The 62,500-nt window shown below is 41.3% G+C and overlaps 1 protein-coding gene across 1 annotated transcript; it reads right to left on the minus strand.

Annotated features, from left to right (window-relative positions):
• Window positions 1–26,424: 26,424 nt before the first annotated feature.
• Window positions 26,425–56,888, minus strand: LOC308308628 (arachidonate 12-lipoxygenase, 12R-type-like; the record flags this gene model as incomplete). Its single annotated transcript, XM_080754061.1, has 13 exons — window positions 26,425–26,604; window positions 27,348–27,521; window positions 28,121–28,221; window positions 29,749–29,870; window positions 31,101–31,270; window positions 32,679–32,765; window positions 34,290–34,493; window positions 36,717–36,860; window positions 37,993–38,159; window positions 39,700–39,794; window positions 43,922–44,003; window positions 53,678–53,888; window positions 56,736–56,888. The coding sequence occupies 13 exons, from the start codon at window positions 56,886–56,888 to the stop codon at window positions 26,425–26,427; spliced, it is 1,890 nt and encodes a 629-aa protein (XP_080610187.1).
• Between the last annotated feature and the right edge of the window lie 5,612 nt (window positions 56,889–62,500).

The raw sequence follows: 62,500 nt of genomic DNA on the forward strand, positions 1-62,500 counted from the left end.
GTTGGATGTAATTTTATTGCAGGAAACACACAGTGATCAAGACAATGAAGCAGACTGGGGTTTATGGTGGGAGGGGTCTCACTGCCTGAGTCATGGAACCAATTTTAGTGGGGGGGTAGCAATACTCTTTGCTCCTGGGTTGGATGTAAACATCCTCTCCTCTAAGGAGTTAGTGAAAGGGAGGGCGCTACTTGTTAAAGCCCAAATAGAGGGTTTTGAGCTTGCTTTTATTAATGTTTATGCTCCTAATCAGGGCTCTGACAGGCTAGCATTTTTCAGGTTGTTGAAAGAGCAAGTGGGGCAACTTAATTTAGACCTGACCTGTATGGGGGGGGACTGGAACTGTACGCTGCAGTTCACACAGGACCGTATGAACGAGGAACCACACCCACCGTCTTCCAGTGCACTAGAGAGGCTAGTTACTCAGCTGGACCTCGTGGATGCCTGGAGAATCAAACATCCAGATGTTAAACAGTACAACCTGGGTCAGAGTGAACGATAACAGAATCAGCGCAGCAAGGTTAGATAGGATCTATCTCTCTCAGAGCCTGAGATCTAGACTGACTAGCAGTTCCATCTGTCCAGTAGGGTTCACAGACCACCATCTCACCATGGCGAATGTCTCTCTTTCTCCTGGTACGAGATATAAATCTTACTGGCATTTTAACACCAAGCTACTCCAAGACAATGCTTTTTGTCAGAGCTTTGAGCTCTTCTGGACAGAGTGGAGGGGCAGGAAGAATGATTTTGAGTCCCTGAGTCAGTGGTGGAGGTGGGAAAAGTGCAGGTCAAAATCTTCTGCCAGCAATATACAGCGTTCTCCACAGCAAGGGTGAAAGCAGCAGTTCAACAGCTGGAAAATGACATTAAAGACATTGAGCGGGGCTTAGGAGCTGATGACAGCTCCAGAGACACCACACTGGCAGGAAAAGACAAGAGCTGGGCACCTTTCTGCAGGAGAGAGTAAAGGGGGCGCTGGTGCGTTCCCGGTTCCTCAGCATAAGGGACATGGACGCCCCCACCTCTTTCTTCTTCAACTTAGAGAAGAAGGAGGCATCAAGAAAAACTATGACCTGCCTCAAGCTTCCTGGAGGCAGTGTCACCACAGACCCAGGGGAAATGAGGAAGCATGCTGTGGAGTATTACAGTGCGCTGTTTGGGGCGGAGGACTGTGATGAACACTGTACTACAGAGCTCCTTGAGGGGCTTCCTCAGCTTAGTCCTGGGGAGAGGGACGCACTGGACAGAGACCTCAGCTTGGAGGAGCTAACCACAGCAGTGGGCCAGATGGCCTCCGGTCGTTCACCAGGGCTGGACGGCCTGCCAATTGACTTCTTTAAAACGTTCTGGAGTATCATTGGTTCTGATCTGCACGAGGTCTTCCTGGACTGCTTAAAACAAGGACTACTGCCGGCCTCGTGTCGGAGGGCAGTGCTTTCCTTACTGCCGAAGAAAGGAGACCTGGCATTATTGAAAAATTGGAGACCTGTGGCTTTACTGTGCACAGATTACAAGGTGCTTTCTAGAGCACTTTCTAATAGGCTGAAGGACTATTTGGCAATGGTGGTGCACATGGACCAAACCTATTGTGTACCAGGCAGGACCATCATGGACAATATTTTCCTCATGAGAGATGTTTTAAATGTATGTGATACTTATGATTTGGACGTAGGCGTCCTGTCGCTGGATCAAGAGAAAGCCTATGATAAGCTGGACCACTCTTATTTATTTTCTGTACTCAAGGCTTTTGGTTTTGGGGAGGGCTTCAGTTCATGGCTGGGTCTACTATACAGAGGAGCGGCTAGTATGGTTAAAGTGGGAGGGGGGCTTAGTCGACCCATCTCAGTACAGAGAGGGATAAGGGCAGGGCTGCCCGCTTTCAGGACAGCTCTACAGTCTAGCCATAGAACCACTAATTAGCAGGCTGAGGGGCAGGATCAAGGGACTCTCACTACCAGGGATGCAGTCAGGTCCTCCCTTAACCGTGACAGCTTACGCTGACAACGTGAACATCTTCATTAAAGACCAGGGAGATGTTCAGGTCCTAGTAGACAGTTTAGCGATGTATGAAAAGGCCTCATCGGCCAAAGTAAACTGGGCTAAGAGCGAGGCTTTGCAGGTAGGGAGGTGGCGAGAAGAACGATGCCCTGTCTACCTGGGGGCCTACAGTGGGGGAGGAATGGTATGAGAGTACTAGGGGTTTACTTAGGCACTGAGGAATATCAGAAGCAGAACTGGGAGGGTGTAGTGGAGAAAGTGTGTGCAAAGTTGTCTAAATGGAATTGGTTGCTTACCCCAGTTGTCATATAGGGGACGGGTTCTGGTTGCCAATAATTTGATTGCCTCGACACTGTGGCACAGACTGGTGGCGCTGCCTCCCCCGAGGGGACTGATGGAGGAAGTTCAGAAGTTACTGGTGAACTTTTTCTGGTCTGGACAGCACTGGATACGAGCGGGCTGCCCTGTACCTTCCAGTTGAGGAAGGGGGACAGGGACTAATTGACATACACTCCAGGATACTGGCCTTCAGACTTGCGGCAGCTCAAAGGCTGCTATACCACTGTGGAGCAAGATGGCTGGACACTGCGGAGCTTGCTGCTACGGAGAGTTGGCCGGTTGGGGTACGGCAGGCAGCTCTTCCTGGTTAGACTCCATGAAGTGGATCTCAATGGACTGACTCCTTTCTACAGCTCAGTGCTACAAGCATGGCAGGTCCTAGAGGCCACCAGAGACCCCGAAGAAACACCAGGAATGTGGCTGTTTGAGGAGCCATTATTCTACAACAGCTTTATCGAGGCACCGACTTTGTCCTCGGCCAGCCTACGGTCAGCGCTAAGGGAGGCAGGCTGTGTTAAATTGGGACATTTGCTGAAGACCACAGAAACGTCTGTAGAGGTCCTGGACAAATGGCCAGGATCAGGTCTTCTAGACTGCTGAACAGACTGGTGGAGGAGGTTGTTTCATCTCTTCCAGAACCCATGCAAAGGTTCCTGGAGAACTGCAATCCTTCACAGGTTTGGGACGAAGAAGGGGAGTACAGTCCCATCGCTGACTGTTGGCCCTGCTGCAGGAGAGTGGGAGGAGGGGGAGGAGAAGTTCCTCTCTTTCGCAGTTCCACAGCTTGGGGAGTTCGAGGAGATGGGGAAAAAGGCAACATACCAGATCTGTGTCAAAGTATTGCCATTTACGATCCCTGGAACAGATGACAGTGTCGAGGTGGTCGGGGTATTTTGGCCCAGATAAGTCCCCGAAAGGCTGCTGGCGGGCTCTGTACAAGCTGCCTGTTGAAAAACGGGCAGCTGACCTCCAGTGGAGGATAGTACATGGAGCGATAGCTACACAAACAGACACATAGCACACCTTGATCCTAGTCAGGGGGTGGGCTGTGGTTTTTGTCCTCATGAGGAAACTCTAGCGCATTTGTTTTTACAGTGTACCCAGGTTAGAGGGTCTTTTTAGATTATTGAAATTTTGGTTTCTGGGGTTGGGGGAGCGGTTTTTCTTCTGATTTATTTGTTTTTGGTCCAAAGTACTCAGCTAAGAAAAAAAGTGTTCATGTTCTTTTGAATTTCATGTCTGCGGTTGCCAAGCTAGCCATTTGGATAACCAGAAAACACAAAACTCAAGGAGGTGGGGTCGGTGGACCCCGTGCAAGTAGTACAAGGACTGGTGGCGGCCCGCCTAAGGGTTGAACATGCGTACTACAGGACAGTGGACAATATGGAGGGTTTCAAAGCACGGTGGACTGTGGGAGGGGGCGGGCTCTGTGTACAGTGGGGGAGCAGGGGGAGTTGGTGCTCTCTTTTTAAGGAAGGAAAATGTTTGGTCTTTGCAATTGTCTGGCTTTTGAGGATGTAAATTGTGCAATATAGTTTAATAAAGGTATTTTAAAAATCAAAAAAAATCTCTCTCTCTCTCTCTCTCTCTCTCTCTCTCTCTCTCTCTCTCTCTTTCTCTCTCTCTCTCTCTCTCTCTCTATCTCTCTCTCTCTCTCTCTCTCTCTCTCTCTCTCTCTAATGCATTTTCTTATTCTAGCTAAGGAGTGCAGTTGCCAGGCGTGTGAAGTGCTTCGCACCCTGCTGGAGATGAATGTTCAGGCCTCAGAAGGAAAGGATTATTCAGGTCTTGCCCAAAAACTTAACAACCTGCTTAAAGGTAAACTTTGAATGTGGCAATCACCTTTGGAACTCAGTGTGTGCTTTTGTAAACTACCAATATGTGGTGATTTGCATTCAGTCACAATGATGCTTTGTTGTTTTAAAACAGGTGCCCCAAAACCTGTACAGTTAATTTGGTCTTCTTGCCTTACCAGACAATATATACCTTACCAGACAGAATATCTCTAGATCCAAGGTAGTTGCTAGAACAGTGGTGAGAACCATAGCCCTATGGGTGTAGTTACCTTGCCATGATGTAATAAAGTGGAATGAATAATTTATCCATTGATTAGAAATTGATAACATGTGGCTTGAGGAGCTCTTTTAGCCCATACATTAATGCAAACAAAGTTGATTCTGACAATAGACCTGCTACTATGTTTTTAGTTTATTTTTTTATAAAAAGGTCAACTTCCAGTTGATTTACTCTTTGAAGATCGATCCGTTTCCAGATCCGTGGATTTAGAACTCAGTTCACTCTCATGGTGATCTTGGGAACCATAAGGAAAGTTATGTCCTCTCATCAATAGTAAAAATGGCAAATAAGCTTTCACATGAGGGGGGAATACAGTAGGTTTCAGCGATTGACCAAAGATATCTTATAAGCCCTTCCTTACAACGAACATGTTATTAGTGTGGTTGCCTAACAGGGCAACACATTATAGTCCTAGGGAAACTTTATAGACTTCTAGGGTAACTTTTCCACTGCCAAATGGCAGGGATAGGGAATCAATGGGAGTGGGAATCAGTAGGGAATCAATTGGTGGAGCTTCACATGACAGTTAGCTTACTGTAGAATATAGTCAGCAACCGTCAGCAACCACACTTGCAATTTCAAATTGCATCTTTCTAGTTAATGTTATTATTATTACCCTTATTATTATTTATTTATTGTTTTTGCTAAAAAAAAAAATATATATATATACCTGTTTCCCTCCCTGTAGACAAACTGGATGGGGCCGGCATGAAGGTCTATCTAGACATCTACCAAGTGAAACCAGGACCGGAAGCTGCAAAGAACGAGCTCTCGAGGTACACATTGGTGGTATGTGAATCCTTCTCTGACTGGTACAAGGACACCATATGTACCTCTATTACCGGTGAGTTGTGCTGTTCTCTCTCTCTCTCTCTCTCTCTCTCTCTCTCTCTCTCTCTCTCTCTCTCTCTCTCTCTCACACACACACACACACACACACACACACACACACACACACACACACACACACACACACACACACACACACACAGTTACTATCAGAACCTCCCCCGGCTGTCTGTCAGTCTGTCCGTCACGTCACGTCACACTTTTGCCCTACTCATACCCACCACCGTTTGCGCCAAACTTTGCATGCACACTCCTTGGCTGCCAAACCACAACCTCCACCCCTCATTTCTCATTATGGCCATCATGAGGCTGATTCTTGCAAAACACATTTTTGGACACTGCTCCTACAGATTTTGCCCTAAAATCACGCAAAGGTACACAGTATCTCTAAAGTCATGTCATCAATTTGGATCTGTCCCATTTCGCATATTCCCTCCTGATTGGCTACTATTGCCTTCTAAAGTTTGTGTATGCGACCTGGCGGTCGCTTATCTCCCGATTAGGGAGTCTTACTGGTTTTAGGACAGTGATTTTATTATTAAATGTTTAATTCATTTTGCCATTTTTAACCCTCTTAAAGGACAACTTTGTTTTTTACAACAAGGATTCATATTTTAGTAGTCATTAGAGAAAAGAAACGATGCGTGTCAAGATGTTTTCATTTACTGCGTTCTATTGTTTTAGCCATTTTACTATTTTAATTTCAGTGGTGGGGTCATGCATACAAGTGGCTAAATATGTATTCTTTAGACACAATAAGCCGATTTTTTTTTTACTATTTACACCAGCCCCCATAAGTCACATCTGCCCATGAAAGATTGTGGTGCATCTTGGGAATGGCCTTATTGTGTCTGATACATATTTAGCCACTTGCATGCATGCCCTCTCTCTCTCTCTCTCTCTCTCTCTCTCTCTCTCTCTCTCTCTCTCTCTCTCTCTCATTAATTAATTAATTAATCTACCTATCATGGTTATTAGCAGTAAGTACCACAATTCAAAAGTTGGACTCATTAGCAATAATACAGAGGGGAGCAGTCACACAGCAGAATCAAGAGTGAAGCAATTGAGATTAAGATCACATCTACACATCATTATTATAATGTTTTTTATGACAGTATATCAGTAGCCTGTAAACCAAAATATGCCAGGCTAGTACGGCAGTAGGCTACGGCCAACAAAGCAATTCTAAAAGGATAACACAAAAAACCCCAGGGAACTTGTGTCCATTGTGGTCTGTTGTACTCAATTCATCAACAAGACACAATACATACAGTAGAATTCATTATAGTGTCCGCAACAACGCCAATTCACCGTTTGTCAGCCCTCTGATTGGTCCCTGAGACTCCCTGACTGGCCAACCAGAAAAAAACATTCACTTTTCGCTACCTACCGGGGGTGGAATTAAGGCCTCTCCATACCTCGACAGAACCGACTTTTCGGTTGAAAAATAAACTTTTAGATTTTTTTATCTTTTCCGAAAAAAAAACCTCGGATGTTAATACTGCTCCTGTTCGGAAGGTTCGGGGAAAAGCGTACACCACGCTGCGTGTAGTGTAGGAGGCGGCGAGGCGCATTGTGAGGAGAAAGAGAACAGGAGAGAAGAGAAGAGAGAGAGAGAGACAACAACAGCAGCGATGGCGGAGATGGAAAAGTTGGAAGCGGTGGCACGTATTGTGGAGGTTATGGAGGAGGAGGAAGACGAGGAGGAGGAGGAGGATTTTGCCCTGCTTTGTGCAGCTGAGGAGGAGGCGAGCACATCTAGCCAGCGGGGGTATGTCCGAGCCACTGCAGCTGGATGAACAGCTTTGGGACAGTGTTGTGGCCACCAGCATCACCCGTCTTCTTGTGAACACACACGTGATCCAACCGACCAATCACGTTTGCCGTTTCACCGAACTAGATTTCGGCGAGTCACAACATCTCGTGCAAATTTCAGAACTATTGTTCGGAGAAAAAGCATTCCAGAACTTTCGAGGAATTTAATTTTATAGTTGAAAAGGACCTTTTGACCGAAAACGGTGGTTTCGGTCAAAGTATGGACAGGCCTTTATGCTGTGGGAGAAAGTCCCTTCAGTCTTTCACCGCGGTGCCGTGATGCGGAGCACGGCCGGGTCGCAGTACGGCGCTGCACGGTCATAGCAATTTCGATAATTATAATGAATAAGCTTCAAAGAACTAGTTCACATGAATGACAATGATGTAACTAAGATATTCGATTGGGTAATATATTTTAAATGGGCAGAATTACAATTAAAATACATGTTATGTTGACAGCCAGCCTATAATTCCACAACTTCCTACCCAAGATGCACTGCGCTTTCTCTCTATCTCTCTGTCCTCTGCCTGTTTCAGAGGATTAAACTAGTTGCTCAGAGAATGCTTTCCAAAGAGTTATACGAATGCCTCTTTATGTCAATCACATGTCTCCTTTCTATTTTTTCTCTTTTCTTTTCTTCCTTCCTTTTACAGCAGAAAAGGCAGTGTAAGCATGACTTCCCTCTGTAGAATAGGGTTAAACCTTATTTCTTGTACCAATGCACGGTATGGTTCTCATTTCAGACTGGTGGACCTGGACTAAAATATATGCGAAGACCATGATTTGCGCTTCTACCTGGAAGTGGGGAACCACATACAACTTCCTGTACAACATGGAAGGTGAGATCAGAGAGAAATCCAAAAATCATAAAAATTTGGTAACGGCACTGAATCAGCTTCGAAATGTTTTGATTTTATTTTGAATGTCATAATGTTACATCGACTGATGTTTGGAATGAGATCTCTGGCCTCAAAAACAGTCCTGTTTGTTTTATATCTGCAATTGTAATGTGTATTGTAATGTTTTGTGTACAGCTGATGGAGTGGACGTTGTTGTCCGGGAGTCACCGACGAGGAACTATGAGGATGCTGGGCTGCTGCTGAACTCTCCGTATTTCTGCATCATCAGACCAGAGAGAGACATCGACCTCATCATTTCCCTCGACTTCAGCGATGGCGACCCTATGCTGGTAACCAGGGCAGGAAATTCACGGCGGCCACGACGGCCATGGCAGTCGTTGCCCCTCTCTTTGGCCGTGTGCCCCTCGAAAAATTACATGCCCAAACGGCCACAGTGGCCGTGGTGCCCCGGCGCCCACAGCAGTCCGTTAACTTCATTTCACTGTTTTCCATCTGCGCGATTTTCCAGTCATTACGGTGACAGCAGTGCCTGATTGGTTGAGCTGCTCATATGAACAGTAGTAGATTCGATGTATGCTCGTAGCAGCCGCCGGAGTCGCGTGACAAAGTGTTTATACAACACAAAAGCATCACCGGGCTAAACGTGAGATAAATCTAACGCAGCCTGTTGAATAAATCCGGATGTGCGAACGAATGCCTTCAAACGGAGCTCTGCTGCTAGTCTGTCTGTATTTCACGACAATGTGCATTAATGTCACACTGATTGGCTGCACCTGTGTGCTGTGCTAGTTAGTTTTGATAATGTTTGTGCAAGAAAGAAAAGATTGTAAATCCGTTGATCCAAATGAAGACTGAGACTGTACAGCAGCAGCTCTGCAATTAAGCGCAAAGTAGGCTACGCTGTAAAACAATAGGGTGAAGTCAGATAATTTGGGACACTTTTTGGAAGCGCAAAGTATAGGGTGAAGTCAGGTAATTTGGTCCGCTTTTTGGTAATTGGCCTAGGAAACTAAGAAAAAGCAATGTGTGATACTGAATTTGTTTTTATGATTAATAAGGACTGTTGTCAACATGTTTAAGTTCAATTTAAATAATAAAATAAACTAGAAAAGAAAATTTCTAAGAAATTTTAAGTGTGCCTGCAGCTCGCTAAGTCTGTGCAACCTTGTGTAGCGGTTGGTGTTAGCATTAGCGTTATTAACATTAGCATTTTTTGCATAAACTTTAACATTATTGTTCTTCATATGACACCACCCACATGTCTGTACGACAAACGGTTCACGAGAAAACGGGTCACTTCCTGTTTGGTGAGGGGCACTTCCTGTTTGGCGAAATAGGCCCCAATTAAGTTTAAGGACTCTTAATCTTGTCATTTGACGCAACCCGCGTGTCTGTATGACAAACGGTTCACAAGATCAAGGGTCACTTCCTGTTTGGTGAGGGGCACTTCCTGTTTGAAAGCTGCAAGCAGCGATGACCGGGCCCTCGCAGCTCTACCCACGTCACAAGGCCAGCAGCCAATCAGAAACCAAACAGGAAGTCAGCCATTTCGACTAATTAGTGGCGTTTTGGCGCATTTTTGGCCGTTATCACGGGTCGCACTTTAACAACAGTTTTTTGAGAAAAAATTGTTTTGTGAGAAAAAAAAAATTTGAGAAAAAAAAAATTGAGAAAAACATTTTTTTGAGAAAAAAAAAATTTTGAGAAAAAAAAAATTGAGAAAAAAAATTGAGAAAAAAAAATTTTTGAGAAAAAAATTTTTTGAGAAAAAAAATGTTTGGGAAAAAAGAATTTTGAGAAAAAAAAAATTGAGAAAAAAAAAATTTGAGAAAAAAAATTTTTGAGAAAAAAAAAATTTTGAGGAAAAAAAAATGTATGACACCAGCCGCGAGTCTGTACGACAAACGGTTCATGAGTTATAGAGGCACTTCCTGTTTGGTGAAGGGCACTTCCTGTTATAGAGGGGGCGGGGCTTAATCAATTACAGCTCATCCCTATTGGTCGGAAAAAGACCAAAGTTGTGTGAGCATTTTACATTTTAAATGACGTTGCTAGGCAAAAGTATGGCAGAGTTATGTGGCGCCAAAGTTTCTGTTTTTTTTTCGGAGTCCCCCATTCTAAGTCAATGGAGTTTTTGGGCGTCGTTTTTTGCGAATTACGTCGCAACGGTAACGCGGATCGGAAAGAAAAGTAATAGCACACCATTCCCGGCCGAGCCGCACGTTTTGATGTATATATTGCGGCAGTGGCGTAAATTGTGCGGCAGTTATTACGGCTCCAAATTTGTGGGATCAATAAGTATGGCGGATTACAATAAGTGTTTTGCCATTGCTTTGCATGGCAGGCACACTTAATTAAGTGTGCCTGCTATGCAATAGCAAAACACTTATTGTAACCCGCCATACTTAAGTCAGTAAGTCATGTTCTGGCAAATTTCGGCGCGTAATAACTGCCGCACGATTTACACCACCCCCGCAATATATACATCAAAACGTGCGGCTCGGCCGGGAATGGGGTGCTATTACTTTTCTTTCCGATCCGCGTTACCATGGCGACGTAATTCGCAAAAAACGACGCCCAAAAACCCCATTGACTTAGAATGGGGGAAATTTCGGCACGTAATAACTGACGCAAGATTTACGCCACCCCCGCAATATATACATCAAAATGTGCGGCTCGGCCGGGAATGGTGTGCTATTACTTTTCTTTCCGATCCGCGATACGATTGCGATGTAATTCGCAAAAAACGACGCCCAAAAACCCCATTGACTTAGAATGGGGGACTCCGAAAAAAACCCAGAAACTTTGGCGCCACATAACTCTGCCATACTTTTGCCTAGCAACGTGATTTAAACTTTAAAATGCACACACAACTTTGGTCTTTTTCCGGCCAATAGGGATGAGCTGTAATTGATTAAGCCCCGCCCCCTCTGTATTCCTATTGGCTGGCTTTTAAACAGCCACTACTCCAGTTCACAGCATGGTACCGTCTTGAAACTTGGTGTCTGGACTTAAACGGCCAATAGGGACTTATTACTTAAGCCCCGCCCCTCTTAAGCCACGCCCCTATCTTCCTATTGGCTTAGCTTTAAACAGCTTTATCTCCAGTTTGCAGCATGGTACCGTCTCGAAACTTGCTGTGTGTACTTAGATGGCCAATAGGGATGAGCTGTAATTGATTAAGCCCCGCCCCCTCTGTAACAGGAAGTGCCCTTCGCCAAACAGGAAGTGCCTCTACATCTCATGTTTTGTTTTTTTCTCAATTTTTTTTTTCTCAAATATTTTTTCTCAAATTTTTTTTTTTCTCAAAAGATTTTTTTCTCAAATTTTTTTTTCTCAAAAATTTTTTTTCTCAACATTTTTTTTTCTCAATTTTTTTTTCTCAAAAAATTTTTTTTCTCAATTTTTTTTTCTCAATTTTTTTTTCTCAATTTTTTTTTCTCAATTTTTTTCTCAAAATTTTTTTTTCTCAAAAAATGTTTTTTCTCAATTTTTTTCTCAAATTTTTTTTCTCAAAAAAATTTTTTCTCAATTTTTTTTTTCTCAAAATTATTTTTTTCTCAAAATTGTTTTCTCAAAATTATTTTTTTCTCAACATTTTTTTTTCTCACATTTTTTTTTCTCAAGATTTTTTTTTCTCACAATTTTTTTTTCAAAATTTCTTTTTCTCAAAAAAGTTTTTTTCTCAATTTTTTTTTCTCACAAAACAATTTTTTCTCAAAAAACTGTCGTTAAAGTGCGACCCGTGATAACGGCCAAAAATGCTCCAAAACGCCACTAATTAGTCGAAATGGCTGACTTCCTGTTTGGTTTCTGATTGGCTGCTGGCCTTGTGACGTGGGTAGAGCTGCGAGGGCCTGGTCATCGCTGCTTGCAGCTTTAATTCATTAATCGTCCATGACCTTAATTGGGGCCTATTTCGCCAAACAGGAAGTGCCCCTCACCAAACAGGAAGTGACCCTTGATCTCGTGAACCGTTTGTCATACAGACACGCGGGTTGCGTCAAATGAAATAACGCTAATGCTAACACCAACCGCTACACAAGGTTGCACAGACTTAGCGAGCTGCAAGCACACTTAAAATTTCTTAGAAATTTTCCCTTCTAGTTAGTTTTGATCCTACAGCTTTTGAAAAAACAGCCTAAATAGGGCTAAAGTGGTTCATGTATATAATAATATTATAATTAAGTGTGCCTGCCATGCAACGCAATGACAAAACACTTATTGTAATCCGCCATACTTAAGTAAGTCAGTAAGTAAGTAATGTTCTTGCAAATTTCGGCACGTAATAACTGCCGCACGATTTACACCACCGCCGCAATATATACATCAAAACGTGCGGCTCGGCCGGGAATGGGGTGCTATTACTTTTCTTTCCGATCCGCGTTACCATTGCGACGTAATTCGCAAAAAACGACGCCAAAAAACCCCATTCACTTAGAATGGGGGAAATTTCGGCATGTAATAACTGCCGCACGATTTACGCCACCCCCGCAATATATACATCAAAATGTGCGGCTCGGCCGGGAATGGTGTGCTATTACTTTTCTTTCCGATCCGCGATACGATTGCGATGTAATTCGCAAAAAACGACGCCCAAAAACCCCATTGACTTAGAATGGGGGACTCCGAAAAAAAAACCCAGAAACTTTGGCGCCACATAACTCTTGCCATACTTTTGCCTAGCAACGTGATTTAAACTTTAAAATGCACACACAACTTTGGTCTTTTTCCAGCCAATAGGGATGAGCTGTAATTGATTAAGCCCCGCCCCCTCTATAACAGGAAGTGCCCTTTGCAAAACAGGAAGTGCCTCTACATCTCATGAACCGTTTATCGTACAGAGTTGTGGCTGGTGTCATACATTTTTTTTTTCTCAAAAATGTTTTTTTTCTCAAAAATGTTTTTTTCTCAATTTTTTTTTTTCTCAAAAAATTTTTTTTTCTCAAAAAATTTTTTTTTTCTCTCAAAATGTTTTTTTTTCTCAAAAAACTTTTTTTTCTCAAATTTTTTTTTTCTCAAAAATTTTTTTTTTCTCAAAAATTTTTTTTTTTCTCTCAAAATGTTTTTCTTTCTCAAAAAACTTTTTTTCTCATAAATTTTTTTTTTCTCCAAAAATTTTTTCTCATTTTTTTTTTCTCAAAAAATTTTTTTTTCTCAAAAATTTTTTTTTTTCTCTCAAAATGTTTTTTTTTTCTCAAAAAACTTTTTTTCTCTCAAATTTTTTTTTCTCCAAAATTTTTTTTTTTCTCAAACATTTTTTTTTTCTCAAAAATTTTTTTTTCTCAAAAACTTTTTTTTTCTCAAAAATTTCTTTTTCTCTAAATGTTTTTTTTTCTCAATTTTTTTTTTCTCAAATTTTTTTTTCTCAAGTTTTTTTCTCAAAATTTTTATTTCTAAAAAAAAAAAATCTCAATTTTTTTTTCTCAATTTTTTTTTCTCAAAAAACTTTTTTTCTCAACATTTTCTTTTTTCTCAATTTTTTTTTTTTTTCTCTCAAAAATCTCTATTTCGCCAAACAGGAAGTGCCCCTCACCAAACAGGAAGTGACCCTTTACCTCGTGAACCGTTTGTCGTACAGACGCGTAGATGGCATCAAATGACTTGATTAAGAGTCCTTAACCTTAATTGGGGCCTATTTCGCCAAACAGGAAGTGTCCCTCACCAAACAGGAATAGACCCTTTATCTCGTGATCTGTTTGTCGTACAGACATGTGGGTGGTGTCATATGAAGAACCATAATGTTAAAGCTTATGCAAAAAATGCTAATGTTAAAAAATGTAACGCTAATGCTAACACCAACCGCTACACAAGGTTGCACAGACTTAGCGAGCTGCAGGCACACTTAAAATTTCTTAGAAATTTTCTTTTCTAGTTTATATATACAAAGTAACTAGTAACTAAAGGTTTCAAATAATGTTAGCATTAGCATTAGCGGTTACGTTTTGCGCGTTTGTGGTGCCCCCTATGGGTCGAAGTGGAAATGCTTTTGGGTATATGTTCAGTATAGCGCCCCCCACTTGTGGTTAAAATTTGGTGTGGACTGGATGTTTCGTTTGTGATTTATGGCTACTTCTTACAAAACGGGCTCCTCCCGCTAACTTTGGAACCCTGTTACGGAAGAACGGTATGGACTATCAAAATATCGTTTAAATATGTTTATCGCATGAGTCCATAGATCGTGTGTATCGATTTTTGTGACATTTGGAGAAAATATGTAGGAAAAGGAGAAAAAAGTGTGTTTTGAAGAAAATTCAAAAATGGCGGAAAATCTATCCTGACGCAAATGGGCGTGGCCTATATGAGGAGATGCGTCATGGCCCAAGGAATCCAGGGAAAAAGGAATTTTAATTTTCCGACCCACGGTTCAAGAGTTACAGGCCGAAAGGTAAAGTGGATTGTTATAGCGCCACCATGAGGCCAACTGACGAAATTATTTTTTATTTAATCCTTGATATCTTTATAAATCTCCTCTCCAAGTTTTGAAACTGTAGCCCCTATGGTTTGCGAGAAAAAAAATATTGAATGTGAGTTTTTGCGATTCCCATTATAAGTCAATGGGTAAAATTAATTCACTAATAAATTAATATCAATTAAACGATACAACTTTTCTCTTAGAAAAGTAATAGCACACCATTCCCGGCCGAGCCGCACGTTTTGATGTATATATTGCGGCGGTGGCGTAAATTGTGCGGCAGTTATTAGCGCACCAAATTTGCAAGGAACTTAATGACTTAAGTATGGCGGATTACAATAAGTGTTTTGCCATTGCATGGCAGGCACACTTAATTACAATAACAAATTAAGTACAATACTTAATTAAATGTACTTAGTTACTTTACACCGCTGCACATGGAAAAACATAAATAAACAGCTTTTTGATATTTATTTAATTGAAAGGTATTACATTAGCCTAATTAAAAATGTAATCTTCCTTAACGTTTAAGCTAAATTAATTATGACTGGCGTGGACTTAAAATCAGTGTTTTAATTGATGGCCTTCCTGCCCTGGCACTTGGCCTTTGTGCCCTCAAAAATTTTACAACACTAAAGGCCAACTGGCCTTGCCCCTAAAATGTTGAAAGCAAGGCCAAATAAGCAACTACACTTCAGAAACAAGCCCAAACAAAAGCAACCCACAACTAGCCACATTATACCGGTTGGAAAACAGTATCAAAGTCTGCCATACAGTAACTACAGTCGGCGTCGGCTGAAAAAAGAAAAGTGCTTTGTTTTTTTGCAGTTCTTTGCAGTCTGTGTACATTCAAAAGGGGTCTCCTGTAGGCTGTTTGGTGTGGAGACACCTTTAAAATCAAACAGTGACTCATGAATCATAAACAATTCCAGCAACGAAAAGCACACAACAGCAGCATCAATGAAAATAGATGCACCATTCTTCTGTTAGGGGGTTAAAAAAGGCCAATACATTGCAATGTGACACTCTGTGTGCTTGTAGATCTGCTATTTACAAATAGACAATATAAATTGGTTTCCAACTGGATACACTGATTTTGATGCTAAACTAACTTAGCTGTGGACCAACCCCCTCAAGGACCCCTGGGGGTCCCCAGACCCCCGTTTGACAACCACTATTCTAGAGCATTTTGTAAACAACTGGGAGCCACGGGCAGTCCTTTCATGATGTTGAGGAGGGACTAGGAGGTAGTCTTGTAGGCAGTGGTGCTAAGGTGAAAACCATGTTTCCACATAATTAAACATAATTTTAACACTTTCCTGTATAATTTTTAACATAAATAATACAAATATTCCTCCTAGTATAATCATAATACCTGATGATCATGTTTTTTTTTTTTTTTTAGGGGTTCTTTAATATAACGGCAAAGTAAATGACTCATCATACAACAGTCTAAAGTTGACCTTACACTACAAGATAAACTGTTTTGGCAAACATGTACTGTACCAGTGCTGCCCATTGGCAATAAACCAACAAATAAATAAATAAGCAAGCCTGCAGTATGCATCACATAGTGACGTTAATTGCCTTTATTGTCCAAGCCAGGGGCGTAAAAACCAGTGACGCAGCCTACGCATGTGCATTAGGGCCCATGACGTCCAGGGGCACACGCAGGTCGGAGGAGAAAAGATAAAATAATCTACAAAATGTATACAGACGGAGCCCCTGTTCTGTCCTGATCTGTGGTTCTATTTCCTGTAGTAGGCTGCTACCATTTCAAAATAAAACATGTGTTGAATGATCACATTACAAATATCCAATACATTGACTCTTGTTTTGAAATGCCCACTGGTATGACAGGAAGCTAAGACAGGGCCCCTTAGTGCTGCTGACGGAACACAGGCTGAAGAGACGTTAATGAGTAAAAACAACACTCGGGCATTATGGAATATATGGAATATAAAGTTTCAACGCAAGAAGACTTTGGGGCAACAGTTAATATTTGCCATGCTCTCTAAAACCAAGACAATGTGGAATATGGAACAAAACGTGCCCAACTGCTTTTGTTGTTGTCATCCTCCTTACTTTAGCAGGTGAGTTAAGTAATTAATATAAATAATGCTGGTTTGCAGTGATGCATCGCTGTCAATTAAACTGTGTGCTGTCATTAATGTAGGCCTAGTTGCCTTAATGGGTGATATTTATAACGCTGTTTTGAAAAACAGCTGCGTGGTGATGTTTGTAGTGTGAAGACTAATGTCAGAGTTGTTGTGTTGGAGTGCCTCAAAGCTAGGGAGGAGTTCATTAGCACCAGAGAGAGATGGAGACAGTGAGACACATTTTAGTTCAAAATGTTTACTCTGAATTTGGGTCTTGCCTTAAGCTGGATGCAGAACAACGCCTCGCGACATGTTGTGAGCTTGTAGATCTGCTCTTTCTGTCCCAACGACCGAAGGGTTCACTTTCTGTCACTTTACTGTCAACCATGTCACTTTTTAGACTTTATTTTACTTTTATATTAAAGTAAATACTATTTCTTTGTATCTAAATAGACTAGTCACACTTAATGGGTGATATTTATAATGCTGTTTTGAAAAAGAATGGCGTGGTGATGTTTGTAGTGTGAAGACTAATGTCAGAGTTGTTGTATTGGAGTGCCTCAAAGCTAGGGAAGAGTTCTTTAGCACCACTGAGAGATGGAGACAGTGAGACACTACTTGGTTGGGCTACATATTGTCATGAATTAGATGGCTAGTGAGTGACTGTGTAGATGTCTTCTGTTGGAGCCTAGTGTCCCGCATTCGCGCTGTCTGCATTTGCACTGTGGAATTTAGTCGGCGCGCGGGGGGGGGGGGGGGGGGGGGGGGGGGGGGGGCACTTGGTGAAAATCTTGCATCGGGGCACACCAGGGGCTAGTTTCGCCACTGGTCCAAGCCATACTAACTCTAACCCTTGCCCTGCATAAAGACACATTATCGGAAATGAAAATTATACCTCCCCTTTTTATCATTTTGTGCTTTAATTTCGTTGTAATATGTCTATTTTTAATACACCATGAGTTCATTAGATTTAATTAATTATTTCAAATGTCATTTTAAGAATCAAGTTAGTGTGGATTATATTTTATTGCTTACTGTATTTCTACAGACAATTGAAGATGCTCATAAACTGGCCAGGAAAATGGGTCTAGCTTTCCCACAAGTTCATGTAACAGAAAACGACAGTAAAAACCCAAAGGACCTCTACGTGTTTCCAGGAGACGGCAGTACCCCAACAGTGATCCACATGCCCCTGTTCAACATCGTTAACTGTGGAGGTAACTGTACACACACACACACACACACACACACACACACACACACACACACACATATATATATATGTTACAGTACGTTTGGGTAACTCAGTAAGACTGTGGTAAGAGCACTCGTTTTGCCGTTCACCACACACCAATCACCACCAGATGGCGACGAAAGCCATTCACTAGTGTAGGCGCTGACGTCACTCGTTTGCGACTCTTTCGTTGTTTATTTACTAGCCTAGCTCGGCTGTGTTTAGCCATTAGCTTACTATGCCTAACTCTAACCCTAACCCTAACCTTAACCTCAGTAAAACTATGCCTAACCCTAACCCTAACCCTAACCCTAACCCTAACCCTAACCTCCGTGGGGTGATGCGCTATCATTCCTGCCGACGCTACGTTGTTGTGGCTCAAAGCGACCGTTTGTTCCGCCCTGCGCCGCACGCCGAGCGCTCCGTTTCTCTATCTTACTGTTTCTCTATCTAACCGTGACATATGGGTCAGTGACGTGACGCCCCAAAAAATGTGTTTTTAAAAAAACTTTAAATTGCAGGCATAAAAGTTATTTACTTTTGTTCTACTCACTCTCAACCTTATGGAAATACATTTTGTTTTTAGATATTTTATTGGAATCAGACTTTATTCAGCAGTTTGTTGTACTTGTGCCTAAAATCGTCATATGGTGTGACATGAAAATAATTGTTCATAAAATGAAAATGGAGTACATCTTTCTTAAGTTACTCACTTTATCAAAGTCCTTTATCATAACTAACCAGTGATCCACTATAGTTTTTTGAAAATTAATTATATCTGTATATTTTTTTCATAATCGACACTCTGTGTGAGGCCCATGTTCATGATCTTACAACATATTTTAAATGTATTCTGTCAAAACTTTCTCTAAAATTACACAAATATTTGTGACTCTTCCTGATAATATTCTCTATGTAATCCATAAACATTTTTTTGGTTTAATCATTAATAAAGGTATGATTTCTCACTATTTGGAATGTCACACCAAATGATTTAGTGTCACACCGTATGATCATATCTTCATGTGTCAAAGCAAACTGTGTTTTAACCTACCTATTAGTGAGTACTGAACTTTACTGATTGATTAAACAATTACCCAGGATAACATGGCCTTAATATTTCTGAACAGGATATTATTGTAGGGCTTTAACATGGGATAAGAAAGAATTGTAGTAGTAGATGGATGATGAGGATGTGCACAGGAATGCTACGCACACCTAAGTCTTCTGCCGGCCCACGGCAGAAGGATCCTAAAGGGACAATAAGGCGCATAGCCACACTTGGAGCCAAGGCATTGAAGGCAACATTTTATTAACACCAATTAGTGGAAACAGAACTCAGCATTCAGGTAAATTGCTTTTTTCCGAAGTCTCCTGAACTTGAACACAGCATTTTGTGTTGAACAAATGTAATTAGGAATCATGACATTACACCACATCTCCACTAGCTAAAGAGTGCTGGGTTGCGCAACTCTGAAAATAGCTGATCTACAAGCTCTCGCAGCACAACGTGTTGAGAGCTTGTAGATCAGCTATTTTCGCTAGTTTTGTCTCGGGTCCTACCTTAACACTGTCCACTGTCCAGTCCAGTGAGTCAAAGTACAAAAGTATTAGATCAGATTAGATTATACATTTAGACTGTATTGTACATCAGCCAGTCGTATTTGGTGAGGGTAGCAAACCGGCTGCCTTGTTGCGGTTCTGCTATGCCACAGACAACCTCCTGCTCTTCGTAGAAAATGCAGTCTCGCCCCTTTGGCTCCTCTCTCCTTGCTGGGTCATTGTTTAGTTTCTCCTGTACTTTCTCGTTCTCTCAGCACTTGTCATTTTCCAGCTGACAAAAGAAAATGGAATGTATAGTTTAAGACAAAGAGAAAATATTGTTTAGATTGAAACAATATGTTAAGGTTTCTGTGAAGGGGTTTCTGCTCTGTCTGATGAATTTGAAGTATCACTGAATGAAGCTAAATTACATTTTATGTAAAAATGTTTAAAACAAATGTTTAAATGTACAAAAGAAACATGGAACTTTGTTATTTGTTGTTATATCTGTAGTTAAATACAGTATAAATCATATGGTGTGACAGTCAAGTCATATGGTGTGACAAGCAGACATGTCACACCATATGATTAAGTGTCACACCATATTACTGTTTTCTCCATTTAGGTTTACCTTGAGGCTACTATGTACACATTAGCATGCTAACAGCATGCTAGCTATAACAAAGCAGCCTAGATCTACATGGAAATATGACCAAAACTTCAAATAACTTAAGCTTTTTTTAAAGAAAAGGTGTCACACCAAAAGACATCCAGAATGGTGAGTTTGTCAACGTTTCAACAAGATGGCATTTCATGAAAATGTTAAAATCATAACTCACCTCAGACACCTGTCTTGCAGTTGTGCTGGGAGTGCTGAATAGCCTTACAGAAGAAGGACCTCTCTAGCCAATAGGTGTCCAAATAATTGCCTGTTTAATTTTTCCAAACTAGTGTCACACCAAATGATTTTGGGTTGGGGGACAAAATGTTTTTGATCAGAAATGACTGAAAACATTATGCTTTGACTTTGAAAAGATATAGGCTCAAAATAGACATTTTTTTTAGCCTAAATTCATTTTCAAATGATTTTTAGCAATTCTTTTTCTTAGTTTTATTCAAGTTCCCACTTTGAGAAACAAGGTCAGGACAGTCACACCATATGAGTTTTGCCATGTTTGGTTGAAGATTCTGAAGAAATGAGGAATGAAATGTTTTAATCTTGAGTAAGTTCACATAAAGCTTAATGTCCTGCACAATATTCAGAAGGTTTTTGACAAATATATTTTTTATTTATACATGTTTGACACCGAGGACAGCGAAAACGTTACGTCACGTCACCCACCCATATATATATATATATATATATGTTACAGTCAGTTTGGGTAACTCAGTCAGATTGTGGTAAGAGCGCTTGTTTTGTAGTTCACCACACACCAATCACCACCAGATGGCAACAACAGCCATTCACTAGTGTAGGCGCTGACGTCATTCGTTTGCGACTCTCTTTCCTTCTTTATTTACTAGCCTAGCTCAGCTGTGTTTAGCCATTAGCTTACTATGCCTAACTCTAACCCTAACCCTAACCTTAACCTCAGTAAAACTATGCCTAACCCTAACCCTAACCCTAACCCTAACCTCCGTGGGCCGACGCTACGTTGTTGTTGCCTTTGTTGTGGATCAAAGCGACCACTTGTTCCGCCCCGCGCCGCACGACGAGCGCTCCGTTTCTCGAACTAACAGTTTCTCTATCTAACCGTGACATATATATATATATATAGATGTGTGTAATGGAGGTGATGCAAACATATATATATGTGTGTGTGTGTGTGTGTGTGTAATGGAGGTGATGCGAACCTCCCCACCCGGGCTTTGAACCCAGGCCTCCCGCGTGAAAGACCAATATCTTAACCATCACTCCAAAGGGATAAATATCACCCCCCCCCACTCGGCTCTCCTCCCCCAATTGTGTTTGTGTAGACGCCAGACAAAGTCGGATGCACCACGCTTGATTTATTTTCAATCCACAAACAATACACAACATTGCGGTGGTGGGCAGGTATTTAGCATTGTGGCACCCAAAGCACCACACAGGGTGATCTTTCATATTGTTGCTGACAGAGCAGGATTTTTGCTCATTTAATGTGTTACTAGATTGTATTCATGTTAACCAGTGGTGTAAAGTAACTAAATATTTTTACTTAAGTACTGTACTTAAGTACAGTTTTGAGGTATTTGTACTTTACTTGAGTATTTCCAATTTCCAATACTTTTACTTCTACTCCACTACATCTCAGAGGCAAATGTGTATGCGATAAGGTCTTGCTGCACGGTCATTATGTCGTATATGGACACGGCGGGCTGGACGTATCAGGACGTTGTGTAAACACAATCCAATACAAAAATACTAACTTTGAAGCTAAAGAAATAACTGCACTAGCCTAAGGACTATCTACTCTGTTAGTTATGAGAAGGCCCGTGAAATCTAGCAACAGGGGCAGCCGAAATCTAGCAACAGGGGCAGCTATGACAAAAACGATTAAAGCAGGTATGAAGAGGTATGATAAAAGGCAGATTTAACCCTATTTGTGTTTTGGTCTGAACGACTCGGAATATTTCACCCTAATAGTTTCTTCCTCTATTTTGTCGTGTGACAAATCAGACCATAAGTGACTTTGTGTCTTGTTTGTATGTAAGTGTGTTTATATACAAGCACTGACGGAACATGTTAATCTTTTTCTCTTTCTCCTCATCTCTGCATTTCAGATCAGCTTGATGAGATCAGAGCCAAATACCCGACCTTCCGATGGTGGCATGGTTTTTATCAAGCGTACAGTCCTGATGACATCTCTGAGGTGATGGAAAAAGCTGCCGCAAATGTGAGAAACAACAAGGCCAGGCTGCTGGAGGAGATCAAGAAGGCTGTTAAAAAGGAGGTGGTGCCATAGTTTTGTACTTTTTCTGGTTTTCATGTGTCTAGGAGGTTGACAGTACTTCATTAAACCCCCTGGTGTGGTTGTTATGAGCAATTATGTATTTGTATTTGGGGTTTCTTCCTGGAGGCTGACACCTTGTGGGTCAAAAGTGCCGATCCAAAAACACAGATAAACTGACATCATATAATCATCCCCTCCCCTTTTACCATTCACCCAACACTGTGGGTGTGGCTAACTTGAGCTGGGTCACCACCCACCAGGCATACTTAATGAACTGGTGGGTGTGGCCACATAAAAATAAAAATAAACTCTTTCTGTACACTTTTTTTTGGGAAAAAAATCTTCCTTCTAGTATAATCATAATACCTGATAATCATGTTTTAATGTTTATGTTCCAATAAAATGTTACACAAATGCTGAATAGCTCTGAAATCTATGCTGCTTAGCTAACACACATTTAACACAAATATTATGCTGTTCCCTTACCTTGTTACTTTACTAAAACCACCATCTTTGCGATAATGGTGATGCTTGTTACTTAAACAAACAAAAAATCTTCTTCAAGTGAGATTGTCCTTTGGACAATGATATAGTCTTCTTTGTCCTGTCAGGATTGTATACTCTGTATGGTCTTTATTGTCCTGTGTTTGGTGAAAAGTAAAATAGTGTTTAGATTGTGTTTAGATTGTGTAAAGCGAACAATGTTTCAACCATATGGGCGAACGTGATGAAGCCCCATATTCACTTTTGGTTAAAACAAAAATCCTCCTTTGAATTAGCAGAGTTCTGAATCTGTCTTGAGAGATTAGTGATCATATAATCCTGTTGCTTATTTGTCCGAAATATCTACTTTTGAAACGGTCAACTGACACAGGCATTTTCATTGCCAAGCAGTTTTTTTTCTTTTCTTTGTCTTTAATGAAACCCCATACAGGGACGTGCAGAGAATGTTAGAGAGGCAGGGGCTGATATCTCTAAAAGGGCCTTTTGGTGAAAATATTGAAAATAGCAGACCTCCAAGCTCACACCGTGTCGCGCTGCAACGCGTTGTGAGCTTGGAGGTTGACTATTTTCAGTACTTGATACCACACGGAACTAAGCATAGGCCTACAAAAGGCATGCAATACTGGAGATATGGAATACGGCATTGATTTCTACACAGTGAGGGCAATTCTTTCAACAATGATGCATTCAAGTTCAGGAGAGTTTGGACGAGGCAATTCTCTTGAATGCTGCCTTCAGGTATGGAATGGAAAGAGGGCATTTGCATTTCTTTCACCATAGTAAAAACTGCATTCATGGTCTGGAGAGGGCACTTTTTACTGACTGTTAAACGGGCAGGGGCTCAAGCCCCCTTTCATGTTTATGTGTGCACGTGCCTGACCCCATACGTATGAAAACAAATATGTTTCTTCTCAAAACTGGTGTACAACAGAACACATATTCATGAAATGTTTCCTACTAAGAACTCTGTTCTCTATGCGTCTTTGTATGCAGCCACTGTACGAGTAACATCAACTCGATTCAAAGACGGATTGATAGATTGCCATTAAATGCACAATAATATGAACATAATTGAATAGTAATATAATAATAATCTTCATTTAGGTCCTTGGGTGTGTGTGTGTGTGTGTGTGTGTGTGTGTGTGTGTGTGTGTGTGTGTGTGTGTGTGTGTGTGTGTGTGTGTGTGTGTGTGTGTGTGTGTGTCCTGCATCATGTTTTGGGAGGGGAGGTAAGGGGGGGTACCTGATAAATACAGCTGAAACAACCAGGGTTCCAAATTGACCTTACAGGTCTTTAATTCCAAAAGAGCACACATGGAACCAAATGTGAGGAGGGGTCCCATCAAATGGGAAAACTTCAAGCACACAGAAGCAAGGACTTATAGTTAAAAAGCCTTTAATCATATACAGGGCAACAAAACAATAAAATGCCAAGGTGCATAATTATGGAACCAAATGGACCCTTATGGCTCCATTTGGTTCCATTTGTACACTCTCAAAGTTATATTATGTATGGTGACCTAAATATAATCATTATTCATCAAATGGGGGTCTGTGGCCTAATGCACAAAGCACCATTCCCAGTGGCATGATAACTTCCCCCCTTTTTTTAACCCTTTCCAAGCCACGGGGAGCCCCTTAATATTAAAACCGGAATATACCGGACATCTGAGCAAGGAGTCTCAGCCGCGTCGTCTTTTCCTGTACTGGGTCATTAAAACCGAAATAAATGATTTTTATCCGAAAATCAGCGATCGTCTAACCTTTCCCTAGTCACCGCTCGTCCATCGATAGCTCATGGCTGCTCTGACATGAAGCAGAGGTGACGTCATGGCCTTTCCTTCTTCATGCTTCCTTGACACCGTCCGTTTACTGTCTGGAGGATAACATTAGCATAGCTGGAGTGCTAAGGGCTAAGCTAGCCAAAATGGTCACATCGACTGTTCAGTCATTCTTGGATTATATGCATGGATTATTATGCGCACGGATCGCGCACGCGAAACGCACAGGGAGATCGATGCTCGGCCAAAACTAACACTCTATCCCAACGGAGATCCAGATAATCACGGTGAGCTAATGACCTGGGGGGAAAAAAAAGAAAAAACAACGGTGTGGTCCAAGAAGGAGTGGTGGCAGGCTCATGTTTATAAACATAATATTATGTCTCTGATCACAATACAATAATAGAAATTTCACGGCTAATCTACCAACAACCATTCTATTTCGGCTGGCAAACTGTTAATAGTCTGTGTGAACACTTAACTTTAAATACATTTTTTAAGGGAAGCTTCCCTTAGCAAAGCATGTGAATTCCATAGTGAATGAATTGAACAGAAAGAACCTTATACCCCCCACCTCCCCCCAGGTTTTTGAGAAGGGATAAAACCTACATGTGTGTCTGGAGCCTTGGACTGCTGCCTGGAACAGTGTAAAAGGGGAGAGGTGAAGGCAGGTCGACTCCTCTTATATCATTTCCGCTGACCTAGTGTGATACTTGAAGCTCCCTGAAACGTCCAACTTCCAATGAGGCTATACTTCAGGATTCACAAACCGTCCTGGGAACCTTCTCATAAACAGCAGGGAAAACATACATCTCTATTTTTTTCTTCTAATTAAAATATCAGTTTATTATATATAAATAATTATTTATCACATTTTTTGGTAATTTATACCACTTTTCAAATAGGCTTGATTTGAACCTAAGCTAATTTAAGTATTGCACGATATTACTTCCTTAGTAATACAGAGCTCTCTGATGAATAGTTTTAATTTGAATAGTTAATATACAATTTATGTGACAAAGCTCAGTCAGTCCCTTCGCTTCTCCTAACAGTTATGAGAGGGCTTACAGTAATTTCCCCCAGGCAAGTCTATAAATAGGCGACAGGCCTGCTATTTGAATTCCTGTTTTCTTATGAAGTGTGAAACAAAAAAACAAAAACAAAAAAAAGAAAATCGGGTAATGTGTACCGTACTGGAGGGGTCAGTGGAATTCAGGAGGGTAAAATGAATAAATGAAAAAGACAGTCTTTCAAGTTTTACAAAGTTTACACTCATTTTATTCAGAATCAATTGATTACATACAAAAGGTTTATTAAAAGATACAAGTAGATAAAAGAAGGTTTTACATGTCTTTTAGTTTCATAAAGTTGCCCTATTACAGGCTTGTTATAATGTTCAGCGTTTTATAATTATATATGGAGGAAGAATTTTGTCATACAGTAAGTGTTAAAATTATGTTTCTATGTAGACCCATTAACTATACCCCCCCCCCCCCCCCCCCCCACGCATTTTAATCGCACTTAGTTTTTGCACCACAGAACCTTCAGTTTCGGGCACACTGATCATAGCGATGCACCAACGAAGACAACAAACGCAAAGGGAGAAGTAGCCGATCAGAGTGCTTTACTTGGCCCAGTGGATGCGAAATTTAGATTTAAAAAACTCACTCGTTGATTCACTCGTACAACAAAATGAGTTTTACTTGAAAAAAAATGCTTCTCAGGTCAAATATCGATGAGCGATTAAAATGCGATTAATTGCGATTAATTAATCACAGAGCCTGTAATTAATTAGATTACACATTTTAATCGCATCCCAGCCCCAATATATTATATATATATATATATATATATATATATATATATATATATATATACGTATGCCTATAAAATTTCAAAAATAAGATAATGCAAAGGGTTGCGGATCTTTGAGTTATTAGTGAACGACTTCCTGAGAATCTGGTAAATCAAACCCATGTCAAATGGCAACACTATTCGCCACCACCTTTGGATCCAAGTATGTGTATGGGAGCTCCAGACTCAGGTTTCTGCGCTGGATATCTGCACTGAAGCGGTCAAGCTCTTTTTTGAAATGTTTCATGAGCCTGAGTGGAATCTGCTCAGTGAAATGCTCTTCTGGGTAATGACCAAGACCAACCTGAGGAAAGAGAAACGTATATTCCAATAATGCAGCTGCTACACAACACATTTTTTGTCTGCGTATTCACAATAGTTTGACCTCAGAATTCAGAATTAGAACTTAAAAGCTGCATTGGCAGGCTTATTTTGTCTGTGATGTCATTGCGACCGAAGGGAGCAGTTACTATAAAAAAAACCTGCAGCAGTTGCCTGTCTTAACTCAGTGTGTTTGACGAGTTACAGTGTCTATGGGTCATCAATTATTTCCCGATTCCCCTGGTCGTCACTTGACATGTCGATGGCGTAACTGGAACCGGAAACGCTTTTCCTTTTCCTTTTTTTTTTTTTTTTTTTTTGAAAAAACAAACAATCAAATAATCTGTGTGTATGTGGCAAGGGGCTGGACACAAGGTTGGCACAGAAGCGTCTATCTTTCAAAGACGGTCGCATAGACAAGGATCATTTTCCGATCATAGCACACCCGTGGGCCTCTTTTGAATGCTCCCGTGGGCGGATCGGCGAGACTCAGAATACTCCGCGATTTTCAAAGGTTGCGAAAATGCTGGTTATTGTCTGGGTGTGCCGTAATGCTCGTTCTTATCAAAGTGTTTTCAGCCAATCAGATTGCTTTGTCGGAACTACCTGTTGTATAAGTAGGCGTCGTTTATACTTGGTTATATGACACCAAGAATATACAAGTTCACAATGTGTCGCAGTGTGCCGCGTAGCTATGAATTAGACTTTTTATAAAAGGACACTTACAAAGTCTGAGGACTGCTTGGTGAGCGTCCACATGGTGACCATACCCTGGACCGTAGCGCCGATATCTGGAAGGGTTTGTAGCATGGTGCTCTTAGTTGAGCTCCCCTTGGTGGTGGAGGGATGGGGACGTCGCAACGTGATGGGAGCGTTGGGCATCCAACCACCGTAGTCAAACTATAATAATAGAAAAAACATTAAGATGTTACACGTAATGTATGTATTGTTATGGTTGGGACACCTCTGATAGCAATATATTTATTTTTTGTCAATTGTCTCATAATGTAATCCTGGGCGCTACTCTCCCTCTGCCAACCTGGGAGAGCAACGGACTGACCTCATGCTTCCTTCTATGCATGAGGAGTCCAAAACGCTTCTTTTCACACGACAAGGGGGAGCTTCCCCGGCTGGACGTAGCGCGTGGAAGGAACACGTTATTCCAACCAGTTCCTTTCCCCACCACCAGGTATTATTATTGTTTTTAGGGTACCTATACCCTAGGGGACACGGGGAGAACATGCAAACTACACACAGAACTGTGCATATTGCATAACAAATAATATTGTTTAAAGTTGTGAATCCTTGTCTGAGACAATGGTGTTTAGTGGCAGAGTGCAGGTATAGATTAAATAGAATATATATAAATATATATTTGTGCGTGCGTGCGTGCGTGCAGTATATAATTTTCACTGAACCCTTTTATTTGTGCGTGCGTGCGTGCGTGACAGTCTGTCAGGCCAGTGTCAGTGGTTTTAACTTCATCTAAAAGGACACACCTGTCCAGAGTTGACGGCAGAATGCTGGGCGGAGCAAGTGAATATCACCATGGTGGCAAACTTCACCAACTCACTGACTGAGCTGAAACGTTGAGGCACTCCTGATGGTGGACAGAAAACATGGAAGAAAACAGTTTGTTGGTCAAAGGAACTAAGGAATTACATCATAAATATGGCAGAAGTATAAGTGGTCAAAGAAAAACATAACCCACATCCTCCGTTGTTTGGTGCTGAGCTCAAACTGCCAGAGCAGTGTTACTAAGAAACAAAAAATGTCTCGCAACTCACGTTCAGTAGCTCCAATATTTATTTACCCTACACATACGTACTGTGGTAACCATGGTGACAGACTTCACCAACTCTTTCACTGAGCTGAAACGTTGAGTGTGGACAGGACACTTGGAAGAAAACGGGAGCGAGTCGATATTGCGACGTAACATTTGTTCGGCGGCCCATTAGTTCGACGCTGGTGAATGTTAACCACTATGTCTAAACCTAAACCTAACCCCAAACCCTAACCCTAACTAACCTCAGTAAAAATATGCCTAAACCTAACCCTAAAACCCAACCCTAACCTTAACCCTTAGTCCAACTAATGAAACGTAGAAAAAACTAGATTTCCCCAGAAAACTGACAAAGGAATCAAAGAATGACATCATAACTATGGTAGGGGTAGCATAATGAAAATGAAAACAATACCTATGCATAGACTGTTGACCTGTAGTTCATCGCTACATACCAAACCACACACCGAATAATAAAGACGTGCTGCACTTCGTCTTTAGCCTTGCAATGTATGGCAGACAGGTGCTGGTAGCTCAGAAAATGCTCTGTGTTCGCGGCCCCTAAAGCCTCCTTTTCACTGCAGCTTTAGCATCACACTACACCACATTCCACCGCACCGCACCACATACAAATATCTACATTTTCTATTACACAAAAGTACCCCTATCAAGAAACAACATGTATCAATTTGTATTACACCTATCCTAATTATAATACAATATTATTGATTATAACTGTGATTATGATACCCTATAATTTATTATAATGTATTACTATGATAATTATAACACACTATAATTGATTATAACAGTGATTATAACACAATAGAATCTATTATCATGTATTACAACTATATCCTGGTGGTCTAAATGAAAAGTCAGTGAGTGTTTGGCCCTGATTGGCCTAGCTCAGACTTACTCTGGATTGGATAACTTTTAGTACCACATTTAGTACCAGCTCTGGTCCATAGCGTTAGTGGAGTTCTCCCTAACGCTATGTTCCTCTACCTCCCAAATCCTTGGCAAATCCAGTAGAATATTTTTCATTTGGCCCTAGAAATGTATTTTAATCGTGTGGTGGGGGGCTCAGACCGCGTCCACTAAGTAGAGTAAGTGTTGTCATTTTCGGACCAGACGACGGGTCTTTCCGGATTTGCCAAGGATTTGGGAGGTAGAGGAACATAGCGTTAGGGAGAACTCCACTAACGCTATGGACCAGAGCTAGTTTAGTACCACTTTCACACCACTCTACCCAGGTCCTTGTAGTGGAAAACCTGGCACAAGTGGGCGGTGTGGAGTGGTGTGGTGTTGGGCCATGTCAGTGGAAAAGGGGCTTAAGTGTACCTGTGCTTGCTTGGGAAAGGAACCCGTGCTCAAAGATGTCCTGGATCCACTTCTGCAGCTCAATGTCCTTTTGGACGTAAGCGTCAGTCTTGTAGTAGTAGCTGAGGATCCCCTCAACAAACCTGCACGACACGACACGACACGACACAACACAACACAACACAACACAACACAACACAACAACCTCAGTGTCGTTTAACACTCGGGTGACAGAAGAAAATCACTTCCACTCTGACTGCATTTATCAGTCAAATTGACAGGTAAATTCTCTCCCTTTGGCCCAGGAGAGCAACACCTCCTCCCCTGCTGCCAGCGGGGGTTCTATTGTCTTCCAAATGTGAATTAGCATTTCAATTGACCTCTCAAATGGGGAGCGCAAAAGGTGTGAAATTCTCTCCTTGCTTCTGGGAGGGGGAGGAATGGGTCTATGGGTGAGACCTGTCTTTATAACCGATAACTAACAGTCAGAGTGGTATAATGGTATATTATTTCATACTTAGGAAACGTTTCAGAAGGGGAAACAAAACGAGAACATATGTCTTTAGTATTTAGGAAAAGTCATGGAAGGGGAAATTTCTGAGACCTTCACGGGGAGAGTTATTGCACTTTGTGATCTCAAAATCTGTCAAAATGACCTGTTAGTCACCCGTGTGTTAATAATATCACAAAAAAAAAACATTTTTTTTTTTGGACCTCCAGAAATGTATTAGGCATGATCGCGATCGCGAAATTGCATGTTTAACCCCCATACCAACCCATTCTTTCAAACATGGCAGCCATGTTTGTTTACATCTGAAGAAAACATAATGGCCCATAAATCATGAATGCCTGAACGGATTTCCAAGCGGATTTTTTTGTTTGAAAGCTGTGAACAGTGTACACACACGTGGTGCATCAGCTAGGCATGGGCGTGCACTTTTTACACAATTGCGCAATTACATGGAAGTCTATGGTAACCATGGCAACGTGGGACATTGAAGAGAAAAAATCATAGCAACATAAGTGTTATAATATGATTCTTATTTATTATGGTGTCATGGCCTGAAAAGGTTTAGAAACATTGCTTTAAAGGACAGTTTCATCACTTTTCAACCTATCTTCATATAATTGGTACAGATGTGCCATTTCAAAACCTCACAAGTCCTACCATTGGCAAGACAGTAGATTTTCAGGGGATTTGCAGAACATTGAGCTTGTAGATCAGCTATTTTTACTATGTTCATGACCTTCTCTGACTGATGTTTAAAACTACATGGTGCACATCGATGTGACAATTGCTCACTCAGGGAGCTCTCCAGAGTGGCGTGATATTCATGGGACATTAGTGAAGCAAAATCATCAGATGTTCCTACTTGTGAATGATGTCCCACAGTTTGAGTCCATCATCCATGTAGTAGTATCCTGGTACAGAGTCCACGCCACGGTCTTTGATGTCCTCAGGTATACACAGAGAGCTGTAGGTCAATGAGGACGTGGATCTCTGTAGGATCGGCAGCAAAGCATCTCCACCTGAAGCTGCAACCTGGAAAGAAATTCACCCGGTATGTCTGTGTCATTTATGATGTGAGCCTACATTAATGAGTTACATTTGATAACGTCTGTGTTTGGATAAAACAAAACTAAGTGTGTGTGTGTGTGTGTGTGTGCGTGCGTGCGTGCGTGCGTGCATGCATGCATGAGAAAAAAAAATAAAATAAATATATATATATATATATATATATATATATATATATATATATATATATATATATATATATCGTCGTTGTCGGGTGAAAACCTTGTATGTCCAAAACCATTGGTTTTGCATTTATCATTTTTAAAATGATTTAAACTTGTGAAAACAGACGATCTACAAGCACACAACGCCTCGCAAGGCGAGGCTTTGTGTGCTTGTAGATTGGCTGTTTTCACTACCTTTGTGCAACGGCCTTGTATGATGAAGCAGGGCTTTGCTTTGCAGAGAAACATACAAATTTGAAACTTGGAGATACGAGGTTTCCACCTGACAACGACAATATATATATATATATATATATATATATATATATATATACGGTCCAACGATTAAAATTCGTAATCGCGATTAATCGCATGATTTGTGGATATTTCACTTTCAAAAAAATCATTTGGTCATTTTATCGTCTAATCAGGCTTTTATGAACACCCTGAACAGATTTTAATTTGCTTGATTCAATATTTAGATATTTGATATAAATGTTATCAGGCCCTCCTCCTGCAGGACGCCTCCCCATACACACCCATTCTAACTTCGAACTCCATTTTAACCATGATAAATTCATCAAAAACAACTATTATTATGTTTTTCTGGTGACTAATACTACTCTCCTAATACATGATAACTCAATTACTTTTGTCATTTATTTTCCAAAATAATTATTCAAAATAAATGCAAAAGGTTATCAAACCTCATGTATTAAGAGGGTATTATGAGGTAGCAGAAAAGATAATGGGTGTTTTTAATGAATTTATCACGGTTAAAATGGAGTTTTAAGTTACAATGGGTGTGTATGGGGAGGCGTCCTGCAGGAGGCCTGATAACGTTTACATTAAATATCTAATCAAACAAATTAAAATCTGTTCAGGGTGTTCATAAAAACCTGATTAGACAATAAAGTGAAATATCCATTTAATCGCGTGATTAATAGCATAATAAAAACTTCATTCATTCAGCCCAGCTTCATGTATATTTTGTTGGGAGACACACACTCACAAACATCATGTGAGCTGTTAACTTGTACAGTATTACCATACTCTATGATAAAAAGGTAGTCTACTTCATAGTCTGACTAAAAGATTCCCCTGTGATTTTCAAGAGGGAAAAAAAAACAAAAAAAAACAGGTCATGCCCTAGGCAGATATAGACTTCTGTGCTCTATTGGTTAAGAGTGAAAGAGATTGAATTTTCCTACCGTATTAAAAAATCCATTCTCAGAAATCAGCGTATCTCTGGCCAGGCTGTTGATGTGCAGAGTGTAGCGGGTGTGAGGTATCAGCAGCTGGGGGGGGGGGGGGGAAATTAGTTCTTATAAGGCAGGTGATCCCCTTGATGTAAACAACTATAGGCCAATTTCTAATCTCTCTGCCTTAGCAAAAATCCTGGAAGCTCAGGTATCGGTTCAAGTAAATCAATTTTTTGATCAATATAAGATCCTAAATACTATGCAGTCTGGGTTTAGATCCAAGCACAGTACCGTCACGGCTTGCCTTACTGTCTTAGATGACATTAAGGCAGCATGGGAAAAGTCATACGTCTGAGCGGCTTTGTTTTTCGACTTACCCAAAGCTTTCGATACTGTGGATTTGCCCATATTGTTAAAGACGCTTTCAAACCTCGGCATGGGCAAAACATTTGTTTGGTTGGTTTTCCAATTACTTGTAGGGTCGCACACAATGTGTTAAACTGGGTGACATTGTGTCGGATAAAGTTGCTCTGGAGAAGGGAGTGGATCAGGGCTCTATACTAGGTCCTTTCTTTTGTACTACTATTAACAATATCTGCAGTAAATCAAAGCATTCTAGGTACCATATGCATTCTGTACACATGTGTTCCCACGCTTGATTTGGCTGTAAAAGATTTGTCTTCTGATTTCATTTCATTGCAGCATGAACTGAGAAAAAATAAATTGTTGTTAAATGGTAACAAAACAAATGCTATGTTGTTCACCCCAAGAGTGTATACAACAAGCTTAAATTCACTTTAATTTTTTTCTACAGATTGAAGGCCTGTTTTGCCCGTTCCTCCCGCAAACGATTGGTCACTGGTCTGTTCTTGTCCCATGCTGATTATGGGGACACCATTTATAGGTTTGCTTGTGCCTCCACATTGGCCACATTGGATCCCCTCCCCTGTATCATGCAGCTCTGAGATTCATAACAAATTCGCCTTACAGGACTCACCATTGCATGTTGTATGCTGCAGTTTAGAGGTCTTCTTTGTCATCTCGCAGGTTACAACATTGGCATAATTTTGTATATAAAGCGATACTTGGTGAGCTCCCCTCTTACATTTCCTCCAAATTTGATTTGGTCAGAAATGGGCTAAACCTCAGATCAAATGCCTGGCTATGCTGTGTAGTACCTGCATTCATATCTGAGGGAGGCCAAAAATGCCTTGCTTTCTTTGGTCCCTGGTCGTGGAATGACCTTCAGACCAGACTCAAATTGTCCGTGTTAATTCCTTTGAGAAGCTTTAAGAGAATAAACACCTGCACTTGTTCAGATGTTTAATAGTTTCTCAGTAGATTTCTTGTGTATCACTTTGGAGTTATTCTTAGGTATTTGTGTATCATGGATGTTCTATTTTTGTGTTGTATGTATCTGTAGCAAAGGTTGTGTAATTTTTTTTCTGCCTCTTGGCCAGTAAAATAGACTGTCTCAATGTGTTTTTTACTGGTTAAATATGTGAATATGTATCTCAACTGGATTTGATGAAGCGTAGAGAGACTTTATGCAGCAGTGACAGTGACAGTACCTTGTACAGAGGATGGACCATGGGGACATTCCTTAGCAGTGACAGTTACCTTGTACAGAGGATGGACCATGGGGACATTCCTTAGCAGTGACAGCGCAAAGACCTCTGCCAGCAGGTGAGTGCGCAGCAGGTGGACGTTGAGCTGGTGTTCACTGAAATCAGCACTTCTTACATAGATCTTGGCCATCAGCCAGTCCTGCTCGGAGTCACTGGGCAAGAAGATGGGATTGTCCTTTGATGGCTTCTGCTTCAGCTGTAAAGAACCACAACAATGAGGCACTGTCACAAATTACTACTAAATTACCAGTAAGACGTCTTAAAGGTGATACACCATCCATTTAAAAAGTATTTATGTCATATTGTTTATGTCCCAAAAACGTTTTTCAAAAAGTTTGAGGCTAAATTACCACTCCTGAATAGAGAGCCTCTCTCATTTTTTAATGGCTCTCATAGCATTTTCAGCTGCAGCTGAAATTTTCATTTTCACCTTTGGCCTGAACTGCGCCATCCCCCCCCCCCCCCCCCCCCCCCTCAAAAAAAGAATATTTTTTGGAGAAAAAAGGAGAGAAAAAAAAAAAAATCTTCAAAAATGGCCGTCGATGGCGTCATCGACGGCAGCAAATCTGGACAGCCTGTTTTGAGAACCCGTGGGATGCTTTTAACATCTTTTAACCTCCACCATCCCAAACCAGAGAAAGACACAACGGTCAGAAATGGGACTTTGTGAGGATAGAAGGTGCTAGTGGGACCCCAAAAAAGGTTTTAAAATAGGAAAAGTGAAATTTCATGGTGTATCACCTTTAAGGGGCGAGGTTGCGCCATGTCTTGGCCATCTGGCCAGTGATATATTGGACCAGTTACCCAAATACTGGGGGATATATGACGTCACTCACATGCCCATATATGGAGGTCTGTAGAATCAGCCACACATATGGGCTGTCTTACGGTCGCAATTAAATTGAATCCAGATTCAATTATATTTGGTTCAAATCCTTGATACACAAGCCATACTCAATTTCCTGTCATCTGTCACATTAAATATTTTGTATTCTTGTCTTCCTACTTGTTTTTTAGTTTATATAGCTGGGGCCAGGAATCATACCTGGGGTCGTAAGTTTCCCAGGTATGATTTGATGGCCACAAATACTTAACTGTTGGTCATTTCACATTCGGTTGCATTTGGATCCTAAACCCTATGGTTTGACACCAAAACCACCTTCCAAGGTTGAATAGTTGGCCTAATTGAGATATAGCCATTTTAATCTTCCGTCAACCATTGTGGACACCATCTTGAAAATATCATATGCTATTTAGCATTCCCAATAGTAACATAAACATAAAAATAAAATAAAAATCTTTGGGGGGTTCGACCATATAGGCTACTGGCCTGTCTAACATCAGAGGTTCTGCAATTATGGCCACTAGTGGGTGGCCCAGCCCAACTTGTTTTGAAAAGCTTACAACCACACCTAACACCATGCCAAGAATCTCAAACTTGTCACAAGGGAAGCCTTGTCCATACTTTCTCTGACCAGCAAACCTTTCGTCGGAAAGGGCCGACTTTCGGACGTGCAGCTTTCCAAACTCAAATTTGTAGTCAAACAGACCCCTCCCTCCCCTCCCTTTCTAGCCTCTCCTCTCCCTGCTCTGGTGCAGAGCAGAAGCCGTTTGACAAGTAAGGGTGCCTGTGAGGTCAAAACAGCGGTTTGGTTGGTCTCAGGACGTTGTGTAAACACAATCCAATCAAAAAATACTAACTTTAAAGCTAAAGAAATAACCGCACTAGCCTAAGGACAATCCACTGTGTTAGTTATGAGAGAGCCCGTGAAATCTAGCAACAGGGGCAGCCGAAATCTAGCAACAGGGGCAGCTATGAAAAAAATCGACTAAAGCAGGTATGAAGGGGTATGATAAAAGGCAGATTTAACCCTATATGTGTTTTGGTCTGGATGTCAGGGATGGTCAGGGAAAAAAAGCTAAAAATGAATCTGCTTTTAGTAGCACGTGAGTGGTCAAACTAGGGGTTTTTCATGATTCTGAATCCATTGCAAGCATCTGTTTTGCACAAAAAACATTCCTTGGGCTAAAACGGCCCCCTCAAACGTGTGAAAAGTGATGACTCATCACTTTTCATCCCTTTTTCAAACCACTAAACCGTTGTTTTTAGCACAAGGAATGTTTTTCGTGCAAAAACAGATGCTTGCAATGGATTCAGAATCATGAAAAAACCCTAGTTCACCTGATACATCATTTTTTACCTTTTTTTACCTGTATAGTAAAGTTAACGGGACACCGACTCTAGCGGGTGATACCATCAATTAAGCTACTTTTCAGAAAGGGTTATCACACCAAAACGTAAACTAGAGACATTTGGAAGACGAAAATGTAAAAAACGTACGGTGGTCACCTTGAGTGGTACCAATTTGTTAAAATATCAGTATTAGCCCCTGTACTACTAGAAGTGTGTTGTTCTCACCTGGATGGCGATGGGCATCAGTTTGTGTTCAGATGTTGAGTGCAGCAGCACCAGTGGAGATGCCAGGTGTTGCTGCTTGTCGTCAATGATGTTTGCTTCCACTCCATCCAAAAGCTTGTAGTCACACAGGAAGATGTTGCCATTCTGTTGGAAACATTAACAACTTTAGTATATTATTTATCTATGTATCTATGTTGTGTTAACTAAATGTTTTAGTTGTTCGTTTTTATTTGTTTGCTTTTTTTTAATGTCAAAGAGATTAAAAAACATACACAGTGCTAAAGCGATGTTCTTACAGTATCCATGATATACCCCAGTCATGGATGAACCTCAACATAGTGCAACAATGCTGCACTATAGTGACCTGCACATCTATATAAACCTTCAGATTTCAAATATAGTGCTGGCCACCGATGTTACAATTATGTACGGCCCCTAAGAAGTACCCATATCTTCTGTATTGTTCAATAAAAAGCATTTAAATCCGATCGGTGGCCATTTTCTCTGCTTGTAATGTATCGTAGGGCAATACAACCTCCCAAGTCGCGTAGTTGAAAGCATATGGAGAAACCACGACGAAATGCCAACTGATCGGATTAAAATGTATAGATTAATGTATAGAAGTATAGACCAAAAAGGGAGAACGTCCAAACACTGTTTAAGTTCATCCATGACATGTCATAAAATATGTATCATGTATCAGGGCTAACCACAGGCAGCGACGTCACACATATGTGAATAAGGGAAAAGGAATCAACGACACTGTTGGAGACGCAAACAAAGGTACTTCTTACGCAGACGAGGGAGCTTGAAAAACAATAGTTGCACAGCCCGACTTGATTTTTCACAAGACGGTGGTTGTAGCAGGTCCCTACACTACTACATACCCATAGTATTACACTTAGAGTTCTCAAATTCTGCCCAAACCCGACCATACCCGACCCGTCATTTTCGGGCCGGGTAGGGCCTAAAATGTATGCTAACTAGTAGGGCCGGGTAGGGCCTCGGGCCTGCCCAGTTAGGGCCTAATTAGGGCCGGGCCTTAATTTTCAGGCCCGTTGAGAACTCTAATTACACTAGGTCAGAAAAAAGATATCCCTGTGTACCAGGGTTCCCCAATAGGCGGCCCTCGGCCCGGTACCCTAGACATAATTCGGCCCTTGGGGAAAACTGATTGGGGAACCCTGCTGTTTGTGAATTCGGTCACACCCCAAATACCTGTATGTGTGTCTCAAAAAATAAAGTATCACTTCACAAAAAATAAAAAATAAATCACCGTCATTTCCTCTTCTAAGCTCCGCCCACCATGGAGGTTCAGCATGTCATTGGTCACAGGGAAGTTGTCAGGCAGGGCTGAAATGCGGCGGATCAAAATGGGGTTGACGGCATTCAGGTACTGGTAGCCGAAGAAAGCATCCTCTTTCCAGTGTTTCTGCACATATTCTGCAAGACAAATGGGGCTTTATTTAGTCTGCTTTCTGTTTATGTTACTGTTCAGCCAAGCAGCATGCAGGGACGTGCTGGCCATTGGGAAAAGCAGGACAACTCCCGAACGGCCACTCCATTCCTGGCCGGTTTAGGCTGGCTATTAAAAAAAAACGGACGCTGGTAATTGCGGTAACCGCCTTTCGTTCCATTTTGGTGGCTGAGCAGCCCTTGTTTTGATACAGTGCAATGGTAATGCTTATACAAAGTTATGAGGCAGGTGTCAACATGACATCATAGTTGCCTTGATGGTCTACATACAACATCATTAGACTCTCTTTATAACACAAAAACTATGAGACCTAAAATCACTCATCGGTTGGTATTTGGGGCCTTTTTGGGGCCTATTTGGGGCCTATTTGGGGCCTATTTGGGGCTTCCGGAAGGCAAAAAAATCTGGTGTGTGGCCGATGGCCGCGCGCAATGAGGGCCTGTCCAACTCCTTTTCCCGGGCTGAATCAGGGGCCCAGTACGTCCCTGGCAGCATGCATTTTGTATTTATCGTTCTAGCACTTCAAAACAGTGTAAATGTCCTATGCAATCTGTGTATTGCTTTCTAAGTAATCAATACAAAGGTTACACGTTGGCACTCTGACACGTCGCTATTCCAACCACCTAACTTAACCCTAACCCTAACCTCAGTAAAACTAACGCGGGTGAATGCTAACCGATGAGTAGTTAACCTGCCGACACTGGTGAATGCTAACCTGGTGATTGGAAAGGGGATGCGTCAGAATGGAAACCCGTCCCCCAATACTACCATAATTGTCTGAAGAGTCATTAATTGTGTTCCCATAGTCTTATGTTTCTGAATGTCTAACTTCATACTCCAGAATGACACACTTGGTTTTCAATCAGTGGTTCTCAAACTTTTTTCATGTGGACCCCCATCTAATAACTTGCCTGGGCCCCCCAAACTAATTTTGTGTTGTTAAAATGTTTAACAAATATTCACAATCTTTCACATTTTGTTCAAGTTTTTGGAAGCAGATCGACTGTAGATTGTCTATTTTCGAATAGCAGATGTATATCCCATATTAAAATTTAAATTAACATTGCCAAGAGGCTTTCCCTTGCCTGGCGTTGCCATCCTCTATCACACACTTCGTTTTGGGAAGAGAGTCTGGGATTTCAGGAAGAGCTTTCATTTCTACGTCATTGACCCAAACCACGTGCACCACGTGCCCCAAGCATACAACCCTGATTGGCCAATCCTTGAAGCTGGTTGAGGAAATAGAATCTCAATGGATCTGTGCCAGACCATACTACAACACCACTACCGCCAGGGGGTGGTGTTGTGTTCGGTTTGGTTTATTAACCAGGCAAAGCTTTCCCCACAAAAACAGAAAATACACAGGTATAGAACCCTGAGGGACTCCTCGCAACCATATGGGGTATACTGTAAGTGGTTAACCTATCGCTAGTGACCCGCTAGAATCCCCTCAAGGACCCCTGGGGGTCCCCAGACCACACTATGAGAAACACTGGAATGACCAACCTGACACGTCAGTTGTTTTGACATTGGAAATGGTCTCAATGTTGTTCCAGTTGTTATTGGAGTGGACCAGAGCTTCCAATCCCAGCTCCGCCAAACTGGGGAGGGAAACGAGCACAACGTTTAAAATAGAGGAGAGGACCGCTTATAAACTAAAACATTAAAGAAACACATAACAAATGCATTCAACTTTCATCTACTTCTGTTTCAACTGACTAGGCCTTCAAGTGTCAAGTTGTGAAGTTTTCAATGGGTCCCTGGTTGTGAGATTAAACATACACACACACACACACACACACACACACACACACACACACACACACACACACACACACACACACACACACACACACACGCGCGCACACACACACACACACACACACACACACACACACACACACACAAAACTGTCCAGGCTTCGCACAAAAGCCAAAGTACCTGTGTTAAATGAGCCCAAACATGTTTGAATGTGAAATATCCCTTTGACATTGACATTTTCATAATACAATACACAATGTTAACAATGTCCTCTTATAGGCCTACAATAGTCAATGGTAAAACATTCACCTTTTGGCTGCAGTGTACAAAAACTGTATTTCCTTGGTGAAGGAGAATTGGACTTCTGGAGGCAGATCATTGGGATTCTCCACATTGATGCAGTGAGGAATGCCTTCTGCATATTCTTTCCACCTATAGAGGGAGAGAGAACAATCAACTGACTTGGGAGACCCTTTTTCATTTCCAGGACATCCAAATTTGACAGGCCTATAACACTCGTGTGACTGGAAAAAGAAATCACTTCAACTGACTGCATTTATAAGTCAAATTGACAGGTATATTATTTCATACTTAACCCTTGGATGCGTGACCAACCAATACCATCACTCTTCCATGAGTGGGGTCAAAAACGACCCCAATTAAAATCAATGTATTTTTGCAATAAACTACTTGCTCTCACACGTAACTCTGCCATACTTTTGCCTAGCAACGTGATTTCAACTTTAAAACACTCACACGACTTGGGCCTTTTTTCTGCCAATAGTTGCTATCACACTTTTCTCTCACACGTAACTCTGACATACTTTTGCGTAGCAACGTGATTTCAACTTTAAAACGTTCACACGACTTGGCACTTTTTCCGGCCAATAGGGACGAGCTGTAATTGTTGAAGCCCCGCCCCCCCCTGTCTTCCTATTGGCTGGGCTTTAAACAGCCATAACTCCAGTTCGCAGCATGGTACCGTCTTGAAACTTGGTGTCTGGACTTAATCCACCATAGGGATGAGCTGCAATTGTTGAAGCCCCGCCCCCTCTTGCCTCCTATTGGCTTGGCTATAAACAGCCATAACTCCATTTTGCAGCATGGTACCGTTTCGTAAGTTGGTGTCTGGACTTAGACAGCCAATATGGACGAGCTGTAATTGTTGAAGCCCCACCCCCTCTGACAAGTCTGTTGTTTCCACCCGCCCTGACGGTCGCTTCTCGCCCTTAGGGTGTCTTACTGGCAATAGTAGTAATAGTAGTAATAGTAGTAGTAATAGTAGTATTTGGACACTGCTCCTACAATGTTTGCCCTAAAATCACGCAAATCGGTACACACTATGTCTACACTCATCTCATCAACATGTGACCTGATGGTCGCTTACCTCCCGATTAGGGAGTCTTACTGGTAATAGTAGTAATAGTAGTAGTAGTAGTAACAGTAATAGTAGTGATATTAGTAATAATAGTTGCGACCATAGGGCGCAAGTTTAGTATGTGAACGGTCACAGCTTGTAGGTAGGTATGTATGTATGTATGTATCTCTGTCACGCCTGACACTGTGGTTCTATGGGTTTGTCGCTCTGACATCATGCTCTGATGTCAATGTGATGTCAGGGGAACCACTCTAACAGAATGTGTTTGCCGCTCTGGCTTCACTGTGATGTAAACGTTTTTATGCCCATACATGGAGATCCCTGTCTGTAGAACCTGCCACACAGATATGGGATGTCTTGGCCATATATGGATTCTGTTAGTGTTGTATGTGGACGATGTGGTCTCCATATATGGGTATTCCCATATGAAGTCCTGTTAGATATGGGCTTAATATTAATGACATCAGGGAACTCCATGTATGGGCATAAAAGGGATTCTGTTAGTTTGACATCATAGTGAAGCCAGAGCGTGATGTCAGAGCGGCAAACCCATTCTGTTAGAGTGGTTCCCCTGACATCACAGTGACATCAGAGCTTGATGTCAGAGCGACAAACCCATAGACCCACAGTGTCAGGCGTGACAGAGATACATACATACATACATATGGACAAGCTTTGACCGTTCACATACTTGCAATCTACGGTCGCAACTATTATTACTACTATTACTACTACTATTACTACTTTTATTACTACTATTACCAGTAAGCGACCGTCAGGGCGGGTGGAAACAACAGACTTGTAAGAGGGGGCGGGGCTTCAACAATTACAGCTCATCCATATTGGCCGTCTAAGTCCAGACACCAATTTTCGAGACTGTATACAATGCAGCAAACTGGAGTTATGGATGTTTAAAGTCCAGCCAATAGGAGGGAAGAGGGGGCGTGGCTTCAACAATTGCAACTCATCCCTATGGCGGTCTAAGTCCAGACACCACATTTCGAGACGGTACCATGCTGCGAACTGGAGTTATGGATGTTTAAAGCCCAGCCAATAGGAAGACAGGGGGGGCGGGGCTTCAACAATTACAGCTCGTCCCTATTGGCCGGAAAAATTGCCAAGTCGTGTGAGCGTTTTAAAGGTGAAATAACGTTGCTACGCAAAAGTATGCCAGAGTTACATGTGAGAGCAAAGTGTGACAGCAAAATGTGACAGCTGCTGCACGCGTTTAGTAGACAGAGGGGGCGGGGCTTCAACAATTCCAGCTCGTCCCTATTGGCGGAAAAAAGGCCAAAGTCGTGTGAGTGTTTTAAAGTTGAAATCACGTTGCTAGGCAAAAGTATGTCAGAGTTATGTGTGAGAGCGAAGTAGTTTATTGCAAAAATGCATTGATTTTAATTGGGGTCATTTTTTACCCCACTCATGGAAGAGTGGGGTAGTGATACAAAAACTGCAATTTCTTAAAATTAATGAAAGGAATGAAAAAATGCAAATGGCCTCATGTCACAAACATGTTTTATGAGGAATACCTGGAATATGAAAATATTTAAACTTTTAATTTTAAAGATATTGAAGAATAACAACCCCTGGGGTCATTTTTTACCCCACTCATGCATCCTAGGGTTAAGAAACGTTTCAGAAGGGGAAAAAAACGAGAACACATGTCTTGAGTATTTAGGAAAAGTCATGGAAGGGGAAATTTCTGAGACCTTCACAGGGAGAGTTATTGCAATTTGCGATCTCAAAATCGGTCAAAATGACCTGTTAGTCACCCGTGTGTTAAGTTAAGGCATAAGAGCTGGTACTTAAGACAATCAAAATACAGCCCTCAGTGTACACATTGTACACATAGAGTTACAGACCAGGGGCCTGTTTCACAATACCTGGATTAAGGATTTAGCCTGGATTAACCAGCTATCCTGATTAAAACTATAGTAAGACGCCTCAGGGTGAAGGTCACCCCAGGAATCTGTTAGTGTGACATCACAGCGACATCACAGTGATGTCAGAGCTTATTATTGATGACATCAGGGAACTCCATTTATGGCCATAAAAGGGATTCTGTTAGTGTGGTTCCCCTGACATCACGGTGAAGTCAGAGCATGATGTCAGAGCGACAAACCCATACTTACAAAAGTGTACACGTCCGGACGGATGTATACAGACAAGCTGTGACGGTTCTGATATAGACTAGAGCTAAAGCTAGGGCTAGGGGGGAGAACGCTGCTCTGTCTTTGGTTCCATGATCGGTCACAATCAATCAATAAGGCATTGATTATTCTATGGCAGCCAGTGGTGTAAAGTAACTAAGTGCATGGCACCGAAGAATGCCAGGCTTTACAATCCTGGCTTGACAACAAAGTCACTCCTTCTCAGCCTGGCTTGGCGTTAGTGGAACAGAATAAACCAGGTTATTGTCAAGTCTGGATTTGGTTTAAATCCTGGCTTAGATTATTCTACTTTCGTGAAATACCCCCCTGTAAGGGTCCATTTGGTTCCATTTGTACTCTCAGAGTTACAGTCCAATAAGTTCCATTTGGACCCCTGGAGGTCCACAGACCCAACGTTGAGAACCAGTATGTTACTCACTGATAGTCCTGCTCTCTCTGCTTCAGTTCTTCTTCTCTGCATTTTATGGCCAAAGGTAGTTTGTCCTCAAAGCAAAGCATAGCTGAAAGAAAATAAGCAAGTTAAGCAGAGACTTAAACTCAGGTATTTATTGTAGAACCATTTTGATATAACAGATGTGTGGATGAGGAGCTGGGCTGACTCCTGGGTGAGGAAGGGTCCGATCCTACATAATTATTATGCTAGTGCAGACATCCCAAGTATCCCGGAAAATGTGGGAGTCTCTCGGAAATAAGCGTCGCTCCCGGACGCCCGCAAGTGGCGCTAAAACTCCTGGAAATCCCAGCTGCTCCCGCAAATGCCTACCATATCCGGCTGGATCTGGTCTAGAAACCGGATCTGCAACCCGCGATGGGTTCTCATTCGTCGTCAAACTGGCAAATTAATGATTGTCATTCGCTGTGGGAGATGTGTCTAAAAGTGACCAACCACTGGTCTCAGATGCAGAGACTTCTCAAGCGCGAAAGATAATCAGCTTGTAACAGTAAACAGACGGGTTTTGACAGGTCTTGCTTAATATGAATAAAATAACAGTACTTTACAACTGTCGGTTCTTTTTCGCTGGACATACTACAGCCTGTGCGACATATGGCATATGTGTCTCACTGTGAGTGACAGAACTTTCTCCCAAATAGGTGAGAAAGACATCATGCTATAAATTAACCCGATTATATTAAGCCTAAAATGGTTCCGCCACCGTGCAGAACCGCTTTTAACAGTTTTAATCGCTTTTAACCGTAGACAAATGAGTAAAATCCGAAAAAAAAAAATTGTGCACGCGCGCACAAAACCTGTTAAATCCTTAATGCACTCCCCCCTCATTTTGTTGAATTCCCGGAACCTCCCGGAAATGCTGATTTCCAAGTTGAGATGTCTGCAAGTGACACTGAGCACAAACACTTAAGATTTAAGACCTTAGCATATTTAGCGCATGGGGGAGTGCACATATGTTAATTGAGGGACGCAATGCGGTAGCTGCTATTATGAACCTTGACTAAGGCTGAATTTACACTGCCAGCCACATCCAGCCAGATTGGAATCTGATTGGTTTAAATGGTCACATGGTCAAATGGAACAAATCAGATTCCGATCTGGGAAACGAGGCACCCATGTATAGAAAGCCCCACTCGGCCAGTTTCAATCCATTCATTCTCAAGAATGTCTGTGATTCAAACTTTACTATAATCAGCAGGAGTGAGAGTTTAAATTCCTTGTGTCAATTGTGTTTACCATGAAGATGTTAGTATATTAAAATACAATGATTTGAGCTCCTCAATGCGGCTGAAGAGTTCATGTGTAACTCGGCAACACTTGAATTGAATTAATCATGATTGTCATTACATTCTCTATGATCAGTAACATGTGGGTGATACTTAGTATGTGCATCAAATATGGTTGTATTTATGCAAGCATTGGGATTTTGACCATATGGTTATGGCCATGCATGCACTTGGGGACTTTTTTTTCTTTTGGTCTCACCGCATAATGCAGCCAAAATAGCACTGCTTCTGTTTTTGCACTGTTAATCCTACAAACTTTAACCCTTTGAAGTTCCCACCAAGAAAGAAGCTGTTAAAAAATTATTTCTTTGCATTTTCTATTCCCTTTAGGCATTAATAACAACAATCAATTTTTTTTACAATACACCCACCAGTTTTTAAACTATAAGCCTCTACCAAACGGTAGAGATGTACGTTATTGTTAAAGGAGTAGTTCACCCCCAACATGACTTTTTTTCTATTGATTACTCATGCCATGGAGAGTAGAGTTCAATCAATTTTTTTGGTTTTTGTCACATTCCTAAGACAAAAATGTGAGAACAATAAATTTTCCCCCATTGATTCCGGATGGTGACCCGTTTCGAAATGGGTCACCATCCGGAATCAATGGGGGAAAATTTATTGTTCTCACATTTTTGTTACAAGACTGTCGCACAAAACTAGTGAAAACAGCCGATCTACAAGCACACAACGCCTCGTGATGCGAGGCGTTCTGTGCTTGTAGATCACTAATTTAGTACATATTTTAGATAAATAAGAACAGTTTCCACCCGACAACGACGATATGCTATAAATATAAGGTGCTGGGAGTGAAAATTATAATGTAGGGGTGCCTCGGATTAAAACAAATATGTATGGGGTGCCCTGAGACAAAGAAGTTTGGGAACCTCTGGAATAGGTGAACAAGTGTACTGTGTATGTTGATTGGGCACTACTCTTTTACCACTAACAGACATCTCAACCATTTGGTAGAGCATATTTTTTAAACAAGTATAAAATCGTACTTTTAGAACTATTTCAGCATATATTATAATGACAAAACATTCAATGTTTCATAATAACAACAATGAAATATAGCTGCAAGCAGCGATAAAGTGTCCAAGGCATAAAAAGCAGGAAAGCAAAAAGGCATCAAGGGAAAGCAAAGAAGAATATCAAAGAAAAACTAGAAGCAGTGTTCTTCCGAACAGGACTCCGGCAAGTCAGGTAGGTTTTTTTTGGCCTAGTGGTGACTCTATAATAGGCCAAAGTGAAAAGGGTGCCACGTGTTCTTGGGCCTTTCACGGCAATCGGACGCTGCATGCGGGATTTGAACCATATTGTTCCAAAAATGTGTTTTGCAAAAATTGACCCGCTGGTGGCGCTATAACAGGCCAATGTGAGAAGGGTGGCATCTGTTCCTTGGCCTAGTGGGAATGTGTGTGCAAAATCTCACACACATAGCAATCTTTGGTATGACGCGACCCGGGTTTGAACCCGGATCTCCCAGTCTCAGGGCAGACACTCAAACCACTAGGCCACAGAGCTGGTCATGATATAATTGCAATCCTTGGAAATCACAACATAGGTGTAGACATGACAGTTTGTATTATAATGCTTGTTTCAGGAGTTATGATGCAAAATACATTATTTTAGTACAGGAGATAATAAGAGTAATCGTTCACTTGGTGATACAAGCGTGGAAATTGGTACACATCATCTTTGGAGGCCACTCTTCAAATTAAGAAACCGAGCCACTCAAAAATCAAAGATGGCGGCCCCCGAAATCCAAGATGTCTGCCCGAAAACGTGTTTTTTCCTTTATAACTCCAAATGCATTGATTTTAAGACCCATAAATGTATTAAAGTTGAATATAAAGTTGGGCATTGTGGATATTTTTGTACCAAGTAAATGCCTGTATCTATTTCAGTTCTTGAGATAAAGCATATAAAAAATGTAGGTACACCTGAGTCTGTAAAAGTACCTATATGTTGTATCTCAAAAACTGTAATAGATAAAATCAATGCATTTGGAGCTGGAAAGGGAACCACAAGTTGAGCTGGTTCTCTTTTCAGGTCATATCATCCTCCTGTGGATTTTTATCATCATAACATGCTAGGCTTTGTACTTTAGGCACAGTGCCAACATTGGCACAGGGGAGGGTGATCACATTATTCATGCCAAAAATAAATGTATTTGTCGAATTCCTAAGTCAATAATTTGATTACAATAAATGTACCCCCATTGACTCCGAATGGGGACCCAAATGCATTTGGGTCCCCATTCGGAATCAATAGATAAAAAGTCATTTTGGGGGTGAACTACTCCTTTAAGAGCTGGAAAGCATGTTTGTCACTTTAGATTTGACCACTTTAACCATTGTTTTATATACTTTGCTATTCGAAGATAGTAGACCTACAAGCTCATAGCGCGGCACTCTACTCGGTAGTAAATCTGCTATTTTTTAAATGACCTTTAGAGTGGTTACACTGATTCCCCCCCGCCCCCCCTTGAACCCCCTCAAGGACCCCTGGGGGTCCCCGGACCCCACTCTGAGCACCATTGAGAATATATTCTTTCATGTACCGTAACAGCTTTTCTAGGATATAAGCAGAGTTGGAAGTGGAAGGTAGAAATGAGCTGAAAGGGAACCACAAGTTGAGCTGCTTCCCTGTTCAGGTCATTTCATCCTCCTGCTCTCTTCAGAGCTCCCCAGGGCACCTTGCCTTCTTCTGTGGAGGTTTACCGTCATAACACGCTGGGCTTTGTACCTTATTATTGCGACCGAAGGACGCAGTTTACCATGAGAAATGCCACAGCTTGTCTCTGTGAAGCTGTGTGTGTACACAATTTTTGTCTATGGGTTGGTTCCCTTGACACATCACTGTGACATCACAGGTTATATCACAGGTGACAGGTGACTATGTAAAAGTCCATATATGGTAGAATCCCTTTTATGCCCATATATGAAGATCCCTGATGATCATCGATATACAGTACATCACTGTCCAGATGGCCAAGGCATGGCCCATATCTGTGTGGCTGGTTCAGATAGGGATCTCCATGTATGTGCATAAAAGAGATGCACTATATACATGGATCTCCATTTATGGGTAACACGTCCGATATACATCACTGGCCAAGAATTGGCGCATTGTCACCCTGAGGCGTCTTACTAGTTAGATTAGAATGAGGGGAGGCAACCTTAGGCACGGGTGCCAACATTGGCACAGGGGAGGGTGATCACTGGAGGACTGAGCATTGGTTCAACCTCCCGTTGGTTTGACCAGGTTAGCATTCAACCAAGTTAGCATTCACCAGTGTCGGCAGGTTAGCATTTCACTAGCTTAGCATTCACCAACGTCGGCACGAGGTGGTCGGACCAACGGGAGGTCGAACCAATGCCACGTTACCAATCACTGGCACACTGGCATAAGTGTGAGAGAGGATTTGTCTTTTATAACTACATCGAATGAAGCTGTGAGGAAAAGAAACGAAACGAGAAAGAATACCCCTGTACACCTATTGTCGTGCACTAGACCTCTGGGAGATGGAGTCTATCCTGTTACACTGCACTATAGACCTCTGGGAGATGGAGTCTGTCCTGTTACAATGCACTATAGACCTCTGGGAGATGGAGTCTGTCCTGTTACAATGCACTATAGACCTCTGGGAGATGGAGTCTGTCCTGTTACAATGCACTATAGACCTCTGGGAGATGGAGTCTATCCTGTTACACTGCACTCATAGGCGATTTTAAGGGGTGTCCTAGGGTGCACGTGCACCCCCTGGCCGCCAGGCGGCCATTTTGATTTTTTTTTTTTTTTTTGTAATGTAACTTTATTTTATAATTATTAAATAAAACAGTGATCGTGATTTGTAAAATGTGCGCAAAAAGAGAGGTGGAGGGGCAAGTATTTCAGCTTGCTTGCTTGCAATGTAAGACCTATCAGCTTGCTTGGCGACGGCGCTGTTGGCAGACTTGGCAGGCACTGTGGGTGGGCTGTGAGATTGACACCTGTGCTGGCCGGCTGTGTGACTCTCTGATATGATGACCCACAATTCCGTGATTTCCTTATCTGTTTCCGCCCGCCTAAAACAATATGGATACAGCAGCAGAGCAGCAATAATGGCGAAACGAACTATAAATACAAAGACAATTGACCAATTCTTTATAAAAAAGAGCAAACCCAGTGCCACAACCGATAATTCATCATCAGGAAATGTGAACACGGGTTCACTCGACACTGACAGTAATGCTAATGAACGTGAACCAGAGGAGGTGGACGGAGCTTGCAGCAGCAGTGATCCAGCCACCGACATCACTGTGGAAGGCTCGCCGTTGCCGGAGACCGAGGCCCCGGTTCCTCCACAGCAAGCAAGCCCCACTCCAGACTCAACTGTTGTTACCCCAGGCCCAGACCCAGAGGAGCCAAATGAAGCCAACTTTGTTCATGAAAGAGACCCTTGCCATGGCCCGGATAAAGCCAAGCAGTTTTTGGCTTTGGGTCCATATCAGCCAGTAAGTAAATAAATCCTATAGATAGACATATGGTGTCTAGAAAAAGAAGCACCTGTTTTACACTTTTTTTTGTTTGTATTGTGTTGGGTACAAAATTAACTGCAGAAATCCGCTAAAACAACATTACAAAACCGCTTGCATGAGGTAATAGAGGTCGTGCACCCCCTGCTGGAAGAGGCTAGAATCGCCTATGACTGCACTATAGACCTCTGGGAGATGGAGTCTGTCCTGTTACAATGCACTATAGACCTCTGGGAGATGGAGTCTGTCCTGTTACAATGCACTATAGACCTCTGGGAGATGGAGTCTGTCCTGTTACAATGCACTAATAGACCTCTGGGAGATGGAGTCTATCCTATTACAATGCACACCTAAAGATTAAAAAATTACTTCCACGCTTTTTCAGAAATATGTGTGTTGTGAGCTTGTAGATCGGCTATTTTAAAACATCCAAAGTATAAAATAGAGTTAAGGGCCTTTCATACGGAGCGCGGTTGCCGCGTCCTAGTAATTCATTTTCAATGAGAGGCGGTTATTTTGGCTGCGCGGAGAGGTTTAGGGGCGGCGAGGCGAGCGGGCGCGGTCCTGTGAAATTCCCGTGCGCATGCTCGTTCGTGCATGCGCTCGCAGGCGGCGAGAGCTGGATCGTGGTCAGCTTTTTTCCCGCTTGCCGGCTGGCACGCAGGAGGACTACAACAATGGCTGCTAGGCGTAATATCGCCAGGCGTTTAGGCCAATTCGTGGAGTGATTGTGTTTCTGTCTCCAGATGAGAGGCCGCGGTGCGGTCTCCGCTGATCCAGGCCCCTGCGGCTCCATCTGAAAGGTGCTTTAGAGTGGTTGCACTGATTTTACTGGGGACCCCCCCTTGAAACCCATCAAGGACCCCTGGGGGTCCCTGGACCACACTTTGAGCACCATTGGCAGAATATATTCTTTCATATACCGTAGCAGCTTTTCTGGGATGTCAGCGGAGTTGTAAGTGGAAGGTATAGTACAGGAGATAATAAGAGCAATCGTTCACTTGGTGATACAAGCGTGGAAATTGGTACACATCATCTTTGGAGGCCACTCTTTGATTTAAGAAACCAAGCCACTTGAAAATCAAAGATGGCGGCCCCAGAAATCCAAGATGTCCGTCCAAAAACATGTTTTTTTCTCCAAATGCATTGATTTTAAGACCCATATATGTATTAAAGTTGAATATAAAGTTGGGCATTGCGGATATTTTGGTACCAAGTAAATGTCTGTATCTATTTCAGTTCTTGAGATAAAGCATATAGGTACACCTGAGTCTGTAAAAGTACCTATATGTTGTATCTCAAGAACTGTAATAGATACAGACACATACTTAGTACCAAAATATCCGCAATGTCCAACTTTGTATTCAACTTTGATATGTTTATGGGTCTTAAAATCAATGCATTTAGAGTTATAAAGGAAAAGACATGTTTTCAGACAGACATCTTGGATTTCAGGGGCCGCCATCTTTTATTTTCAAGTGGCTCGGTTTCTTAATTCGAAGAGTGGCCTCCAAAGACGATGTGTACCAATTTTCACGCTTGTATCACCGAGTGAACGATTCTCCCAAAATACTGCTGTTAAGGCCCATTCCCACTGGGCCAGATAACAGATAAAAAAATCTCTTTCTCCAGATATTTTTCCATTCAAAGTGGATGGTAGATACAGATAAAAAAAATATCTGCCACAGATATCTGCCACAGATAAAAATATCTGTGGCAGATATTTTTTTTATCTGTATCTACCATCCACTTGGAATGGAAAGATATCTGGAGAAAGAGATTTTTTTATCTGTTATCTGGCCCAGTGGGAATGGGCCTTTAGGCGCTGTACTATTTAGTAATGGCGGATATTAAAATACGCTTAAAGGGGGGTTGTGGGACATTTTTAGGAAGGCTCCATATCAGACATTGTTCAAGGAACCAAACTGTAAAGTCTACCAAATGTCATGGTTTTATGCTTATATAAACCCCAGGTGGGATTCGATCCAACGACCTTCTGCATGAAAGGCATATGCCCTGACCACTGCACTAGGCAGCCACAGGATCTGTTGACCATGTTTGTTTAAAAAAAAAGTTCTATGTAGGCTGAGTGCCTTGATTTTATTGATTTATTTTTTATATTTGGAGGCTTGGGGTGAAATCAATCTGAGTAAATGTAATCTGAGTATTTCTGACATTTTCGAGTGATCATATTTTCTTTCACTCAGAACAGAAAAATAACGGCCGGTAGAGAAGGGCTCATTTTAAACATGAACGTGATCTGGAGTTAGTTCAGACGTGTCAACATTAAAGAGTTTGACATACGCACATGCCATGGGCATCCAGGATGTTAACATCAACTCAACCCTACGTGGGGTTTGAACTCACAACCGCCCGTATATCAGGCACAGGCACTGACCACTACACTACGGCAGTCACACATAATGGACCTGTCATAAAAAAAATAAAAAATAAAGTTTCATGTAATGTACGTGACGCCTTCTTTCAAAATGATATAGCGCCCCCCATTGGCCAATTGGGGTAAGATTGGTTTCAGTGATGTTTGGACTAACCCTCTACAGTAGTTCATCATGAACATTTTACTTTGCATACTATGTTTTAGAGGCAGAAGAATAATTTTCATAAAACTTGCAATATTGATTGAATTATTAAAAAAGCATGTTTCAATTTTTAAAAAATCCGATCTGACAGATCTTTAAATATTGGTCCAAAGTTAATGTAAAAAAAGTTCCATGCACGTGATGCGAAAATTCCGGAATAAAAGCGGGTTTAAGCGTTTTACAAACTGCTCAAAATGGCGGAAAATCAAAGGGCGGAGCTTACTTAACAAAGACACAGATGTCTTCTGCTTGAGTCAAGGCACGCGTGTAAGCAAGTTGCATGTCTTCAAACGAAATGAGGCATGACTTATGCCCCTTTAAAGTTTGAGTTTTCAAACGCTTCGTATAGCACCCCCCTTTGGCCAATTGGAGTAAGATTGCTTTCAGTGATATTTGGACTAACCCTCTACATATTTGCCAAATGCCATGAACGTGTCACTTTGCATGTATGATTTAGAGGCAGAAGAATAATTTGCATGAAACTGCAATATACAGTGAATTATTAAAAAATAATGTTTCACTTTAAAAAAAATCTGCAGAGACAGATCTGACCGTATTGGTCCAAAGTTCATGTAAAAAAAGTTTCGCGCACGTGATGCGAAAATCCCAGGAGGAGATAGATTTTGACTGTTTTTCTTATAATTCAAAATTGTGGGAGAAGTAAAGGTCAGAGGTCAAAAGTCAGAGCGTAAAAGTTGTTCGGCATGAGGAGACGCATAAGTGTACAGGTTTCATGGCTGGATCTGAAATGAGCATGAGCTTTATCTGTTCAAAGTTGGCATTTTTCAAAGGCTTCCTACAGCGCCACCCTTTGGCCGATTGTTGCGAGCTTCGCGTTTTAGCCGTTTGGCAAAGTCCTCTGCCAGACTGCCGAGTTTCGTAAAAAGCAACTGCACGGTCTAGCCGCTAGAGAAAAAGTAAAATACAGGTAACCGCAAGCCTCGCGTGGCTTATTGCTTTTCTAAAACGGTTACAATATGGCAACATGAAAAATCATACATGTACCAATTAAAACTGTTTTATTTCACTAATAATTCACTATAAGGTCTGCTCTGCAAGAAAGTAGTCCCCAGCTCCAGGAGAGTAGTTCCAGCCTTTTGCCAACAACACAGGTGCAAATAATTGGTGCACTAGCTGTGGAACACTGTGGAAAGAAATAACACACCTGGGTTTGATATAAACTGATTCATGGTGTGGGTTATAGTCTCATATACCACAGCAATTAAGGGAAACCAGACAATCAGAATCAAGGAATGGAACTAGCCGTTTTAGAACAAATATTATATCATTTTCACAACAGTAACCTTCACTCACCTTTACCCTCCCTGAACAGGTATGTCTGTCCATCGGTGATCCAGCGGTGGATGGGGAAGTGGTAAATGTCTGCTTCTGGAGACGTGACTTCAACCTTGGAGGGGAACCAGTCGTTCCCGAACCACCAGTTCGAGAGGAAGGCCTGCTTGTCCAGCTCTATCAGCACCAGCTCGCCAAGGCTCACGGGACATTTCACATCGTAGGTATGACTCTGAAAATTGAGAAATCGAGAAACACATTGAGAAAGTTTCTTTTTCAAAAATGTCCGACTCCCCGTTGATTCTCCCTTGCTTAACTCTCCCAACGCTTTGAACGTTCACGTTCGCCCCAATTCGCAAGACCTCTCCGCCAATACGGCGCTCGTTCGGTTCGTTCGTCTGATGACTGTAAGCTGATGAAGGGTCGCGCGGCCGTCTACTGTAAACACATTTTCCGCGGTGATGGTGTAAAAAATCCATTATGCGTTAACATCAACGGAGAACAATTCACTTCCTTGTTGATTTCCTCTGGCTGTAAGGCTCTGTGGCCAGTGACTGGTCTTCTTCTTCTTCAACACATAACAGGCAAATTCACGTTCATTCTCGCATGACGCCGCCCTCTGCTGCCTGGCAGACCAAAGTGCACTATTGCACAACCCAAAAAAATAAAAAATAAATGTCTGTCTGTCTGTCTGTCTATCTACTATAACGTCGCAAAGGTAAGCCGCTTTTTGATGGCACCAGACCCAATAAATAAATAAATAATCTGGCAGTAGGAGAGTTAATCCATTAATATCTGGAATGAGTTATTTCTTTAGCTATTGAAAAATAGCAGATATGCAAGCTCACACAAGCTTGTAGATCTGCAGATTTTGAAACATTTTTAACATGTTTGCAAATCTTTGAATATATGTTTTTCGACGCAACTTTTGCTTCTGGGGGTCCCTGGAACAACATATTTCGAGATGGGGGTCCGCGGCCAATTACATGTAATTTTGGGGGTCCTTGACATGAAAAGGTTAGAGAACCACTGATTTAGAAGAAGGATTTTGAAGACATTCATAGAATCGGGCCAATACATTCAATTTGCACACATTTTATCGATTTTTCCCAAAATAGCAGATCAACAAGCTCGAGTGCCGTGCAGCGAGCTTGTAGATCTGCTATTTTGTAAAAGTAATAATGTAATAGTGCAGATCATTAATGAGTACCTGAGACGGATAACAGTCTAAGTCCATATTTTAATCTTTTTGAATATAGATATTTTATGATTTACCAGACTGTAAACCACAAACTAGTCATTTTTAATCTGTTAAATTGTTAATGCACTCCCCCCTCATTTTGTTCAATTGTCTGTTTTAATGTTATCTGCTCCCTTTGTCTGCTGAATATTGCTTGTATTGACTTATCCCACTGAGCACAAGACCCTATCTAGACGTCTGGTTTATGCTTAGCCTTAATTTCAACTGGCTAGATTACGTCTTTATATAGACCGATTCTAGCCGACTGCATTTAATCCATTATTCCATACTTATTGATTAAAAAACAGCTTTAATTTGCACAACTGATTTTCAAATTGGACTAAAGTAATTTTAAGAGCTAAAGATCACTATATAGTCTAGTTTAGTTTTAGCCGTCATTTGACGTTTCCAGTTGAACGATATATCAACGTTTGGATGAAAACGATGTTTAGACCATAACATATGTTTTACATTTTTATCAAGTTGTTCATTATCGGATGCTAACAGTATAGCTTGAAATGATTAGATCTCCCGGTTCTACCTTAATAGTTGTAGTTTGCATCCACTGAGCAGATTTCTGGCCATTGCACGTCTTTTAGCCGTCTAAAAAGCTGGGCAATAAGTCCTTTGAAAAATTCTAAAAGTGTAATAAATAACGACATAATGCCGTGGTGCTGCTCATGACAGCATACTAATTCTTCTCTGAGTTACATAATTCATTCTGACAGCAACACACACAAACACACACGGCTGTCTCCCCAAATCCCCACCCCCACCATTATTCAATGATAATGATTAAATAAAATCGTTTTATAGCTATGCATCAATACAAGTTAGTTTGCGTTGTCAAACAAAATGCACCGATCTAAAACGAACAGCGGTTGGCGATATGTCAGATACTAATAGTGCAGGATACTTCCTCAGTTGTATCAGTGGCGGTGGTCTAGTGGTTAGTGTACAGGTCTGGTAACCAAAAGATTGCAAGTTGGAGCCCCGCTGGCAACCTATGTCAACTATAAATAGCAATGATATGCATAACAAAATCCATCAGCCGCGTTACAGCGTGTAGGGTACAGGGTCTCAAAACCAAGAAATAGTGTTTTTAAACCCTGCTGGCTGCCATCATTTTTCACAACTTTCGGCGGCCGCTAACGGCTAAATGTAGCCGTTTAAATGACGTTGATACAATGTCTGGTCTATGTATAGACGTTGAAAAAACTTGCCATTTTAAACCCTTGATAAACTAGTTTTAGCTAGACGTCTAGTTGGCGTTTAAACGTTCAAATTACGTCATTTAGCCCTCAAATTGCTCGTTGGGATACTGTTGTTCCACAAACTGTTAGAGATATACTGTTTTTCCACTTTCCATAAGTATTATGTCTTATAATTCCTAATGAGTTAAGTAAAATGGGGCTTCGGAAGGGGGGTGTTAGAAGTGGGGGTGACTGTGTGTCTGCGTTTTGGCATAATACTGTGTATTTCTGTGCATCTGTGCTTCCGGGTCAAAATGACCCGAACAGCACTAATTGTTCAAAAAATATGAGGGGGTCTAGCATGGGTGTAGTGCAAAAATATATTTTTGTTGTTCATCTCAGAAGAATCTTTAAGGCCAGTGAGTTTCAGGTGGAAACAATTTAAACTTCTACCTTTTTTTTCCAAATGAAAATGTAAAACGGGTCAAAATGACCCGAACAGCAGATTAAAAACGTCTAGTTTGTGGTTTACAGTCTGGTAAATCAAAAAATATCTATATTAAATATTTTAAAATATGGACTTAGACTGTTTTTCGTCTCAGGTACTCAGGTATTCAGGGTTAATTCAGACAGAAGTCAGACTCACAGCGCCGATGTAGTTGGTGACGACTGCCCAGAAGCTGGTGAGCCTGGTGCGCCCGCTCTGGCCCTTCCTTCCCACCAGCTTGATGTAAACGTGGTTATTGGTTGTTGCATTGGCGAGGAAACCAGTTGTCACTGTCACTTTGTATGTCAACATGGTTCACACTGCATGGGGGAGCAGAAAGAGAACGTTAGAATGTTACTCCAAATATTTCCAAAGCACCTCGGGTCTTCAACACTCGTCCGAGACAGTTTGCCCTCCAGGCCCCCAAGCTGTGGAATAAACTCCCTGTCGCACTTAGAACAACGGACTCACTCGCTAGCTTTCGCCGTGGACTGAAGACTCACCTTTTCAGACTCCACCAAAACTCTTAGCACTACTGGAAAATCAATGTCCATACATGAAGCTAGTTAGCATTTGTTTTTTAGGTTTTTTAGAAACCTTTTTTTTTATTTTATTTTTCTTTACAGATTATATTGTTTTTTTAGATAGATATTCATTTGCATTTGTTATATTGCTGTTGATGTACTGACAATTGTTTATTACTGTGATATTTTACCTGCTTATTGTAAGTCGCTTTGGATTAAAAGCGTCTGCTAAATGCCTAAACTGTAACTGTAAACTGTAAAAGTACAAAATGGTTGAAAATAGCAGATCTACAAGCTCACAACGTGTCGCGATGCGACGCGTTGTGAGCTTGTAGATCAGCTATTTTCAAATGGCCACTGTATAAAGTCAGTGCGGTTTATGTATGTTTTATAATAATGTAATTTAGATCTGCAAAGTAACAAGTAACTAAAGTTTTCAAATAATTGTAGTGGAGTAAAAGTAAAAGTGGAGCAATATTTGGACCTGAGATGTAGTGGAGTAGAAGTAAAAGTATTGGACATTGGAAATACTCAAGTAAAGTACAAATACCTCAAAACTGTACTTAGAGAAGCTATAGCCAACCTTTTTCATTGTAGGGCCGACACTTTGTTTATATCCTTGTCTATAGACTAGAATGTAAACAAAGTGTCGGTCTGACAATGGCCAACATGATTATTTTATCATTATTTTATGCTTTTTGTGGTTTTGAATAGAAACACATACAGTATATGAAGCTTATTTTTTTATAAAATATTTTCGAAACATTATTTTTATTTTAGCATCCGTTTTTCAAGAAAAAGTTGACTATAGCTCCTTTAAGTACTCTACTTAAGTAAAAGTACTTAGTTACTTTACAACACTGGATAATCGGCAGCAGTCTTACCTTGGTTTGAAGAGTGGTTGCGGTTTGAGAGACTCGGAAAGGTTTCACCAGCAGGTTCTCATTGACAGCCTTCTGTCTGTTCACTTTTATACACATCTTTTTTTTTTTTTTTTTCTTAACCAAACCTGATATAGTGTGTTGTAACTTATCTAGGAGTGGGCAGGCACACCTTTCCTGAGAATGATAACTGTGTGAGGCAAGCTGGTGTCACTTTCCCTTCTTGAGAATCTGACGGCTTTTAGTTCCCAGCAGTGGTGGCATAATTACAGTGGCGTCAGTTCAGAAAAAGGTAAGATATGGCAACATGACTGGTGTCGCGCGCGTGCAAGACACCAGTCATGTTGCCATACATTAGCAACAGGCATGATACATTTATTTTACATTTATTTTTTCGCCCCCAAAGATTTCTATGGTTTCTTGGGCTGGATATGGCAGTCTGGAACAGTTGTTCAAGTGCGGCTAAACTTGGCATAATATAGTAAACGTAGCCACAATTAACAATAATGAATTGCACCTGTGCAGCTGACCTGCGGAACCTGAGAATATACTATTCTGTCAAGATTGGGAGAATAAAAGTGTGGAGAATATAATTCTAATACCTTGTTAAATTTTGCATTTGTAGTTATTTTAATGTAATTTAACAACATAACCAGCACAGATATAGACAAAGAGACATTCATGGATTTATATTTTAAAGTAACTTGTATTCTCCCCCCTGGACCCAGGGTATGGCAGCTCCATACCCCTGCCATACCCAATTGATGCCCCTGAATAAGTACTCACCAATTTCCAGAGAACCAGGGTTTGGTCTGCTGTCAGCTGCAGGAGGAAGAGACAAATGGATTTTCTTTTTTTCTTTTTTTTTTTTTCTTTTTTTTTAAGCGACAGCATGAGAAGGCAGCTTCTGGTCAATATGTAGACCATACATGGGCAACTGGCGGCCCGGGGGCCACATGCGGCCCCCACCTTCACTTAATGCGGCCCGCAGTTTAATACCGGAATCTGAATATATTATTGATTTCAGCTGTTAAAATTCCAAACTTGTCCTGCTTTAATTCCTTCAGTCTATCTTAGTAGCTTAGTATAGTATAGTAGACTAGTATAGTAGTATTAAAATGTATTTTTTTATGTCCAATGTATTTGTATTTAGGTTCATAAAGTTAACATGAGTATATAACTAAATGCATTTGAAATTAAATTTAAAAAAGTTACATTTCAGGATTCCAATTAAAAAAGAACAAAAAATGATTCAGGATTCCAATTCAAAAGAAGCAAAAATAGCCGATCAACAAGCTCAAAACGCATCGCAGCGTGATGCGTTTTGAGCTTGTAGATCTGTAGATTACTGAATTTCCCCCTTGGGATAATAAAGGTAGCTATCTATCTATCTATCTATCTCTCTATGTTTGCTTCTTTTGCATGAGATACTAGAATGACAAAGTACGATGTAGCAATATGCAATGTGGCCCTCTGGAGTGAAGGTGGAAATATAGTGGCCCTCACCATCATCAAAGTTGCCCACCCAGTGTCTCTTTCTTGTCATGGAGACACCAGTGTCTTTTGTTGAGATGCTGACATCGTAACTCCCCCGAGTCACCATCTTTAAACCAATCCAGTGACTTTTATTGGTGCTGGGCTGAGCATGGGTTTTACTGCAGATTAGGTTATCATCCCTAACCCTTAAATTCAACAAATGCTTTCAATGGAAAATCTTGTTTTATTTGATGGCCTTCCTGCCCTGGCATTTGGCCTTTGTGCCCTCAAAAAATGGACCACACCAAAGGCTAAGTTAGTCCGGCTGCCCCTGAGGTGGGGTCTGAAATGTGGTATATCGTTTTTCTTTTTTTTTATTGGCCTAAAATATTGTCTATATACATACAGTCATGAAACCACCTGCTGACCGCCTGTCAGCATTGAGCAATTTCTTATATAGGGGGTAAAGGTTTGGGGCCCATCACTTACTACACTACTATAAAGGGAAAAAATACCCCCAAAAATTGACTTTGAGTAGCATGTGAGGGGTCAAACTAGGGGTTTTTAATTATTCTGAATCCATTGCAAGCATTTGTTTTGGATGGAAAACATTCCTTGGGCTAAAAACAGACAGACAAAACAATGTTTTAGTGATGAGTCGTCACTTTTCAAAGTTTTGTGGGGGCTGAGGTGGGGTATGAAATGTGGTATATATTTTTATTTATTCATTTATTGGCCTAAAATATATATGCATACATTCATGATGCCACCTGCTGACCGCCTGTCAGCATTGAGCAATTTATTTTATTGGGGTAAACGTGTGTGGCCCATTCACTATAAAGGAAGGAAATACCCCCATAAATCTGCTTTAAGTAGCATGTGAGGGCTTGAGGGGTCAAACTAGGGGTTTTTAATGATTCTGAATTCATTGCAAGCATTTGTTTGGCATGAAAAATGTTCCTTGGCTTAAAAATAGCCGCACAAATCTATGGTTTAGTGATGAGTCATCACTTTTCACAATTGTGTTGTCAGCGTTTTCAACACATTTCCAGAGAATGATAACTGTGTGAGGCAAGCTGGTGTCACTTTCCCTTCTTGAGAATCTGACGGCTTTTAGTTCCCAGCAGTGGTGGAATAATTACAGTGGCGTCAGTTCAGAAAAAGGTAAGGTAGGGCAACATGACTGGTGTCGCGCGCGTGCAAGACACCAGTCATGTTGCCATACATTAGCAACAGGCAGATACATTTATTTTACATTTATTTTTTCGCCCCCAAAGATTTCTATGGTTTCTTGGGCTGGATATGGCAGTCTGGAACAGTTGTTCAAGCGCGGCTAAACTTGGCATAATATAGTAAACGTAGCCACAATTAACAATAATGAATTGCACCTGTGCAGCTGACCTGCGGAACCTGAGAATATACTATTCTGTCAAGATTGGGAGAATAAAAGTGTGGAGAATATAATTCTAATACCTTGTTAAATTTTGCATTTGTAGTTATTTTAATGTAATTTAACAACATAACCAGCACAGATATAGACAAAGAGACATTCATGGATTTATATTTTAAAGTAACTTGTATTCTCCCCCCTGGACCCAGGGTATGGCAGCTCCATACCCCTGCCATACCCAATTGACGCCCCTGAATAAGTACTCACTTATTTTACCGAGAACCAGGGTTGGGTCTGCTGTCAGCTGCAGGAGGAAGAGACAAATGGCGTTTTCTTTTTTTTTTTTTTTTTTAGCGACTGCGTGAGAAGGCAGCTTCTGGTCAATATGTAGACCATACATGGGCAACTGGCGGCCCGGGGGCCACATGCGGCCCCCACGCGGCCCGCAGTTTAATACCGGAATCTGAATATATTATTGATTTCAGCTGTTAAAATTCCAAACTTGTCCTGCTTTAATTCCTTCAGTCTATCTTAGTAGCTTAGTATAGTATAGTAGACTAGTATAGTAGTATTAAAATGTATTTTTTATGTCCAATGTATTTGTATTTAGGTTCATAAAGTTAACATGAGTATATAACTAAATGCGTTTGAAATTAAATTTAAAAGTTACATTTCAGGATTCCAATTAAAAAAGAACAAAAAATGATTCAGGATTCCAATTCAAAAGAAGCAAAAATAGCGCTGCGATGCGTTTTGAGCTTGTAGATCTGTAGATTACTGAATTTCCCCCTTGGGATAATAAAGGTATCTATCTATCTATCTATCTATCTCTCTATGTTTGCTTCTTTTGCATGAGATACTAGAATGACAAAGTACGATGTAGCAATATGCAATGTGGCCCTCTGGAGTGAAGGTGGAAATATAGTGGCCCTCACCATCATCAAAGTTGCCCACCCAGTGTCTCTTTCTTGTCATGGAGACACCAGTGTCTTTTGTTGAGATGCTGACATCGTAACTCCCCCGAGTCACCATCTTTAAACCAATCCAGTGATTTTTATTGGTGCTGGGCTGAGCATGGGTTTTACTGCAGATTAGGTTATCATCCCTAACCCTTAAATTCAACAAATTCTTTCAATGGAAAATCTTGTTTTATTTGATGGCCTTGATCCTGCCCTGGCATTTGGCCTTTGTGCCCTCAAAAAATGGACCACACCAAAGGCTAAGTTAGTCCGGCTGCCCCTGAGGTGGGGTCTGAAATGTGGTATGTCGTTTTTCTTTGTTTTATTGGCCTAAAATATTGTCTATATACATACAGTCATGAAACCACCTGCTGACCGCCTGTCAGCATTGAGCAATTTCTTATATAGGGGGTAAAGGTTTGGGGCCCATCACTTACTATACACTACTATAAAGGGAAAAAATACCCCCAAAAACCTACTTTGAGTAGCATGTGAGGGGTCAAACTAGGGGTTTTTAATTATTCTGAATCCATTGCAAGCATTTGTTTTGGATGGAAAACATTCCTTGGGCTAAAAACAGACAGACAAAACAATGTTTTAGTGATGAGTCGTCACTTTTCAAAGTTGTGTGGGGGCTGAGGTGGGGTATGAAATGTGGTATTATATTTTTATTTATTTATTTATTGGCCTAAAA

Source organism: Nannobrachium achirus, assembly GCF_963921795.1.
Source record: "Nannobrachium achirus genome assembly, chromosome: 2".
NCBI classification, from domain to species: domain Eukaryota; kingdom Metazoa; phylum Chordata; class Actinopteri; order Myctophiformes; family Myctophidae; genus Nannobrachium; species Nannobrachium achirus.